Below are 67,335 nucleotides of genomic sequence, written 5' to 3' on the forward strand. Positions count from 1 at the left end.
TTGTCCAAATTCGAATTCGTTTTTGAGATATAAAAATAACAAATTTTAAGCCAGAAAGTTGCCCCTAGGATCTGTTAGAAATTTGTTATTTTTATATCACGAATTTGAGTTTGGACAAGATATTTTACAAGATTGTGTATCATCATATCATCTACATGTGTGAATTTTTTTATAAATTTAGACGACTTTTTTGTTATGGTGGGAAAAGGTATTGATTCCTCTCGGAGAAAAAAAAACAGCAGCAAAATGGTACACTAGTACAGTAATCACTACCAAAATGGTGGAGTTCTCCTAGCGTTTTTAGTTAGTAATAAAACACTATCACTAGTCAAAACACTAGGAAATCCTTACTAGGAGACATTTACTGGGGAAAGTTTATACTAAATTTTGAGTACTAAAACACTAGGAGAACCTCACATCACTAGGAGAAATTGAAAAATCTTGTTGTGAATGCGTAATGTTCGTAGCATGCATATGCACTTCCAATAATAACTTTTTTTTTCATTTTAACAAAATGCACTTACAAGATATATGCTCACGACGCGCTCACATCATGCTAATAAAGAACTACAGGTCCCTGCACGTGCACACCACTTGCGCATCCAAGCACGCGCACGCTGCTGAACCTCAGAGACCTGCTGGACAACCCGCGCCCGTCGCCGGCGTCGTCATCGCGCAAGAGATGGAGCTCGTCGGCCAGCGAACTCGGGACAACGAAGCGGCAGCTCTGGCTCTGATGAGGACGCTGGGCGCCGCCGCCGGCGTACCGCTGCTCGGCCGGCGGCGGCCGCTCCCGCGTTCGATGATGATGATGAGGAGGAGGAGGAGAGCCGCCGGGGGAGGACACGAGGTCGTAGTGCATCGTCCTTCTCGTTGCCCTGCGCTTCTTGATCGCGCCAAAGACGAAAGGGATGAGCCCCTCCATCCTCATTTCTCAGCGACGAGCCGAGCAGCTAGTGGATCGAGCTTGGAGGTGTAGAGAGGTTTTCTTTGCTGAATGAATCAACGAAGCACTGAAGCACACTGCAGTCGTCGATCGCTTCTAATTCATAGGTCTGATGAGGAAATATGGTGGGTTTCTCTTATATAGGACACGCAGGCAGAACCAGAAAGGGGGTATGGTAGTTTGATTTCCAGTTAGACACACTGACGGACTGACCGGAGCATGCATGCTTAATTGGCCCTTGGCCGTCGTCTGGCGGCTTTGGATATTTTGCATCAGTATATGCGCTAACTGCCATGGAGATAGATAGACATATGCATGTACCTGCAGCGTTCGTACCTCCATAATAACGGCATTCAATCAATAAACAAAATATATGTACACCTGCTTCACACATGCACTTTTGTATTGATCGGTATTTGGCTTTTCAGCACCTTCTACGATTCTGCATGCCATTATATATGTGTACTTTTCTTGTTTCAACAAATTAAATGATGCGTAGTTAGCCGCCGGCTACTAGCTAGGGGTTAGTACATGTCGCTAGCTAGCACAGGTCTCCTCTGAACCATACATTATCATTTATCAGCACAGAGCTTACAGGTACCTACGCTCTTCCAAAAAAAAAAAGACAGAATCTAATACGGGGACAAATCTATAATATGGCATTTTCCACCGCAGCCTCTGAATAAGAATGCTTATAACCACAGTATGATATTTTTTTTTTCATTAATGTAAATGCCGTCGATCACTCCAGGAGACCAAGTTCCTGCTGCTGTTTCTCTTCTTCTTCTTTTTACTGAACATCTTCGTTATTCTTTAACAATAATACATGTAACATGTACGGATATTATTAGTTCAGCTCAATTGTACAACACGTTTTCCTTTTGAGAAAAAGATTAGGATCAATTTAACTGTTGCTTGTATCTCTATAACTCTGACCAATTTTTTCTTTTAAGAAATCCACCAACACGTACAATGTCGAATTATGAAGCATGTTTGAAGCCAAAAATAGTGGCTTCTCCTGTCTTCACCTTATCCTATACAATGTATTGTGTGAGCGCATATTTTAAGAAACTTTATATGCGGAGCTGTTTTGTCAAACAATTTACCAAAATGACTCCAGCTCCATTAGAGGTGTTAATGGAGCTAAAGCCCCCCAAAAATGGTTTCACTAGTGAAGTGGAGCCGTCCCAAACAGGACCTTATTTGAACTTGTAATTGTTAAAAAAAATCAAAAAAGATGTTATTATATTGTCCTAGAAACTTAGTTAAAATTAGAAATAATTTAGAACAAAGCCATAACGAACTAGAATAATTTAAAACAGAGGAATAGATTTTTTTTAGATGATTGTACTTCCACTGTCATAGATGTAAGGGTTAATTAGATCTATGGCAATATAAATGTAATAATCGACATCACATCATATACTAGCACCATGCTAATACAAATGTATGGCATTTTACGACCGGAAAGAATCACAGAAGGCCTGTTTCCTTGCTAATCATTTTGGTCCGATGTCTATTGAGCCCAAGTTTCGCAAGAACCCTTCTGATATCATATACTCCCTCCGTCTAAAAAAAGTGTTGTTTTAGATTTTCGTGCCACAAATTTAACTTGATTTGTAGAAAATACGTATAATATTTATGTCTTTAAATAAATTTGTTAAAAAACTAGAGTTAAAGATCTTTTCAATGAATATTAATTATGTACTATAAATATTAATATTTTTTACTATATATTTAGTTAAAGTTATTTCTTGAGAAGCACAAATGATATTTATTTTAAGACGGAGGAAGTATGTTGCCCTATCATGGAGAAGTGATGTATACTACTCAAGGAGGACGATCGTCAGCAGTTCATGCAATTGAAGGATGAGGTCCCTAGGCTGGTCGCTCGATGAAGAACTTTAAGCCAAGCTCTCATGTCCACACACATTTGTGGAATTTAGTGGATGTTTTAGACTTTTCTTGTTTCGTTAATGCTGCTTTGTAAACTGGTATCTCATGCTTTGGACTCGCTGAAATTTGATTGCTACTTATTTGTTATGAGAGAAAAAAATATTATTTTTTCACTAAAAAATAGTGCTAATAAATTCAAGCGCATAGGACGAAAAGCTGTGATTAATCCTTTTTAAAAAAAAATAAAACATTTTGGTCCGACCATCGTCAACTGAATAAAAACGGAGGGAGGTAAAGCTATGTTATCTGAAATGGAAACCGTTGTTGCAGGATAAGTGCATTTTGAAAGTAGGACTTTTCCTCCAATTTTCATGAAAATCCGCTTTTTCTCCCTCAACTTCAAAACTGGTCAAATCACCTTCTTCAACTTTTTAAATCGTGCATTTTACCTTCCTAGAGTGGTTTCGAAGGCGGTTTTGCTACAATAAATAGTGGTTTTGCTACAATAATAATATTTTCATCTTTTTCTTTTTTTTAATTATTTCGGCTGAATCTTTAAAAAATCATAGTAAATCACAGAAAAATTAGAAAATAGAAAATCTAATTTTTTGACTCCACATAAGTAGATCTACATAGTAAACATATAATATGATATGCTTTAGTATAAAGTTTTTGCTATAAAGGTTGTGTCCCTTTCTTTTATTTATTTATTTATTTATTTAGCTGATTCTTTGAAAAATTATAATAAATCGTAGAAAAATCATAAAATAGAAAATATAATTTTTTACACTCCACATGAGTATATATATACATAATAAACATATAATATATGTATGTTTTAGTCCGACAAAATAATTATAGAAGTTGTAGCTATGAATTATTTCAATTAATTACATAAAAACATAGATCTAAAGCTACAACAAAAGAATTATACTAAAGCATACCATATTATATATTTACAATGTAGATATGCTCATGTAGAGTCTAACAAAATTATATTTTATATTTTATATTTTTTCTGCAATTTACTATGATTTTTCAAATATTTAGCTGAAATAAATAAAAAAGAAAAATACAAAACCTTTATAGCAAAACTTTGTACTAAAACATACCATATTATATATTCATTATGTAGATCTGAGTCCAACAAAATTGGATTTTCTATTTTATGTTTTTTCCATGATTTACTATGATTTTTCAAATATTTAGCTAAAATAATTTAAAAAGAAAAAGACAAAACCAATGTTACTGTTGCGAAACCACTATTCACTATAGCAAAACTGTCTTCGAAACCGCTTCAGGAAGGTAAAATGCACGGTTTGAAAAGTTGTGGGATGTAGTTTGTCTGGTTTGGAGTTGAGAGAGAAAAGCAGACTTTCGTGAAAGTTGAGGGAGGAAAGTAGACTTTTTCCTTGAAAATACTGTACTTTAATACACGAAGGCCGAACCCAGTCTAGGAGGCCGAACATCCCGAAGAAGCGTTACTGTTAACAGGCTTACAGGCATGCATTGGAAGAGCCCAATCAGAACGGATTCTGGCCCGGCCCGTCAAGCCGGCCGCCGTTAGGAGCGGAGGAGACGGCCGGCGTCTGGCCGCTCGCTTCGTTTCCGCCTTTCCCCTCCCGCAAGTCGCCGCCGGCTCGCTGTCGTGGGGGGTTCTGGGGAAAACGCGACGAGAGGGGCAGAAGTGATGGCGAAGTCGTGCAAGGGGTTGGCCATGGAGCTCGTCAAGTGTCTCAGCGAGACCGACTGCGTTAAGGTTGGTCGGCTCCGTTCTCCTTCCTTCTCCCCAATCCACCCACGCCGCAGGTTGACGCTGCTTGTTTCGATCCGAGTAGGCGCAAGCGTACTTAGCTGCGGCGGACATCACCCGCAAGCTAGTGCCGGGCGATTGGATCCAGAACGGGTGATACTGGTTCAGCGTTGGAGTTCTCGTGGCCCGGGCTATTTCCAGTCTCCTGATGCGCTTGTGTGCAGGTGCAGAAAAGGCCGTACAAGGAGTGCGCCGGGGAGAAAGTGCCCAACATTACCAGCGAGTGCGTTGGCCTGCGGGAGACCTACTTCAACTGCAAGAGGGGCCAGGTGTGTCCTGATCCTTGCAAATTACTTGTACTAGTTATTGCTAGCTTTCTGTTGATAGGCCATACTGCGATTTGGAGTGCCGGATGATAATGTCGTGGACCTGAATGTATTACTGGTTATCTGGTTCATTGGAGAGTGGAGACGTTGATTCTCCATTTGTTTGGGGTTCTCCCACATTTGAAGCAGTGCCTAGCGACTATTGATTGTTGATTCTTTAATTGGCCGTGGCATTAGGTTTTATGGAGGTGCTAATAATCAACATTTAGAGCTGAATAATTAGCAGTTAGACATTCTTTGGGCATGGCGTAAATACCCATACCTCAGCCTAAATAAGATGGTGTTCATGCTCATGCTACTATGTTCATCAGAGTCCATTAGTTTGTGGAATGTTCAAGGACACTATTTCTGATCTCAGTCCCGGGCCTGTTTGGATGGAACCCTGGATGAGTTGTCTGGGCAATTCAGCTGCCTGTGACTTGCCTGTAAACGATAGCAAGATTGCCTGACCAGGCAAGTGTGTTTTTCATGTCCTTGTTTGGTTGCAGTCCTGGAGCTATGCCTGAGTGGATGAAAAGGACAGGACAGCGTTTGGTTGTCGAGCTGCCTGTGTTTATACCTTTTGAAGGTGTGGTGCAAAAACATATCCAAAAAATATCATAGTAGCAACGAAATATTGCAAATATTTTAAATCCAGTAAGTATGAGATGCAAAACGAAGCATACCATCTTCATTAATTAAACATGGAGACAAGCCAATGATACAGTGGTTGTTGTAACAAATAAAAAAATAAAGAAATTGTTTGCAGTCTATAGAAGGCTACAGAGAAAAAGCAAAACAGAAACCTCGATCCAAAAATCTGAAGATGCGGCCACCAGGATGGTGATCCATATATAGAAGAAAATGAAATCCAAAGGCCAGGACCTCAAATCGTGTAAACAAAGAAGAGAAATCATGTGTAAAATCAGTAGAAAAAAAAATCTTCCAACAAATCAATTGAAAAGGAAAAGAAACAATTGTTGCCTGTAACTTTCAGCTAAGAGGAGCCAGCCGGCCATCAGATGCACATAAAAGCGTCGTCTTCTGCGCCCTCGTCAATTTGGCCGTGATTTTTTTTTACCTTTCTCCATGGATGAGCGCAAACGATATATATATATATATAGAGAGAGAGAGAGAGATTGAGGAGAAAGGGGAAAGTGGCTTAGGTGGAGTCATTAAGGCCCAGGCAAGTCGGACAGCGCCTAGGCGACCGAATTCCTACGCCTGGCTCCCAGGCAGGTGTGCCACAGGCAGCTCACAGCAGGCAAATTTTTCAGGGTCCCAAACAAAACGAACCCCAGGAAGAATCCAGGCAGGTGTCCTGTCCAGGCATTTTAGTTCAGGGCTCCATCCAAACATGCCCGTAGTCTATGGCTGATCCGATGCCAAATTGCAATACAGAATTGTGTGACACAATGACGAGTTAGGTTTCCATCTATGCCTGAGTTGAATGTTAAGACTGTTAATAGATTAAAAGATATTGTTTTATGTCAATGTGTATGCAGTGAAAGACCTCTGTTGCAGTTGTTTGCCTAAGTGAAAAACATAAAAATTGTATTTCCAGTTAGATGAGGTTGAGCATTCGCCCCCCTCCCCCCTAGCTTTGCCAGTTTTATTTGTTTCAGTTACTTCACAGTGTTGCTCTGTCTCAATGAATGTTGGCAGTTTCTTAGGCCTTGTTTAGTTCGCGAAAATTTTTGGTTTTGGCTACTGTAGCATTTTCGTTTTATTTGGCAATTAGTGTCCAATCATGGACTATTTAGGCTCAAAAGATTCATCTCGCACATTACATGCAAACTGTGCAATTAGTTATTTTTTTATCTATATTCAATGCTCCATGTATGCGTCCAAAGATTCGGTGTGATGGGAAGAAAAGTAAATTTTTGGGAACTAAACAGGGCCTTAGTTTTTATGGGTGCTACAGCTTAGACTCTGAGGAACAGGACTGTGTGCAACAAATGAAGCTAGAAATTAATTTCAATTTAACGAAAAGAAATAGTGGCCGTAGAATGATGCTAATCTTTCCCTTGGTGAACACAATGGTAGTGTGGTGGTTTTTCAGCGAGTAGTGGTAACAGCCACCAGGGTTTCAAATCCTAGCTTGCACAAAACAGATACCCTCACCGCCGCACAAAAAAAAAGGTGGCAAGGAGCTGGCCTGTGGTTACGGTGTGGTCCTACCAGCAGCAGCAGATAATGGCAATGGTCATTGGCCTGGTTTATGGTGCAGCAGGCGAGGCTGGGGTTTGGGGGTTTTCTGGGGTGGTTTGGTTGGGTTTTCTTCTTACTGCAAAGCTGTGGGGGGCAACGGGCAGCCTTTCCCCCAGCAGTTCAGATTTTTTTTTTAACCTTTCCCTTGATCTTGATTCAGTGACTTGAAAAACTTAATCTTGGAATGTGGTCAGAATTAGCATCTTTCTCCCGTCTGCTAAACTTCCAATTAATTGTTCCCATCATTGTTGTTAAAAGAGTATGGAGGTGTACACCTTTGATTTATCTCTTGTATTTGTTAAACACAAAAGAAATGTAATTTAATATACTCATCTTTATGTACCCTTTTGAGTAACACTAAACCTGAAAGGCTGAAACACCTGGTAATCCTTATATACAAAGTTACAGACTTGTGTGCTACTCTTGTGCATTATGTAATAATGATAATACTTCTGCTCAGTAGTTCATTTGTTTCTTCCAATTGAAGTACTATTATCGACTTATCTATGAAAGCCTGATGTTTTTAATTGTACAAGTGACACCTAACCTAGCTTAGGAATATTATGGATTGCACTGGCCCATAGTTATTGCAATCGGTGTCCAAGTTGTTGCAGCATCCATCATATCGGTCCATATATGGCTAACAACTTTCAGTACCATGCCTGAATATACTGTTCATGATCTTCCATGTTATCATTGTTCCAATTTGTTCTTTGATACTCTTATTTTGCTTGCGTGAACTGAATTGCACACACATTTATTTAAGCAAACATGCAAATAACAATCTTGTTAATCATGCAACAGGTTGACATGCGGGCCCGTATACGCGGGAACAAGGGATACTAGTGATGTGCCCACAATCTCCACAACCAGTTTTGTGTTCTAGCCAAGCTTGTGACATTGAGGTGTAATGATAACATGATTTAGTTTGCCCATGTTTCTGTTTTTGATAGGTGAGGGGAACTCACAACACACATGTGGCTTCAATTGATGACTAATGAGGGAAGTGTATTTGCTATCTACATTCTAGTACTTTTGATATTCCCTCTGTTCCAAATTAAGTCGTTTTGGCTTTTGTAGATACATAAACTTTACTATAAATCTAGGCATAATATATATCTAAGTGCATACCAAAAGTTATGTACCTAGAAACCATTTGGAAGGAAGGGAGTATATAGGAGGAACTCAGAGCACACGGATAGTTTGAATTGAGAGGCACATCTCAATTTTGGCCTCTAACATGTCTTTTGGAAAAGCTGTTTCCTGTCATAATGTAGTCCGTCTGCATTTCGCTTGCTTTTTATTTTATAGAATGCAGGAACTCAAATCAGAGCACGAGTAGTTCCACTTGACGATTTAGAGTGGTGGATCCAGATGCTGATATCTAACGTTTTGTCTTTCCGGAGAAGTTGTTTCGTCATACCCCATATGTTCAGGCGGTGTGACCCGTAACTTGTCGCGTTGTCTTGAACTGAACCTGGACTCTTTCAGCGAGTTGGTTATATCTTTTTTTATTATTATGAAACTAAAATGACATGATAATAAAGATTTCAGATTAGCTGTGCCCATACCTAAGTGGGTAAATAATTGCTGAACCTGCGTTTCGGCCGAGAAAAAAATCACTGCATGTGATGCAATGTGTTTGTTGCAATAAAAAAGAAATCCTTACAATGTTTTGCCGATCAATGGGAAAAGGGGAAATATCATCCAGTGTTTTGTTATAATATAAGTAAATCAACAGAAAAGGTAGTAAGGTGCTAGGGTAGCTAGCTTTTTTGTTTAGACGTCCCAACAACTATGTATTTTGATGTAGACAAGGAAAAAGTAGGAGAGAGTAATCACTAGCGACGAACAAATAGTCTATCTATTTCACGTAGTCTAATAGTCTAAGAGAGTAACACATGCGTTCAATAAAATAAATATGTATAAAATAATCTTTGTTTTTATTTCTCACCTCCACATTAGCTAGCATGTAGTTAGCATCATTAAGGACGTCCTTATAACATTAATTTGATAATGTATTTTTTTATAGGCCTAATCAAACTTCAATCAATTTGGCTCATTGGAAATCGAGAATTACAATTATTTTCTGCGGTGGGAATAGCAAAGATTAACGAAGGAGCCATGGTTTGACTGGATCGGATGGCAGCGATCCCTGTAAAGCGGCCTCGATGCTTTTCGCGCCGACGCCAGGCGTCCGGGTGCCGCAAAGTGAAAGAAACCGGGGACTTCACCGGCGCAAGTCGGCAAACGTCTCGTCGCTCCTGAGTCCTGAAGCGTCCAGTCCCAGACTCGTCTTGGTCTTGCTCGGCAGCTCGTGCAACTCAAGTACTCGACTGCCGTTCTCCGTGGAGCACGGCAGTGACACATGACCTGCTTTTTTTGAAGCGAAGTAACATGACCTCTGCTAAAGGGCTATCACAGATTCACAGGAGACTGGAGTATTTTGTTCCTAACCTGTGAGCAGAATCTGTGGTGCACTGGCACAGCTTGTTTTAGCTTCTTAAAACAAACTTGGCGCGGCTACTAGAAACACAGTGGTTTAAATGTAATTTGACAAAATAAATAGCTCATCGTCTAATAAAAATACGGCAAAGCTCTTGCCGCCTTTCTAAAAAAACAAAATAAATAGCAATTCTTATACATAATTCTCGAAATTCCATATCTCATAGAAAATGATTAAGTTCCACTAAAAATGCTCACCAATAACCAAATGGTAAAGTTCCGCTAAAAAAATACAAGTATCCATGTCGAGTTGAAAACACTTGGGTGGTGGTTCTACTCTACAAATAACCTAATTAATTAGCCTACTGAGTTGTAAATGTCTCGATGTTTGTCTTGTATAAAAAGAAGTTTTCTTGATATCTGATGGAATGTTTGATCCTTATAAAAAAAAGGTTAAACCTCACCATCAAGATTTATATCACAGTTTTTTGAAACGAATATTTATGTCACAATTTGAAATAGTCGGCGTCAGATGCTGACGGGCTGGCCAAAAAGGCTAAACAATGTTCCTGACGCGGATGAGAACTTGGTACGTCCTTCCAAAAGCTGAGAGTACGCACGCCCACGGCCGCGCCATAGCCCTTGATATTTTGCAAGGCTTAATTTGCAGTCATTCATCACCTGTAGGCTTAATTTACACAAGCCAAGCATTAGCACACCGTACCATAGTTGACTCGGCACTTTCTTTTCTTTTTATACACGCATGCATATCCACCCTCTATGTACACAGAGACTTTGAAGAGATAAGAGTGGTAGATTTTTCATCTGTCAATGATGAAGTCATCACAAGTTATATTTATCACTGAAAGAATAGCTAGCCGGAGAATAATAGTGTATGCGATCACCATTGTTGAGTCTAGAGACTCGAACACGTACGGAAGGCTAGGTCTAATTACAAGGAAAAATGCTTCTAACAATTTTTTATCCTATACAGCAAGTTTTTTTTTTTTTGTAAAACAAATTTTTAATGTCTCCTTTAGAGACAGAAGAATTCAAGCAGTCAGCTAATGCTATTACATCCTATTATCCTAGGTAACAATTATTTGTTCGAGATGTTTTTATTTTCTTTTGAGTTTTGGGCAGTTAGATGAGATCTGATGCCAGTTTTGGATCAGATGATGAGGGATCTACTAGTATCGTTGGCATCGGTATTTGATTTCAATTTGGTATGGCCAATGGCCTGCTGTTTCGCTTTCTTCCTTCGTCTTCAATCACGATCGATGCGGTACGGTTTAAGCTATCGCTGTCATATATGATGCTACACCTACACGGGGCCACACGGGTTTGATGCAAGTCGCCCAGCTGCTACTACTATACTATACTATACTCAGTTTTTACTTTAATTACATCAGAAATCCGTGTGCTCATAGCCTCATATGTGCATCGCTCTCCACTGAAGTGAGTACTGAACTAACCAAGTTGTTGCCGTCCTCGAATCCAGTAACTTAATCCATACACCATCTATCCAGTGGCTCGATCGTCTCGATCGCCTTGTAAATCACTCGATCTACAATGATTCATGGTATTATGATAACACACCAGAAGATCTGTTGGCCATGCATGATTCTAGCTACCATGCCCACGGCCCCTCTATATCCATCGATCCGGCCACTAATTAATCCTTGCTCTGTAGTAGTACTTGGTTTAATTAGAGTTGAGCTGACACCATCACCATGCATCTTCCTCCTCGATCCGGCCGGCACGCATACCGCGTCACCCTCCACTATGGAACGTCACCTTACCTCACCATCATCACCGAATCGCTGCTCGATCGGCAGCATCGGTTCGTTGTCTTGGTGGAGTCTAGTAGGTCTAAGCCCATACACATGCGCTGCACTTCCCTATCCCACAGGAAAAAGATGACAAGAACCTTACTACCTTACCTTTCCCATCCATGAAAGCTGTATATATGTATTCTCTTCTCTCCACTTCTCTCCAATGAATGATTAGTAGAACTCCTACCAGCTCCACCTTCACTAAGGCCTTGTTTAGTTCCCAAAAAATTTTGCAAAATTTTTCAGATTCCCCATCACATCGAATCTTTAGATGCATGCATGAAGTATTAAATATAGACGAAAATAAAAACTAATTATATAGTTTGGTCGGAATTGATGAGATGAATCTTTTGAACCTAGTTAGTCCATGATTAGACAATATTTGTCACAAACAAACGAAAGTGCTACAGTACCTGTTTTGCAAAATTTTTTGGAACTAAACAAGGCCTAACACATGTATTGTTTATACACTATATTTACACATAAACTATATATACACACTGTTCACTGGAGCTCTTTTCCTCCTCTCACCTTCTCTCCCTGAGCAATAATGTTCATGGCTCCGGCTACCGTGGAGCAATAATGTAGGACGGAGCCGGAGCATCTAGGATCCCTATCAAAGGGGGCCTAAATAAACAAGCAAGAAACAAACCATCAACAACAACATTCCATCTAACCAGCTTTAGATGCTCCAGAAAACACTTGAAATTGCCGTGTCCATATCTACACTACACATGAACGTTTCGTGTTTGAATATAATCATCTCACAGACGAGAACAAATGCATGCGTTCTTATATTATATATAGTTCTATATATATATATATATATATATATATATATGATATCCCCGTGTAGTTAGAGAAGAATGTTACAGCAAAAGCAATGGTGGTTGAGACGAGAGTGCTGTCAGAGAAGAGAACAGTGGCGGGGGCGGCGCAACCTTTTTCGTCGGCTTTTGATCGAGGTGTGGTGTGGTGGGGTGCTGCACGCCTGTACCTCCAACTCCAAGTACGATACGAACACGGCTACGGACGCTGGTGCAAGGGGACACGTCAGGCAAGTTCGGTGCCGGCCGGAGGATCGAGTACAAGGCCCCGGCCGGGCCCGGCGGCGACAGCGACAGGCACTCACCGTCGCCGGGCGTCGTCGCCGCCACGCCCTCCTCGCGGGGGCTTCGGGGAGAGCACCCAGTGCTGGCCGTGCGGCCGGACGGTGAGCCCCTTGACCCTGGCGAACAGCGTGACGGCGCGGCGCACGCCGCGGTCGTCGGCGGACGTGAAGTAGTCGTGGCCGAACATGACGCCGCCGGGGCGGAGCACGGCCCACGCCAGGTTGATGTCCGCCCACGCCGAGTGGAAGTCGTGCCCGGCGTCCACCTCGATGAGGTCCGCGTACACGCCCCACTCGCACAGCGCGCGCAGCGCGGACGCCGTCGAGAAGGGCAGCGGCAGCACGCGCGGCCTGGTGACGGCGTCGTCGTCGTCGTCGTCGGCCGCGGCCGCCGCCACGACGTTGGACATGAACTGCGGCAGCAGCAGCGCGTCCCCGTGCCGCTGCGGGGGCACGTCGCGGCGGAACCGGTCCCGGAACGCCGGCCACCCGCGGAAGTCGTCGACGCAGAGGATGGCCGGGGACAGGGACAGGTTCCTGGACACGGCCGCCATGTGCAGCGCCGACGCGCCCAGGAACGCGCCCAGCTCCACGATCACCTCCGGCCGCACCGCCTCGATGAGCTCCTTGAACACGGCCCCCGTAGACCCCCACCCGCGCGGGCGCGCCGCCGCCGGGTGCAGCAGAGCCGCCGTGTGGTTTGGAGGGAACCCCGCGTAGGGGCTCTCGCCGTCGAAGAGCTTGTCGAGCAGAGTCCGCACGACGGCGTCGCTCGGCACCGGCTCCCCGCACTCCTCCTTGAACCGGAACAGGTCGTGCGGAGGCGACCGCGGCGGGTAGCTCGAGCTCGAGCTCGAGCTCGACACGGCCGCCGCGCCGGCGGTTCCGTTCGACGCCGCCGCCGGGGAGGCGTCGGTGAGGTGCGCGGCGTGCGGCCGTATGATCGTCGTCTGGGACGGTCTTGGGGACGGCCGGGTGGACGACGACAGGAGGCCCAGCGAGTAGCCCACGGCGAAGACGATCAGGAAGGAGGCGAGCCGCGCGAGGTGCGGCCGGAGCCTGGCCGGCGCGGCGGAAGCAGACGACGGCCCCGGCGCCGGTGGACGTGGCTTCATGGTCACGGACTCAGGGGTCACGCCACAAAGAGTCTCCTTTGTCTCCGTTTTGCGGCTGTCTTCTCGAGTCTTGACAGGCAGAGACACCTTACCTTATCGCTCTCCTTTATTCCTTGGTTTAGCTAGATTTTTATCCAAGGATTAGGCTTTTGGATTCTGCGTTATATTTATAGGTAGGGAGAGCTGTAGCTAGCACCGGTTGTTAGCTCGTTTAGTTTGATATATTCATATTCCCCCTCCTTGGTTGGAGCGAAGATAGTATTAAAAAAAAGAGGAAACCATCGTATAAAAAATATGATCTTTTTTTAGATTCCTAGAGAATAGAGACCTTTTTTCATGTTAAGAGATAAGATTGGAAAAGAGAAAAATTGAGATGTTGGTGAGGGGTGATTGTTCCGGTTGGTGCGTTTTGGGTGGCGAATCTGATGGCAGTTAGGAGCAGGACTTTGGAAGAAATAATAACAGGGGTTTAGGTATATCAGGAAGCACGGGGAATTCTCACGTGTGCAAAGTACTCCTACATGAAAAGCGAGCGTCAGAGGTATGTGATGCAGGCAAGATCTTCACATGTCAGTGCAGTGCGTGCGGCGTCGTCCCTGCCACGGACATGTGGAGCATGTTCCTCAACCACGCGACAGGGAATACTGTGTGATGCTTGCTCTGGCCTTCTGGGAGCTGTGTGTTCTGACTTTTGACCGAGTGAAGCTGGTCTCCACTCTCCAGTCTTGTGGACGGTAGTACCCAGCTAGCTACCCAACTCTGAACTCTGAAGTTTGGACATGAAAAATCGATGAAAACGATCAGCTGGTGCGGGTGTTCAGTCCAGGTCTCGTCTTTGAAATCGATCCGCGGTACATTTCCGACCAAGTCTCACCCCTCACACACAGGCCACCGTCCATATTCCCTTGAAGAGCCGGGCACACAAAATTACACTCGTGAGCACAGGCAGGCAAAACCTTCCAACACGCCTGTTTTCTAGACGGACAAAGAAAGTGTCCCATGGGTCGCGGCCGCAAGATTCGATGTGATGGAGAATCTTGTAAAGCTTTGGATTTTTAGGTGTATCTAAACAAGGCCTCAACCTGCCTTAGATTCTCAACAACCGCGACCGCGACCGCGACGCCACGGCCATTTCCAATCCACCGGCACGGCTCAAGCGCGGCCTCTAGCGGTCAAATCTGTCGCTTTCAGGTGCGATGAGCGACGCAGAAATCGTTGCAGGTGTTGACGATCCAGTCAGTACTCATCATGAGTAGTAGTCGCTGCTTCGGCTGGTGCAACGGAGCTGTCAGGTGAAGTTCGCGCGCGCACCTGCAAGCACGGCGAGCTAGAGTGGTCGGTCGCCCGTCTGGGCGGCCGATGGGCAGCGGATCAATGAAGCGGCCGGACCGCTGATTTGCCGGGGTTGGGTTGGGTCGTCTCGTCGGGTGCCTGGCGCTGGAAGAATCAGATCAGATGGACGCCCGCCTACCCGTTCTAGGTGGGTGTCACGATACCGATCACCACATCTCGAGTACAAGAATGAATTCGCCCGACCTCGCGGGAACGAGCAAAACTAGCGGATGGGTCTTTGTTTAGTTCTCAAAAAAATTTACAAAAAAATTGAAATTTTCTGTCATATCAAATCTTACGACGTATGTATGGAGCATTAAACATAGATAATAATAATAATAACTAATTGTACAGTTTGTCTGTAATTTGCGAGATAAATTTTATAAATCTAATTAATCCATAATTATATAATATCTATCAAATACAAACGAAATTGCTACAATGTTTATTTTGTATTTTTTCTAAAAATTAAACAAGGCCCAAGCGTTTTTTTTGTTTTGATAAATTTACCAAGACAATCATCCGCTTCTACTTTCTTCTGACTCTGTCTCTAGCCTAAAAAGACGTTGCATTTGTACTCCTCTCCATAACGTGAGGGGCCTTCCTACTCACTTTGTCTAGTGTGGGCCTTCATAACGCGAGTTAGGCCTTCGAGCTCTCTTGGGCCTCCTTTTGGGCTAGATTGACTCGCCTTATTCTGGTTCATCAGTTACGGCTTCTTTCTACTCCTCTTCATCTGTTTTAAATATGTTTAAAAATATTTAAATTTTCAAAATAATTTAAAAGTATTCCAAAAAAATAATAATATCTTTAAAATTTATTAAAAATGGTTAAAAATATTATTATAAAATAAAAAAATGTGTTGAAAATATTTTTAGATTGATAGTTTAAAAATAAAGGATTTTATAATACTTTTGAGAAACGTTAAATATTTCAAGCGGATTTAAATAAAATTATTAAATTAAATTTATGTATAAATTTTGAGAGTTTTTGACTCGGAATAGTTTAAAATTAATCTCTAGAAGTTGTGAAAACCCTGTTCTAATTAGGAAAAAAAAAGTGTTTTCCTTTTCCTTCTCATCTTTCTCTGCGTTTTGACCAATATTTTAAATAGTGGGCTAAGGTCTTTACCGGTATTTCTCTAAAATAGTTAATAGTAGAGCTAAGTCGGGCTATTGTGAGATATAACGGCTAAACTATACATCAACACAAATAGTAGTACCTTGACTTAAAAGGCTATAGCGGAAGATTAAAAACTGTGGTTTTGACCTGCCTCTTGTTTACGGCCTGAAAGGCCCAACCCCTTGGGCTCTTTCCGCCTCGCAGTGGCCCACTCCAGCTCCGTCACCTGGCCCGCTCCGGCCTCCCGCACCAGCATCTTTTCTCCATTGTTTGCTAAAAAAAAAGATCTTCTCCATTGTTCCCTGACCGAGCGGGCCCACTGGCCCTGTTCTTCTCCATCCCATCCGCGATCAGCAGTAAAGCCGGACTATGAACTCGACCGTGCGTCCAAGCTGTTTCTTTCCCGTTTCTAACTCGGAATCTTGATTAAAATTTAACCTTGCATCCCTTTGACCAATTAGAATGTATCTTAACACATCTTTCGCACACATGTTAGTCTTAAGCTTGTATTATCTTCACAAATCACCAAAAAAAATTGTGATCAAGGGCACTTGATCCTTATAGATGTGTCGTTTTTGAGGTTGACCTCAAACAGTACTGCAAGATTGATCCAAGGTCTCAAGTCTGATACCCAAACTTATTACGAATAAACCTGGAATTGCTGCTAGTAGAATGCATCACAATGCCACCGGCATTGCCCCGTAAGGCCAAGGAGGGAGAAGAAACAGTGATTGGCAACCGATCGAGATAACTACGACAAGAACCACACAGCTTCTTCTGACTAGCGCCCAGCCGCCCACCGGCCCGGACACAACTCCATTCTTTGTCCCCTGTCATGGTAGCTGTGGCAGTGGGGAAGCAGAGAACCCAAACGCGGTAAAAGATGGTGGCATAGGTTGATTGGCTTTGGACGATGCAGAATCAGTGAGCAATGGCTACAGAAACGGTGGATTGAGATGGAGGTGGTGACGGGGAATGGTACAGGAGCTGTGCAGACTGCGTAGCGAAGGAGCAGTAAAGAAGATAACAGCGATAACTTTTTTTTTTTTTTTTTTTGCTGTAGAGCCTAAGCCTAGTTAATTTTTTTTTTGCTGTAGAGCCTAAGCCTAGTTAAAAGCCAATCTAGGTCTGCCTTGTTTAGTTCACTCCGAAAACCAAAAACTTTTTAAGATTCTCCGTCACATCGAATCTTGTGACACATGCATGGAGCATTAAATATATATAAAAATAAAAACTAATTGTATAGTTTGTCTGTAAATCGTGAGATAAATCTTTTAAGCCTATTTACTATATGATTGAACAATATTTGTCAAATAAAAACAAAAATACTGCAATATCGAAATCCAAATTTTTTTCGAATCTAAACAAGCAACGAGAGCTAAAAAAATGGATCCCGCACTGAAAAAATGGCATCACTCTTCTTACCTGCAGTGTCTAACAAATTTGAAACCGGAGCTGCCTAAGTGCATGTATAGGACTCATATACATGCTGACGTCAAAACCTTCTCTCACCGAATAAAAAAAATCTTCTTTAATTGCTAGGCACCGGAGCTTCAACTTGCTCCGCTCCATAATCTTGAGAATTTGGCATCGGCAGCTACACTGTAGGAAGCGATGCCGAAAACAAAAAGACGAGGTTTGAGCGTCACCCTAGGAGTTCCCTGCAGAGGGCCTTAGCAACCACAATACTGCCATATGCCCATAAGGTAGTTATAGGATTAAAATATTTACTATCAGATAGTTGAAGCATTGTGAAACCTTTATATAAAAGAGTCCATAGCAAAAAAGTACTCATAAGCTTATGGATTACCCATAGAAAATAAAACATATTAACCTTCTTCACTCTTCTCCCTCTTTCTTGGTTTTGCACAAGATTGTAAAGAGATTTTTTTTTATCTCTCATGGGCAAGGACAAAGCCAGAAAAAAATTTAGAAGGGGCTGAACAAAAGTGCTACATCGACTTAGCTCTACTATAACCCTTCGCAATAGAAAAAATATATTACCTTGAAATAGTCTTATATTAAAAACATCGATTAACGACGAAATTCACAAAACACATTAAAAAATAAAGGTCTCGGCCCATCATATCTTATAAATTTGTGTCTAAAATTAGAAGAAGAACACTAGGGACTCCACTAGCACAACAGCAATAGGGGGGCTGGAGCCCCCTAGCCCCACCGCTGGCTTCGTCCCTGCTTATGGGACTCACCTTATGGACTAGCTAGTTGTTGGCTGAAACATTATGGAGACAGTAATAGCTATTGTCTACTAATACAAAAGCTGCTTATATAGACTGCTTAGTCTGTGTACATTGTGGTTGCTTTTATGGGATGTTGCCTTTAGAGTCAAGTGGGCCACCTTAGGGTTGGTGTTGGTCGTATCCATAGCATGTATGGTAATAGAGAGAGAGAGAGAGTTTTTCTAAAGTGGAAAGGTAGTCTTGCCATAAGCTAAAATTGAGTTATCACGACAGACTTTCCTATAGAGTGTCGTGGTAAACTTTTATGTGAAATATGTGTTAGTGGATCGGTTCAACATGACATACCTCACTATGGAGTGATACTATGGAATGAATTTGTAACAACATATATACGTCTGGCGTGGCCAAAATAGTTAGAAATAATAAAAATTTAAAAATTGAATACAATTATTTTTTTAAAATATAATTGAACAAGCTAAATAGAAACAAACTATTTGACGCGCGTAGTTGCGCATGCACATTAAACATAAACAAGGCGGTTGGAATAACAATCTTTTGAGGGCATATTTGAATGGGAGAGTGGCGAGCTTTTCTTATATAGGGATGCATAAAGCTACGTATTATACTACTAGTATTAACTGTTAAAACAGACCAACATATTTGGTATGGTACCCAACGTCCTTGGTTGTTGATTCCGACCGTGTCCACGGTGGCGTGATTCAGCCCTAGAGATGTGCGCAGTAGAGGATGCCTCGCCAAGTACATCAAGTACTCTAGCGAAGGTACACGACGTATAGTATCTTCCTATCCGGCTGTCAATGCAATTTATTTCGCGGTTGATATACTGTATGGTATCCATCCACCCTGAGATTCGACTTTTCCTTTCTAGGTGGCGAAGGACGTTGGTTGTCCGGTTAACCCCCGGCCTAGCGGCCGGTCTCCTAGACCGCACCATCTCGTAATTGTTTGGATGTCTGACTAGAGGTACATGTAGCCGATTCCAGCAAGGTCATTTCAGTTTAAAAATTTCTTAGGATGCCGAAATATGTGTTCTAGGCTACCACTAGTGTAGCCACCAAACTGATGACCATGAAAATAAACTAAACGCGATCCAATGAGATTGGTTCGTACTTGGCTAAACAACCAAACAAACCCATAATGACCGGCAATGACCGGCCTAGGACGGTACGTATTAATAAATCCTAGCCAGAAAATTAGGTAGGCAACCAACCACTATTACATATATGTGAACATGTTTTTCCTTATTTCGATCACCACACACATGCCATCTAAAAGCATCATAGAATACTTAGGCTCTGTTTGGATCCATCTGGCTAATAGCTTAGCTACTTAGATGCTAATAATTAGCTCGAGTGGATCCAAATGGAACTAGTTAATAGATAAAGTAACTATCAGCTAACAAGTACCTAACAACTATCCCTCCCTAGCTATCCCAACACATCGTGGCTATATAGATTGCAAAAATACATGTTTGCCCTTTCATTTGTCTCTATCTCGATCTATGCCCTACAATAACACCTAGAAAAAAAGTATTTTATAAACGAAACCATAAATATATACATCTACCTCTTAGTTAATAACCGATCCAAATAACATCCTACTAATAGGTACCTAGTATTAGCAGTGAACTATTAGCCAGTAACGAGCTATAGCTGTTAGTGGATCTAAACATGCTTAGATGCTTGACATTGGCATCTTTGTGAATTCTCAAAGCTGAGCTTGAGCGCCAATGTTATAAATAAAACCTCATCCTCATGAAGCCAGGATCACCATTTGCCACCTTCAGTCTTCAGCTGTGTCGCGGCTGTACGTGTGAGGAGCTAGCGGAGCGAGAGTAGCGACGACGCTGCTGTAAGCTGCCATGGACAAGCTTACTTCCCCGTCCTCCCCGCGACCCGCCTCGTTCTCCTTTTCCGAGCCGTCATGCACGATTCTCGAACTACCTTCCTGCGAAGTCCCGGAGCAGTGGCTGCTCGATGACGATGTCCTTGTGGGCAAGAACGAGAACGATGGTATTGGCGCCTGCCTGTGGGAGATGCCGGCGGCGGACGGCGGCGTGCTCTCCCCTGACTCTGAGCTCGCCAAGCTGCTCCCGAGCCTCTCAGCGCCGGCTCCGCAGCGCCAGGCGAAGCGGCGGGGCCGGAAGCCAGGGCCGCGGCCGGGGCCGGGCGCCGGGGCAGCCGCCGGTCACGTGGAGTCCGAGCGGCAGCGCCGCGAGAAGCTGAACCGGCGGTTCTGCGACCTCCGCGCCGCCGTGCCCACCGTGTCGCGCATGGACAAGGCCTCCCTCCTCGCGGACGCCGCGCGGTACATTGCCGAGCTCCGCGCCCGCGTGGCGCAGCTCGAGTCCGAGGCGAGGCACGCTGCCGTGGCGAGGTGGGAGGGGATCAGCGCCGACGGCGGCGGCCACGGCGACCAAGCCGCGGCCGTCGTCGACGGTGAGCTGTACGTGCGGGAGGTGGGCCGGGACACGGCCGTTGTGCGCGTGACGAGCGGCGCGAGCCACGCGCCCGCGCTGCTGATGGGTGCGCTCCGGTCGCTGGAGCTGCAGGTACAGCACGCGTGCGTGAGCCGCGCGCACGGCGTCACCACGCAGGATGTTGTCGTCGACGTGCCCCCCGCTGCCACCGCGCTGCAGGACGACGAAGGTCTACGCATGGCGCTGCTCCAGAGGCTGCAGGCCGGCGACTAGCCTCGTTCAAACGACGAATTATCGTGGTTTGTACGGTGCACAAGCGTATAACCTCCAGACTTGCTCGTAGATTAATTCTACTAATAATGCTATTGATATTAGGACGTATGGGATCGAGGTATATGCATGCCATGGATAAATCTGAAGCACAGAGAGGAGGCATGGCATGGGGCACCTCAGCTCTACACTTTCTCTTCGTCGCTACAGTAAAAAGATGACCGTGGAGCTTATATATATTTTTAAATCATAAAGTCCATGAATCTAGATGTCGCCGTAAAAATGGATGCATGCTCACTATCACGACTATTCAAAAGTCAAAACATGGCTCTCCTTTGTATCATTTTCTAAGTTCTAAACGCCACCTTCTTCTTTTTTTCACGTTTCAATAACACAGGTGGGGTGATTAGGGTTGAGGGGGTTGCAGTTTTGGTGCTTTGAAGCATTGTCGACAAGGAAAGCAAAGGTTTCTAGTTGGTCAGAAATTTTTGATATTTAATTTGTCAACTTAACTATTTAGTTACAGTTGCAAATATACCGCCCTAGAAGAATTAGAAAATTCAAATTTTATATGACAATGATTTTTTTAACAATTTGGCAAAGGCTTACATGCCTTCAAGTTTCAATTCAATTATTTAAGATAGGGAAAACATAAGTTGAAATCACAGGCAGGCCCAAAAAGAATGCACCGGGAGACTATGATAGTAAAGGAAGAACTGCATACAAAGAGTACATCAAGAAAATAAAATAACTCTCCCAAGTACAAGTACAACAATAACAGACGGTAAATGATTGAAAAAAGGTCAGAAATGATTTCATTTTTAGGAAATAGTTCCATAAAAAATAAACCTTTGTTGCCACTTTCATCCATAATATATAGTGGTGTGAGTAGTGATGGTGCTGGTGCCCCTAATGCCTTGGACAATATGCAAGGGTCGATGGAATTAGTGCAGGGCCACAAAATTAGGATTTATTTGATTCAGCTGTGGGCTGTATAAAAATTGTTGTATGCTATGTGTTGTGGAAATGTTGTAAACTATTTGGTTAAAACTACTATGAGACATCCACCTCAATATCTCCCTTGAACAATCATGAAACATCTCTCCATTTTCATTCATTTGGAAAAAACAAAAGTCGAAAGGAATCTAAGGTGTTGTGAAAATTATACTACACAAAAGTAGTTGCTACTAAAAAAGGCAGCTTATGGTTCCATCTGTTTGATTGACGTTCTACTTTTAGACAGTAGACACACTTTTTAAAAGTTGAACTAAACACAACCTTAGACTAGTCACTAGTTAGGAGTATAGAGGGCAGCGACGATAGATCTAACATTGGTAAAGCTATCGATGATAGAGGAGGGAGAGGTTAGGGTATGAGCGACCACCAGGATGAGGAACCCAACAAGATTTGTTCAATGGATTTGAAGAGAAACTATGAGCATATCCATCTTGATCATGAAAGTGTGATTTGTTGACTGAAAAACCAATTGAAATATGACTCTGATCCCCTCAATCACAAAGATATGACATTTCAGGCTTGCACATAAATAAATCAAATGACATTAATTTTCTTCTTTTTTTTGAAGGGAGGAATAATATTTTGTTTGTGAGAATAGTACTGCCTCCATCCTAAAAAGTAAGGAATCCAAGGTTTTTCAAATTAATTAGTGAAAAGATTTTTCACTTACTCTTAATCTCTTATAGTTTGGAACAAAATTAAAATTCTAGAATCATTAATATTTTCATGACAGAACGCCTCTAGCAAGATAAATATGGATGAAAAGATTGAAAAGTGCATACAAGTTACTTTATTCTATTTTAAATTATAAGTTGTTCTGACTTTATAGGTCATAGATAGAAAAGATAAAATGACTTACAAATTAGAATGAATGGAGTATAAAATTAAAAGTGACTAACATTTGTGGGGTCACTGAATCATCCAATCTCTATGGCTATGATGCTGCATAGCAAGCAGCACCTCCTCAGCATCATCTGCATCATTGGGATTGCAACGGCCGATGGACCTAATCATGTTCAAAATCATATAAACCCTATCTGGTATGATTATGAAGTCCAATGGGTGATCATTCATTACAATTTGCATCAACTCTTCCGCAGTAGGTTCCACAACAATGTGAATAAAGCAAGAACACACTTAAAATATCAAATAGAAAAGCTACATGTTATATTAAAAAGTAGAAACAAACCCAAAAGGCACAATTAATGAAAAATATTACAACAATTACAATAGTAATAACACTTTCAACCACGCTACCAACAACTCCACTCAATTGGCCTAAGCAAACAAACTGGCTAATCTATTGAGCTTACCATAGCAACCAAAACTCCCTATCGTCACCTAAGAGACCACACCAATGGCCAAGAATAAAGAAACATCATCTTGCTGGGCAAGCCATAGTTCTAGCTTGCACCATCTTGCAATGTTATTCAGCATAGTGCGTCACTGCTTAGCTTGGATAGCTACTGCAGACCGTTAGGTCTCCGCGCTATCATTGTTACTTGCACCATCTTTTTACACTATTACACACTAAACTAGCCATCATACGGCTAGTTGTCACAGCCTGTTGCAAGCAACCATGACGATTCACATATAACCGCCTCTTGTTGTCGTCAAGTTGCTCCCATTTGCTAAGGGACCAAAACATCCTTGACCTTAAACGAAAGCAACATAAATTTATCAACCTCGTTGAAGACCCCAGCCATAGCAACCTAAAGATTCCAACTTTTGCACCAAAGTCGTCTTGCATTAAGATAGCCATTGCTATGAAGGACTTATGGCTACATCACCATATGCTAACATGGCTCCACACCTTTGTCAACCTCCATATCATCCATTCGCGACCACTCATTGTAAACTTTGGATGCCACCATATTATCACTTCACGACCACTTGTTGTTTTCTTCAAATGCCACACACCACCGCACGCACACATGCTCAAGTATCAGTCATCTTCCTCCACCATTGATGCTCAAATCATTAACTTTGGCTGCAATCTGCCACAACCTGCACACCTTAGCAAAGACACCACCAACAATGAAGATGAGACCACATCTACCAACCAACTTAGGAATAGGCACGTGTGTGTTCCATGGGGATTGAACTCAAAACCATGAGCCTGCCTTACCACCACGCTTACACAATCCATTGTGCCACCATGCTTACACAATCCATTGTGGATGCAATCATGTATACTATTAACTTTCAAGAATCTTGTATGCACTATTTTAGTCTCTAAATAATTTCAAATGAAAAATATTTAAATTGCAAAGCTTTAGATCTAGTGTAGCACTAAAACTTTTCTTTAGGGTGTCTTTCCCTCGAAGGTCATTTTATTTTTTTAAATAAATTTTAAAATTTAAGAACTTCAATCATATTTTTGAGACTGTAAATGACTTTAAATCAAAAGGTCCAGCTATAAAGAGGTAGATCTCCTTGAGCTTTTAAATGAAAAATCTTCAAATATAAATAAGTTATAGACCTTTTCAAGCTCTATAACTTTGATATAAAGTTTGTCTTCATTTAACTTGCTTCGAGAAGGTTATATTTTTTAATGCTGCATCTATTTTAAGAGATGGCTATGTTTTGAACTATCTTTTAAAATGCCTCTATCTCTAGAGCTAGATGGAAAACCAAGCCCCTCCAGAAATACTGAGATTTGTAACATAGAGTATACTATAAAAATATAATTAAGGAAGAATCTAATGATACTTAGTTGGTATCATAATGATTATTATTTTATCATATAAATTTGGTCAAACTTAGAATTGTTTGACTCTCCAAAATTCTTAGAATGACTTATAATTTGGGATGAAGGGATTTGGTGGGACAATGTCGGATCCACCCGCATCGGATCCGGACCCATGCCCTGCCCCACAACCATTCTCCACCACACGCCTTGATCTCCGGGGGGGTGGGGCACCTTGACCGGAGAGAGGGAGGAAGATGGAGATATTCTTGCTGCAGCCACCATCCTTTTACTAGGTGCTAGTGGTGACAGGGTTGAGAACACAAGATGGGGAGAAGCTTGGTGGTGATGATTGAGGGTGTCAGGGTTCACAACACAATAAGTGACACGAGGCTTAGGATATTGTTAGTAATTTTGCCAAGAATACACTAGAGAGGAATAAAAATTAGAGTTCTTGTATTGTGTAACAGCAGATCTGTTCATGACAAGCTAGAGAAGACCAACAATAAAAAGAATCAATTAATCATCTCTCTTTGATTGTAATCTTGCTGAATATATTTGGATCATGATTGCTTTTGTCTGGAAGTACTTGTCGTCCAACTTCTTTTGAACAGTTTTGGACTTGGGATATTCATTTCATCCAATGCGATAAACAATTACACACCACTACTTTAGCTTGGAAGCCATTTGCTGGGAAATCTGAAAAGCCAGGGAAAACCATTTTTTCAAAAATAAGAGGATGGAATCTCAAACTAAGATGATGTCACGGGTGTTGGCACCAAAGGTAGCAAGACCCCCGCTACGAAGCTCGTAGCCTGGATCAGTAATGGCGCGTCATTTATCCCCTAAGCACCCAATCATATTGTGATGAGGGGGGTTAGATTGACAGAGAAAGAGGGAGATCAAGGAAATTGGTTGTTATTGCTTAATTCAAATGAGGACTGTGTACATGGATTATATAGGCACCATCTGGTCACATAAACTCCATAAATTCCCTAAATCATGCCTTCCCTGCATGCTGATGATCCGCATATGCTGCTCCTTGAATATTGCTGCTGCGCTGGCACCATCTCGGCACATGACAGATGGTATGCTGAATGTGTGCCTCTCTATCTTAGTGACTTAGTGTGCATGCAGGAGAACAAGGAGAACCAACTTTAATTTAGCTGATGCTGGGGCAGAAACACTTTCAGAACGTGGCGCTGCATTTCCATCAACATGCGAAGCAGGACCTGAAATATTCAAGGCTAAAGAAGATTCACGATGGGGCGGTGGTGTAAGAAGTACAAAAACATTAAAATGTCTGTTGGTTGGAGGAGCTCGAATTGGATGCTATGCAAGCATGGCATGCATGCTAATGCCTGTACTTGGTTAGTTTGAGGTCAGTTAAGGCCTTGTTTAGTTCGCAAAAATTTTCAAGATTTCCCGTCACATCGAATTTTTAGTCGCATGTATGGAGCTTTAAATATAGATGAAAATAAAAACTAATTGCAAAGTTTACCTGTAATTTGTGAGATGAATCTTTTGAGCATAGTTACTCCATGATTGGACAATGTTTGTCAAATAAAAACGAAAGTGCTAAGTAGTCAAAAACCCAAATTTTTGCCAACTAAACAAGGCTTGGTCGTTTAGATTAGTTTGTGTACAGAACTAAAAAGTTGTAAGAGTTTAGGAGTGTTTTGGGAGGAAATAGGGGAAGAAGCAGTGCAGATACCCCTCGGTGTTTTTCGTTTGTTTCTAGCTTCTACGATAGTAGTAGCAATACTCGAATCCAAATGCTGGTAATTTTGTTGCTTTCAATGATGAATTTGGGCTCGCGCTTGCCCACGGTAGCTATAAAAAGGGTGTTTTCTCATGGAACACAACATTTAACTAATAAGTGAACATTCAAACTCTCATCTTACTTGATTAATTGAATTCCTAACCTGAACTTTTAAGCTTTCACTAAATGATTCATATATACTTTCAACCCAAACATCACTACTAAAAAACAACTATAGAGTCCCCAAAGTGTTATCCACAGGCGCACAATGGATACATCAGTGAGTATCCCTACCATCTCTTGTGACCAACCAGCTTGAATGCCTTCCCTACCATATCTCTTGTGTCGCCTTCGTAGTGCTGGTTCTATGCACTACACTAGCACGGATGTGAGTTTATGAGCTACAGAGCTAGGACGCATGAATGAGATTTTTTTAAGAGACTTATTTTATTGATTACTTATAAATGAGATTTGGGTAACCATGTTTTTTTAACAACAAAAGGGGAACCTGCATAAGCCACATCGCCGAGTGTGACACGTGTTTTGTCAACTGTGCTAACTCTACGCAATAGTGCACTTTTGTTTTTCCCTTTTTCTTTTAATAAGAATCATGATAAAATTATTGTCATCCTTTCAAAAAAAATTATCTTCCCTCTTGGCAGTCAGGAACTTCCAAACTTCATCACGGCGAAGAAGCCCTACTAGACTCCAAGACCTCTCTACAAAGCGAAGAAGCCCTACTAGACTCCAAGACCTCTCTACAAATAACGGAAAGAAATCTATCCGACTCGATTTTACCGTTTATAACACACACTAGATTCACCTGCTTTGGCAAGTGTCAAAGACACTTGGCAAAGCCCAAAAAACACTCGGCAAAATTTTGTCAAGTGGCACACTCAGCAAAGATCACTCGGAAAAAAAATAGTAAATACAACTTTGTCAAGTGCCGCGGTTGGCCCTTGGCACACAAAAAAAAGTGTCATCACGGCTTCAACCCCATTGATGGCTGGTTTGCCGAGTGTCATTGATAACACTTGGTAAATATATATTTGGTCACTTTGCTAAGTGCCACTTGGAACATAAATAATAGAAGCAATATTCTACTATATGTTTTTTATATATGGAACAGGAGGGGTTTTACCCCCTAATATTCTACTATATAGTTGTGCATTGTAAAATGTCAAATTAACTAATACTATAGAAATTATGACCAAATTCTTGACCAGTGAATGATGATTCACTATCACTGTCTGGAACCATGTAGTGGTCAATGACGGAGAGTTTGCGCAAGAGGCAAATGCAAATTGCGAAAGAAATAGCAATTTTATGGCGGTACCCTGGTACCCCGTAAACCAAAGAAAATGACGTGCAAACTCAAACGAAGAAAAACGTGTGACGTTTACTTGATGGTTGGTCGATAAGAAAACATTCGTTAGTGGTTTTGAACTCTCCGGAAAATTCAGTTTCCTGATAGTGACTAAATCAACAGTTTCGATATTTAATTTTCCGTACAACTAGTTGGCACTAACTCCACGCGTTGCCACGAAAACTAATAAAACTCATTTCTCATGTAGTCATGTAGTACAATGGATTTTGGTGTTTTTGTTTCAGCTGTGACTCCTGTAATTTACAGTTGTTTTCCTAACTTCTAATTTTACTTGAAGCTTCTACCACCGCCTTTAGGTGACACATGATAAAATGACAAAAAAACAAATTATGAGACAAATTTTCTCTTACCTTATCTCTCTTGCCACCATAACTTTTCAGTTGACGCAATTTAACTCCTACTGGGAAAATCCGAACATGTAACTCCTCTGCCTCCACTTATTAGGACACACAGTATGCCCAATTTGAGGTGGCAAGAACCCAGAGGCTTCCACCTGGAAATCTTGTAAAATCTATGTGTGCCCGTTGCACGCAATGTACTACTTGCTCATTCTTCTTATATATAAATACAAGCCGGTAGCAGATCTTTAGAGATAAAAAAAAGAATCCTAATATCTTGCCATCTTAATTGTAGCCATATTTATTCCTTTGATATTGTTACAACTCTTTGCGAAAGATTCTAACTTAGTAAATAGACTACGATTAAAAATGATCTTGCTTAAGGACTTGTTTAGTTTCACTCAAAAACCAAAAACTTTTCAAAATTTCTCATCACATGGAATCTTGCGGCACATGCATGAAACACTAAATATAGATAAAAAACTAATTACGTATTTTGCTTGTAATTTACGAGATGAATCTTTTAAGCCTAGTTAGTCCATGATTGAATATTAATTGTCAAAATACAAATGAAAATGTTACAATATCCAAAAAATTGCACGTAAAGAACTAAACAAGGCCTAAGAATAGGTCGATCTATCAACAACCACACACACACATGTAAACTACATATGTATACTCCTACGAGCCTTTTTAAAAGATTGAGCCGATAGATCTTGAGATTGATTAAGTCATAAACATACGACTATTATTAACGGGCATATCATCTACCACTAAAAGAAAAATGTATCTAGAATTCTAAATCCTAGAATAAATCTAGAAAAATGTGAACACCTATGTTAACTTGAGGGCTTGAACTCTGGTAGTTAGGTGAAAATTCTGCTAAGCTCAGTTGGCTAAAGTCAGGTTCCACTCTGACGTAGTAAATGTATATCTTTGAATGACGATGAAGGAGAGAATATATACCATAGTCAGTCATATATACAATGGCTACACACGCTTCTTTTTGGCTATACAGCTTGCAAATTTATAAAGCAAAAGAACAAACGTACTCTATATCTACCGTCGATTCCAAAGGTATACAAGTAATTAAACTGCACCTGAAGACTACTTTTATCAATGAATGGATCAAGGCTCGTCACCGTACATGTATAAGGGAACTAAACGTAGATCCCGCTCTGATTGAAGAAACGAAGAAGCTCCCAGGCTCCCAGCAGGTACATGTATATGAATCTGACATGGGCAGCAAATGCATTATAGAAGTGTCTTTCTATCCGTAGTAGCATATACACGCAATAATAATTTTAGCAAACCATACAACAATAAACTTAATTCAGTCACATTGTTGACATGTTCTGACTTGTTTGAGTGTTGTCAGATTCACCTCACAATCCACGTGCGCACGTGTTGGGGTAAAGAACAGTTCTACCCCAGTCCATCCAACACATATAGATTTTACCTAAATCTGATTACATCCCAACTGTACGGATATATATGCACACCATGACCAATCATTATTGGGTAACCTATTTGGCTATTTGAATGCACCATGAGATGTGATGATGTTGAGAGGATCCAAAGCCCTTCAATAGTATAACCATTATTTTTTCAATCACAGAATAATATTTTTCTCTCAAAACAAATCAACATCAATCACAATCAGCCCAACAAGTAGATAGCTAACATACACTTTATTCCATGGACACGCTATCAAGATTCCAGAGCACACAATGCAATGGATTAGTCACGGCCGTCCATCGTCGTCGTCGTCATTTTACCCTCTAAATCAACATTAGCATCTTGTTACCCTGACCTGACCCGCGACATTTTCGCACTGCTTGTACGTGTCGTCGCGACTGATATATATGATAGATGTTACGTTACGTAGGGAGAGATACTGTAGACGACTGGTTGAGATCGATCGGTGAGCTAGCTCTCTCTACGATCTGGCTAGCACTAGCTAGCTATCTAGCTAGTTAGGTACGTACGTAGCCGCACTGTCCTGCATCATCTGGAGCAGCGCGGCACGGAGGCGGCCGTCGTCGTCGTCGTCGTCCTGCAACGGGGTTGCCACGTCAACCACGACGTCCTGAACCGTCATGCCGTTCACGCGGGTTACGCAGGCGTGCCGCACGTGCAGCTCCAGAGCCCGCAGCGCGCTCATCAGGCGCGCGGGCGCGTGCGGGGCCGCGCTCGTCGCGCGCACCGCGGCCGCGTCCGGCCCCAGCATCCGCACCTCCACCACCTCGTCGGCGCCGCCGCCGGCTCCCGGTCCCGCCTCATGAGCGCCGCAGGCAGCTACGACGGGCTCCCACCTCGCCGCGGGGGCCCGCCTGGACTCGGCCTCCAGCCGCGCGATACGGGCGCGCAGCTCCGCGATGTAGGCGGCGGCGTCCGCGAGCAGGGAGGCCTTGTCCATGCGCGACACGGTGGGGACGGCGGCGCGGAGGTCGCAGAACCGGCGGTTCAGCTTCTCCCGGCGCTGACGCTCGGCCTCCACGTGGCTGACGGTGGGGCCGTCCGGGCGGGGCCCGGGCTTCCGCCCCCGCCGCTTCCCTGGGCGCTGCTGCTGCGCCGGAGCCTTGACGACGCTCAGCTCCGCCTGCTGCTGCGGCGGCGGTGGCTGAGGAGGAAGCGGCTGCTCGGTGAGCTCAGAGTCCTGGGAGAGCGAGCTTCCCACTGGCCATAGGTCGTCCACGTCGTCGTCGCCCTCGTTCTTGGCCACGAAGACGTCGTCGAGTAGCCATTGCTCCGGGACGTCACAGGAGGTGAACTCGATGACTGGGTGGTGGCCGGCGTGGGAGAAGAAGGACGGTGGCGACGGTGGGGAGAAGGAGGAGCATGGGGAGAGCAGGTCGTCCATTGTCACCGCCTTCCAAACCGTAGTATCATACTAGCATATAGGGTTCGATCTGCTTTTATAGTGCCAGTGATACATTTGCATTTAGGACCTTGGCTACCTGCTTTTGTTGCCAACAGGGAGGGAGGCTCCTTGTCACCTTTGGCAGCTCGGAAGTTGGGAGTTGGGAATGGGAAACTTTGCTTGTCCACCAGTTTTTAGAAATATTATGCTTCAGACGAATACGACACAACACACGGTGAGAACATGGCACGAGTTGGTCAAACAATAAACTATATATACTCGGCCGGTTCGTCTCGAAATAAATTAATTAAGACCTTGTTTAGTTCTAAAAAATTTTGCAAAATTTTTCAGATTTTCCGTCACATCGAATCTTTAGACGCATGTATGAAGTATTATAGACGAAAATAAAAACTAATTACACAGTTTGGTCGAAATTGACGAGACGAATCTTTTGAGTCTAATTAGTCCATGATTGGACAATATTTATAAAATACAAACGAAAGTGCTACAGTGTCGATTTTGCAAAAAATTTTGAAACTAAACAAGGCCTAAGTTTTAGTAGCTATGTAAATAGATAAGCACTTGTCTAGATATATTAGCTAAAACTTAATTTATATTGAAACAGAGGAAGTATATAATAAATTAATAACATTCTTTTTGGAACGTGAAACTTATTTTCCATACCGTATGTTTTTTCTATAGAAATAAATTTATTTTTGTGATTTTTTTGTATGATTCCTATAAAATTGTTACATTGTAAAGGGGCTTTAAATAGTTGGTGAATTGATAATGGAAAATGCTAGACCATATGTACATGAAAATGAGCAAAACATTAGGTAATGTTTCTAGTTAGATCACGATCGAATGGACCTAGTAGTTAGATTCTTTTCCCTCATTCTCTTCATCTATGTCTTGACTCTAGACCATTCTTATGTGTCTTCATATCCATCACCACAAACACCATTGCAACACTAACCACAATACTCCAATTGATGTCCTCATCAATGACCCCTCCAATCGGGCCTCCTGTGTCATCCCACCGTTGTTAACGATGATACGCACAATAATACGCATAAGTCACATGAAAACAGTGGCGAATCCAGCTCGAGAAATGACCTAGGGCGGACTTATACTATAAAATTTTGGCAAAACTAATGGCAATATAAGCTAACAAATTCCATAAGTTGCTTTGGCAACATAATTATTTGACCAATATTAAAGTTTTCAGTATATATTTTCTACATTAAAATTAGAGAAATTTGTTCCTTAAATTAAGAGAAGCCATACATACTAATACTAATAGTTCTAAACTGACTTCACCAAATGATTGGATGATTCATCCTTAATCAAATTTTAAACAATTAACTATGTGAAAAAGGCAAATAAAAAATAAAGATACCTGCAGCCCGGCGCAGGTTCTTAGGTTCCGCAAGTTTGTGAATTAACGAAAGAGAGGACCAGAAAGTCAGAAGTCGAGAATAGCGAGAAACCTGAGAAAGGCCGATCGTATTTTTATTGCGCTTTGTGGGCTGCGGTTTTCTATATGGGCTGAACCATTACGTTTAAGATGTCTTCAACCACTGTCAGATATTCTAGGAGTCTCTTTTTATTTTGTACTAATGTCTAAAATTTTTATAGAGTTTCAGATTAACCCTAAGAGGACCTAGGGCGGCCGCCCTGACTCGCCCTAGTGGTGGATCCGCCTATGCATGAAAATCTCATGACCAATGGTGTCTACAGGAGATATATACGTTAGAGTGTGTGAACACATGAGATGTTCACGGGGTTCCCTCAGTCAGGTTTTAGAGTGTTTGTCACACAAGACAGTAAACGTCTGAGCTTTGCCTATCATCTCTTGTGACCATTGCTACGATAGACGCGCCACTTGTTATAGTTTGCAGGAAATTTGGTCTAGCTCGCTATACTCACGAGCCTATGCCATACCAGGTGCATGCACATCTACATGATCCCACAATGAATGATGTCATTATCCTAAACTAGCTCGATTCAGAAAACTAGCTTGATGGGTGAGAGCTATCCCACATCATACATTCTCCATCACCATTGATATCTTTGATATGATAATAAACCTAACAAGAGGCGTGAGAAATAATAACCCAAAACAAACAAAAGTAAGGTCAATTTAGTTACGTGCATTTCCATGTATCTCCCCCTGGCTTTGTTCTTGGATGCAAGCATGCATGCTAGCTAGTCTTTTTCTTGCCAGCTATTATGTGTGGACGTACGAGTGTTTACACTAGCTAGCTAAAGTCGGTCAAGTGCAAAGCAAAGTCTACTAGTGTCCCTGTAGTGACACACACACGTACCGAATGTGTGCTAAATCACCGGCCAAAAGCATGCGATCGCTGTCAACGCACGCGTATACGTACGTGCGGCATAGTATGTACACAACGTGCCACAGGAGATCGAATAGTGACTGCATACGTACGTGCTACGACGCAGACATTTATGACCAGCACAGATGAGCCCTCTGCGTGCCGAAATTTGAAATATATATAGGCAGCAGTCCGTTCTTTTTTCTTTTCTGGGTCGTGGGTAATATAAGAGGCCGTCCATGCATATGCTGATATGCATGCATGTTCAATTTTTTGGGCAGGATATGTGTATGTATATATGCTTGGAAATTCGCTATGCTAGGCGTGCGTGCCTTTAATTATGATGGCAGAGGATCGCTTTCAGAATAAGGCCTTGTTTAGTTCCAAAAAAATTTGCAAAATTTTTAATTTCTCGTCACATCAAATCTTTAGACACATACATTGAGTATTAAATATAGATAAAAATAAAAACTAATTACACAGTTTGGTCGGAATTGACAAGACGAATCTTTTGAGTCTAGTTAGTCCATAATTAAACAATATTTGTCAAATACAAACGAAAGTGATATTATTCCTATTTTACAAAAAAAATTTGGAAGTAAACAACGCCCAAGACGTACCCAAGACGTAGTAACTCCTCTGTATCAGTATGCGAGAGGATACTGTGTCTTATGATTGATCGAGACTGGCGATAAACCAATTAAGGGCTTGTTTCTCGTTGCAATGTTTTTTTTTTCAAAATAGACACCGTAGTATTTTCGTTTGTACTTGATAAATATTATTCAATCATATACTAACTAGGCTTAAAAGATTCGTCTCGTAAATTGTGAGTAACTAGTTATTTTTTCTATTTATATTTAACGATCTATGCATGTGCCGCAAGATTCGTAACGAAGAATCTTGTAAACTTTTGAAATTTTGAAGGCGTCTAGGCCTTGTTTACTTCCCAAAAATTTTATAAAAATTTTCAGTCATATTGTCGACGAAAGCTAGTCGGCAGTCTACCTTGGGGTATACCCACGGTAGTAGTTTATCGGTAGACGGTGCGCAAACTACGAACTCGATGGTGACGCAAGACACGGACAAGCTTTTTATCCAGGTTCGGCCGCCGAGTTGGCGTAATACCTACGTCCTGCGTCTGGTTGTATTGGATTGTGTTGAGAGAATATGATCTGATGTGTCCTCTAGGGGACCCCTGCCCCTCCTTATATATCCTGAAGGGACAGAGTTACAAGCAAAGTATCCTATTTGGTACAAAATCTTGTAACCTTGCGGTGCACGCCGACCAGTCGTGCGCCGCACGTCTTCATCTTGTGGGCCGAGCCACCTCTGATGGTGCGGCCCATATAGGCCCATGAGGGTATAGGGGTTTATACCCCCACAGCTAGTCCCCGAGCACCATGTATTATGATGTAACACGCCGTCTTGAGCTTCTTCGATCAGTGAGGCTTGACGTCTTCAATAAGCAGGAAAGTCGTCCAAACAGTTGCAACGGTATTTTGACCAACTCAAAAGATAGTTGATCAACATTGACATCGAAGAAGCAGGTTGTTCGAAGAATGCATGGTGCTCTAAAAAAGATTTTTTTCCTGGTGAAGTGTGCCCACTTTACTTTTCTAAAAAGTATAGACCTCAAAAAGGCAAGCATATTCACCGCAAGGTGAAGTGTGCCCACTTAGTCCCCGAGCCTGGTAGTAGGTGACGTAGGCACGTGGTGCCAGGGTCAAAAGAAAAGTCCTCAAAGAAATTCTGAAACTGAGATGCATCGTCAGATGCATCGTACCGATGTAGTCCCCGAGCTTGCTGGAAGGCAAAGTATGAGCCTTGTAGCAAGGTCTAAAAAATTGAATTTACCAGTCCCCGAGCATATCATGCTCGTCTGCAATTGAAAAGACCAATCGACCAGTCCCCAGGCACTTATTGTGCTGCCTGGAATTACATGTTACTATACTGTACGACCAGTCCCCGAGCATCGAGTGCTCAGTGGTCGGTGCATGCTTTAAAGCTTTGAGCTGATAGACTGAGCGACCAGTCCCCGAGCGTCGAGTGCTCGGTGGTCGGTGAAGTCTTTGAAGTTCCGAGCTGATAAACTGGGCGACCAGTCCCCGAGCGTCGAGTGCTCGGTGGTCGGTGCAGTCTTTGAAGTTCCGAGCTAATAAACTGTGCGACCAGTCCCCGAGCGTCGAGTGCTCGGTGGTCGGTGCAGTCCTTGAATTTCCGAGCTGACAAACTGGGCGACCAGTCCCCGAGCGTCGAGTGCTCGGTGGTCGGTGCAGTCCCCGGATTGCTGACTCACTGGCGTATGTGTCTTCTTACTTTTGAAAAGGTCTTTCAAATTTAAAGTTGACGTGACGGGGTCTCCTGACGATATGTCAGACGGATGCATGAAAAGCTGTGCCTGGCAACTGTACAACCGCTCTTTGCGTGGTTTGAGAAAAGGAAACCATCAATTGGTACGAAAACTCCGCCGCATTAATTGTCTATAATCATTGTAAACCGAAACGCCGCGTCCGCCGCATGGCCTGCCCACTTCCCGAGATTACAGGAAGTGGGAGAGGTGGGGTCGCTGGTTTATAAGGGCCTAATAGGACCGCCTGTACCGCTTCTCCGGCCATTGCCTTCAAACCTTCCGTTCTCATCTTCTCCAATCACCTGCATCTTCCTAACTCCGGTCCACATTCGCACCTCTAATGGCGAAGAGCGACTCCAGGAAGAGGGCCGACCTGATGGCCAAGGAATGGAAGAAGTCTCGCAGCACCAAAAAATCTCTTGGTGACCTCGTCGATATGGGGCTGCTGCACGACGCAGAGCTCGGCGGCTGGAGGGCGCCAGAGGGGGAGAGCTACCCCGATCCTCGCGCCGGTGAGGTCGTCGTTTTTGAAGACTTCATTAAGAGAGGTTTTGGTGTTCCAGTCCATCCTTTTCTTCAAGGTCTTCTTTTGTACTATGAGATCGGGATTTGCAATCTGCACCCGAACTCAATTCTCCTTATTTCCACCTTCATCCATCTGTGCGAGGCCTATGTTGGCATAGAGCCGCACTTTGATCTTTTCCGGTATCTTTTCTGTCTGAGGAAGAAGGGAGCAGTTGGAGGCTCCAAGGTTGCAGGTGGAGTATACCTCAACCTCCGTGATGGGATGAAGAATCGCTACCTGCACTGCCCATGGAACACCTCCTTGACCGAATGGTACAGGAAGTGGTTCTACGTCAGGGAGGAACCGGGCAGCTCCACGTTCTGCGACGTGGGGTACGTTCCCGAGAAGAGGGCGAGCTGGACTGACCGCCCAGAGTTCGACGGTCAAGTGGCGGTTCTGATGAAGCTGATCGACTGGTCGCGCCTGGATGGGCTCAGCGTGGTCGGCAACTTCATTTGCCGCCGGGTGATGCCCTGCCAGAAGAGGGTGCACTCGGCGTATGAGTATGCCGGAAGCACAGACCCGACCAGGATGCGGTCGGAGATCCTGGAGAAGGCGGAGGTACAACAGCTGCTGAACGAGCTGTTTAACTTCGCGGATGGGGGCTTCACCCGTAGCAGTGATCGGGTGCAAGCCTTCAAGTTAGGACGACCAGCACCAAAGGTATGTAGCAGACTTCGTTTGATCATTCGTATGTCGCCTGTAGTTGGCTCATCTCTGTTACCTTTGCAGGTCGGTGATGTCGACCGGTGCGTAGTGTACGTATCACTGGCACCGGGGATGGAAGATCCTGTGGGAGAGGTCCCGCCGGAGGAAGGCAGAGCCCGCCCCGTCCCGACCTCCGAGGAGAGGGTGGCGGGGAAAAGGCCATTGCCGGTGGATCCCCTGCCGACGCCGGAGCTGCCGGCAGACCTACCGGCGGAGAGCAGCCAAGCGCCGAAGCGTCGTCGGCTCGTGCGGATCGTCGACGACGACGACGACGACGAGGAGGCTGCGCCGTCGTTGGTCCGACGGCCTCGGGGCCGCCCAGACGCTGCACCAGTCGCCACTGATCGAGTGGCCAGCGGCGCGGCTGCCCCGCAAGTTGCCGAGGTGGGGGCACAGGCGCCGACCGGCCGGGCGAGGAGGAGGTTCACCGCGACCCATCGCCGGTCAGACCTGTAAGTGTTCAACTTACGTATTTTGGACTCCCCCCCCTTTTTTTTTTTAAACTTTTGTTCCTGTAGTGCGGCATCGGATGTCGACCCTGGCCAAACTGCCGGCCAGGGAACGGGCGAGCCTGCCCGCGGTTCTGGGGATGCGGCCCCCCAGACCACAGAACAGCCGACTGCTGCAGTCGCGCCTGGGAGCACCGAGGAGCTCCCGAGCGCGGCGCCGACTACAACAAGCAGCCCGACCAGGGCTGGGGAGGCTCCCCCAACTGACTCTTCGGAGAAGGGAAAGTCTCCGACCGCTCCTCCTGCCGGGGGGAGTGAAGTCCCCCCGCCGCCCCGAGCAGAAGCCTCTCCGGCTGCGGGCTCCCCAGGTCTGGTCCAAGGGACGTTGACGCCTGGGACCACCACCGGGGGTGACGCAGCCCAGGAGGAGGAAACCAGGGCGGCCTCCGACGACGAGGTAGAAGAGATCGAGGGTCGTCCCCGTGATGGCCGCCAACACGTGTATGTGTGGCGCCAACGCGGGGATCACTTTATCGGTCATGAGGAGCTTGCCGAGTCCGGAGAGGCCGCCAGGGTGGAGCGCGCGGCCAAGCGCCTTGTCGACGAAGTCAAGGTAAGCGTCGTTTTGAGCTGCCGCGCATTCTTTTGCCTTGTCTTCTGCGCATTGTTATATGCTTGCTTTGTAGGACGTTATGAAAACGGCGAAGTACCGGAAACGGTGCTTTGACCAGATAGAAGGCGTCATGGCCGAGAACAAGGCCCTTGCCGCGGAGGTAGACCGGTTGCGGGCGGAGGTCGGAGAGAAGGTGGTCGAGATGAGCACCGAGAAGGAGCGTCGTCTCGACCTCGCTCGTCGCCTGGCCGACCAGTACCGGCTGCAGGAAGGTTAGTCTCACGCTCCGAGCAGTTTCGCAGACTTGTATAGTTTGCTTCGCTGACCAGTTTAGGATTCACGCAGACTTGGAGGAGGAGGTGGCGAGCCTCCAACAAGAGAAGGAGCAGCTCGGCCAACAGCTCGCCAGTGCGCAGGAGTCCGGACGGCGAGCGGAAGAGGAATTAAGTCGTAAAGACCGGGAGTTAGCTGGTAATGGGTGCCGCCTTGTTGGTTGCTACCTGCCCCTTTGCTTGTTTGGTATGCCGAAAGTAACGTTTCGTTTCGTTTGCAGTGCTCAAGGTGAACACCAAAAAGCACCTGGATGAGCTGGTCAAGGACCGGGACTCCTGGAAGGTCAACTGTTGCAGGATCTGGAAGGGAGTGTCCCCGGTCCTGGACCTGATCAGTCCCGAGCTCCCGGAGAGCCAGCCCCGCGCGCCGCAGTTGACCCCGGTTCAAAAGGCGCAACGGGCGTGGGACTGGCTCCAGCAGTTTGTGAAGGACGCCGGGGAGTTTGCCGGCGCGCACGTCCTCAGCATGGTACGCGCCCACTACCCCCTTGTCGACTTGAGCAGGCTGGAGAAGGGGTACCCGAAGGAAGTCGGCCCACAGGAAGCGGACGAACTTCGGGGTAGTCTGCTGGACTTGTCGTCGACAGTGATCGGCGACATCAACCTGTGCGGAACGGCCACTCCTCCAGACCAGCCGAGCTCAGATAGGTCGGCCAGGGAGTTGTCGGGCGCGTCCTTTGCTGGAGATGGGCGGTCGACGCCTGCGGTCTCGACCAGCCAGGCGCCGGTGGCCCCGACCCCTTCGTCCGGGCAGCAGGGCCAGGCGGGTGATCAGCCCGAGCAGCTAGGCCAATAAAGTAGTCTGTAGGAATAGACTAGTATCTGCCCGTCAGGGTATTTATTGTAAACTTTGTATGTAAAGTTTGTAATAAAGTTTTCTTTTTTGTCATGACTGTTGTTTTGAGCGCTGTAAAAATATCTGAGTGACGTGTCACCGTATTTGTCTTGGTTGTCGCCAAGAGCATCCATTGCGGGAGTTTTGCCGAGTGCTGTGTATGACAAGGTATAGGCAAAAAATAGAGAATTATATTGTCACAAATTATAAGACACTTACAAAAGAAAGTCGCTAAAACTTTATGGATAGAAACGTCGCAGTTTGTCGATGTGCCAAGAGTTAGGCACTCGTGTTCCGTCTGGGTATGCCAATCTGTAGGACGTAGGTCGTGTGACCTCGGTCACCACGAAGGGTCCTTCCCAGGGAGTAGATAACTTGTGCATTCCCTCCTGGCTTGTTTTCCATCGAAGCACCAGATCGCCGACCACGAAGGAACGGTCCTTGACGTTCCTGTTGTAGTATCGCCTGACTGCCGCGAGATATTTTGCTGTTCGGAGACATGAAACTAAACGCTTTTCCTCCATGCAATTGATTTCGAGTTCTCTGGCGTTGTCGGCGGTCGACTGGTCGAAGTGCTCAATTCTAGGGGATCCGAAGTGTATGTCGGACGGCAGAACCGCCTCTGCGCCGTACACCATGAAATAGGGAGACACCCCCGTGTTTCGACTGGTCTGAGTTCGGAGGCCCCAGACCACTGCCGGCAATTCTTTCATCCATCGACCGGGTGCTCTGTCGTTCTCGGTGTACAATCTTTTCTTTAGGGCGTCGACGATCATTCCATTAGCACGTTCGACCTGACCGTTGGCACGTGGATGTGCCACTGACACATATTTTATGACTATGCCTCTGTCATCGCAGAAATCCCAAAAGGTGGTGCCAGTAAACTGAGTGCCCAGGTCGGTGATTATGCTGTTCGGGATGCCGAATCTGTGTATGATTTGATTGAGGAACTCCACAGCCTTCTCGGAAGTTGCCTTGACCAGGGGCATGTATTCAATCCACTTGGAGAACTTGTCGATTAACACGAAGACAAACTTGAAGTTGCCCGGGGCTGGTTTAAATGGTCCGATCATGTCAAGCTCCCAGCAGGCAAAGGGCCAAGACGACGGGATGGTTTGAATTTCATGGGCAGGTACGTGGGTCCTCTTAGCGAAAAACTGACATCCTTCGCAACGCCGAACCAGTTTTTCTGCATCGCTGACCGCGGTCGGCCAGTAAAAACCTGCTCGGAAAGCCTTTCCGACCAGCGTTCTAGATGCGGCGTGGTTGCCGCAGGATCCGGCGTGTATGTCCTCCAAGAGCTTGATACCATCGTCTTGGGGTATGCACTTGAGCAGTACCTCGGAGCTTGCGTTTTTCCGCATGAGTTTTCCGTCGACCAGGATGTAGTTCTTTGACCGTCGGATGAGACGCTCGTTCTCTGTTTTGTCCTGAAAACCTGTCCCGTCTGAGATGTATTTGATGAACGGGACACGCCAGTCGCGCCCGCCGGTTGTCGGAGTGGCGTCATCTATGAGCATTGCCTCGTTGGGTTGCTTGTCGACCAGGGGGGAGCTTACGCTCGGCTCATGGATGTCCTGGACGAAAATACCGCGCGGGATTTGGGCCCGGGACGAGCCTAACTTTGACAACGCATCTGCTGCTTGGTTCTTATCCCGGACCACGTGGATGTACTCTATGCCATAGAAGTTAGTTTCCCATTTGCGAATTTCTTTGCAGTAGAGATCCATCTTCTCGTGGGTTGCGTCCCACTCCTTGTTGAGCTGGTTGATGACCAAAGCGGAGTCCCCGTAGACATAGAGGCGCTTAACCCCCAGCTCAACGGCTAGTCGTACGCCATGTAAGCAAGCTTCGTATTCGGCGACATTGTTTGACGCCGGGAAAAGGATCCGAAGGACGTAGCGGAGTTTGTCCTTGTTTGGTGATACGAACAATATCCCAGCGCCTGCACCGTTGATGTTTAAGGACCCATCAAAGAACATTGACCAGTGGTCTGAGACATCGGGAACGGACGGTTCGTTGAGATCCGTCCATTCGGCAATGAAATCGACCAGGGCTTGGGACTTGACAGTGGTGCGACTCTGAAACTCCAGGGAAAATGGACATAATTCCATTGCCCATTTCACGATTCTGCCATTGGCGTCTTTATTGCGCAGGATGTCACCGAGGGGAAAGCTGGTTGTCACCAGGACTCGATGGCCGTCGAAGTAGTGCTTCAGTTTTCTTGACGTTATCAGGATGGCGTATATAAGCTTCTGTATTTGTGGGTACCTGGCCTTGGATTCGTTTAAAACTTCGCTTATGAAGTAAACGGGCCTCTGGACCTTGAAGACGTGACCTGGTTCATCTCGCTCGACCACTATTGCCGTGGAAACAACTCTGTCGGTTGCAGCAATGTAAAGGAGCAGGTCTTCGTTGGGCTGAGGCGCTGTGAGAACAGGCGGTGAAGTGAGGAAGGTCTTAAGCTGAGTGAACGCAGCGTCGGCGTCTTCTGTCCAGGAGAATTTTTCTGACGCTTTCAATAGTTTGAAAAAGGGGAGGCCTTTTTCTCCCAGCCTTGAGATGAAACGACTGAGGGCGGCCATGCATCCGGTTAGCTTCTGAATATCCTTGACGTTCTTCGGTGGTCGCATGTCGAGTACGGCTTTGACTTTTGAAGGGTTTGGCCGTATGCCGTCGCAACTGACGACGTTGCCGAGCAGTAGACCGGAAGGAACGCCGAAAATGCATTTCTTGGGGTTGAGCTTCCACTTGTACCTATTGAGTGCCTTGAAGGTTCGGTCTAAGTTGTCGATTAGGGTGCTCGCATCCCTTGTTTTTACGACCACGTCGTCCACATAGGCCTCGACGAGGTCGTCGCGAATCTCGTCGTGGAGGCATTGCTGGATGGCCCTTTGATAAGTGGCCCCGGCGTTTTTAAGTCCGAAAGACATGGTAGTGTAACAGTATGCGCCGAAAGGTGTGATGAAGGATGTTTTGATATGATCTTCTTCTTTTAACGAGATCTGGTGATAACCAGAGTAGCAGTCTAGAAAGGAGAGGAGTTCGCATCCGGCCGTTGAGTCGACCACCTCGTCGATGCGAGGAAGACCAAAAGGATCTTTAGGACAGTGTTTGTTGAGATCGGTGTAATCAACGCACATTCTCCATTCATTATTCTTTTTGCGTACAAGAACCGGATTGGCGAGCCAATCGGGATGATACACCTCTTTTATGAATCCGGCTGCTAGAAGCCGTGTTATTTCTGTCCTAATAGCCTCCTTTTTGTCACGAGCGAACCGTCGCAGTTTTTGCTTGATTGGTCTTGCGGTCTTCGAGACGTTTAAGGAGTGCTCGATCAGGTTCCGTGGGACGCCGGGCATGTCTGCGGGTTTCCATGCGAAAACGCTCACGTTATCCCTTAGAAACCTGACGAGCGCGTCTTCCTATTTTGGATCCAGGTTAGCCCCGATGAGGGCTGTCTTCTCGGGGTTGCCCTCGACCAGCTGCACTTCTTTGTACTCCTTGGATTTCGAATTCTTTCTGGCTGTCTCCTGCTCAGGTAATCGGAGCTGGTCGGGGGGCAGCTGTGCGACTTGGTTTGCTGTTTCCGCCATGCGGATTGAGAGGTCAATTGCCTCGGTGATCTTGAAACTTTCTTCTTCGCAGGTGTACGCAGTGTAGACGTTGCCTCTGACGGTCAGGACACCCTTCTCCGTGGGCATCTTAAGCACTAGGTACGAGTAGTGCGGGACTGCCATGAACTTTGTCAGCGATGGGCGGCCCAGTATGGCGTGGTAGGTCCCGTCGAAGTCCGCGACTACGAAGTTGATGAACTCCGTCCGGAAGTGATCGGGTGTGCCGAATTGGACAGGCAATGTTATCTGTCCGAGGGGCACCGAACTTTGACCTGGCAAAACCCCCCAGAATTGGGCGTCGTAAGGTTTTAGTTGGGCCGGTGATATCTTGAGGGCGGGCAGGCTGTTGCGGAAGAGGATGTCAATGGAGCTTCCCCCGTCCACGAGCACGCGCTCGAATCTGATGCTGTTGATGCAAGGATCGAGAATTAGTGGGAAACGACCCGGCTCCGGGATAGCGGCCCACTGGTCCTTCCTGCTGAACGCGATCTCCCTGTGGGACCAGGCGGGAAATTTCGGATCTGCGATCAGCCCGTCCGTGCTGTCTATGTTGAGGCAGGCTCTCTTCAACAGCTTTCTTTCTCGCTTGGACTCAGTGGAGACCTTGCCCCCGAAAATGGAGTGGACCACGTCGGTGGGGCTGACGTATTGGTGTCGGGGGTCCCTGTCTTGGTCCTCGTCCTCATCTTCGTGGTCGTGCCCGTCGCGTTTGTTACTTTTCTTGGCGGTGTCTTCTTGGGCGGCCCGCCGTGTATAGATATTTTTGAGGACGCGGCACTCTTCCATGGTATGGTTAGACTTTGGATGTAGCTGGCACGGTCCCTTCAACGTTTTGTTGTAGTCGTCTTGGTAGTCCCGTCGTCCATTGGGACGTTTGACCGTGTTTACTTCGTGGTCGTATTCGCGAGGGCGCTTTCCTCTGAAGTCGTCGCGGCTGTCGCGCCGCCGATCCCAACCCTCTCGGTGATCGCGGTTGTCGGAGCGACGGTGATTTCTGTTGTCGTAGCGGCCGCGACCGTCGTCTCGCCGGGAGGGCTGGTCGGTGCCTCTCGCATCGTCTCGGATTAGTTTTTCTGCGTCATCAGCATCGGCATAATTTTTAGCCGTGGCGAGGAGCTCTGCTACCGTTGATGGACGTTTACGCAACAGCTTGTTCCTCAGCGCTTCATGGAAACGTAAGCCCTTGATAAAGGCTGATATGGCCTCGTCATGAGAAATCTTCGGGATTTTGAGACGCATATCCGAGAATCGTCGGATGTAATCACGCAGGGGTTCATTCTTCCTGTCTCTTATCCTTTCAAGGTCATACTTGTTTCCGGGCTGTTCGCATGTGGCGATGAAGTTGTCAATGAAAGCCTGTCGTAGTTCTTCCCAAGAGTCGAAGGAGTCCTCGGGCAAGCCGAGAAGCCACTGATGACCAGCCTGGTCGAGGACTACGGGGAAGTAGTTAGCCATGACGTGCTCATCTCCTGCCGCTGATCGGACGGCGATTTCGTAGAGGGTGATCCAGTTCTCTGGATTTTCCTTGCCGTCGTATTTTTTAAGTTTTTCGAGCTTGAAATTTCTGGGCCACACGACCTGGCGGAGGTGTGAGGAGAACTGCCTTAGGCCCGGGGGACCATGGGTCGCATCGTACTCGATGCGGCGCAGGTTTTCGTGGACTGCTCTCTCTGCGGCGCGCCTGTTGATGCGGTCCCGGGCATCTTTGGGAGGGATGTTGTGGCGGAGATCCCTGTGTTGATCTTCTTCTTCCTGGCCGCGTACGCGGTTCTGCTGGCGGCGGCCATCGGCGTCTCGACCACCATCGTCGCGCCGTGAGTCCCCTCGACGGTTGTCGGGGGAGCGGCTGCGGCGACGCCTGCTGGGCGAGGCCCGGCTACGATGAGTCTGGTCGGAGGCGGCTTCCGTATAAGGGACGTCCTGGACTCTCTTAAGCAGAGTTGCTGTCTGTCCCATCGCGGCGATCAGGTGTGCTCGGATACTGGTCCGGACCCCCTGGCATTCTGGTGTGTCAGGAAGCCGATCCAGGTTGGCCATGGCGACAGCCACGTTGGCGCTTGGCGTTTTGTAGACCGGCTGGTCCCCGACCATGTCAAAGGCATCGTTGAGGTTACCCGGTGGCGTCTGTTGTTGCTCGTCCGCACGCCGTCGGGCGCGATCGGCGTTACGCTGTTCGCGGAGTTGCCTCTGGTCGTCTGTTTCTCCGTCAACAACCGGTTCGTCGGCGCTGACATTGAATACAATGTCCCCTCGCCGGGGGGGGAATATCGGGAACCGGTCGAAACCCGGAGGGTGTGAAGGGAAATCCAGGTCGTAGCCCTCGTCTTCGGTGTTTATAACCTCGGTGGGGACGGAGCCGGTGCTTGAGTTGGTGCTGGAAACCTGGCCGTTCCGTAGCTCTCGGATTGTCACCATGTTGACATGGTGACGATTGTTCCTTGTCGGCGACCAGCCCGCTTTGCTGAAAACGGATTGAACATGCTGTGAGTAGACAGAGGCCGAGTTATTCAGGCCGCAAGGATGGTCTCCCTTTTTGAGCTCGACGGATCGGCCTGAGGAGGTTGAGGTTATCGCCAGGGACGTTCCCAGCCGTTCGTGTGTGGTGACACGAGTTGGCCGGCGGGATTTCGAAAAATCCGCTTGAGTGGCTTGGTCGGGCCGGCGCAGAACTCCATCTATTAGTTGGGAGACTTCGAGCAGCTTGGAGTCGGCGCGATCGAGCGCTTGGAGGAGGTCCGAGCAGTCGATCTCCTTTCCCTTGTAGAGTGGGAACGGTGGCCGGGAGTTTGGTGCCGTCATGCGTGTGGTCGGAGACGGCGTGATCTCAGATTGGATCTGGATCTCTTTCGGGACCGTGGTCGGGAAGCCGCCGCTGCACGTCGTCCACGTGATCTGGCCGACGGTAAACGTGAGGCCTTCGGGCACGGTCGCGGAAGCTGGGATCGTGACCATCTTGTTCGCCGGAAAAGTTGCACGCACACCCCCTACCTGGCGCGCCACTGTCGACGAAAGCTAGTCGGCAGTCTACCTTGGGGTATACCCACGGTAGTAGTTTATCGGTAGACGGTGCGCAAACTACGAACTCGATGGTGACGCAAGACACGGACAAGCTTTTTATCCAGGTTCGGCCGCCGAGTTGGCGTAATACCTACGTCCTGCGTCTGGTTGTATTGGATTGTGTTGAGAGAATATGATCTGATGTGTCCTCTAGGGGACCCCTGCCCCTCCTTATATATCCTGAAGGGACAGAGTTACAAGCAAAGTATCCTATTTGGTACAAAATCTTGTAACCTTGCGGTGCACGCCGACCAGTCGTGCGCCGCACGTCTTCATCTTGTGGGCCGAGCCACCTCTGATGGTGCGGCCCATATAGGCCCATGAGGGTATAGGGGTTTATACCCCCACACATATCGAATCTTGCGGCTGTTGAATATGTTCCAATAAAGACCGACTTCTAACGTAACGGAGCAAAACAGAGGCCCATCGCTAGAGACTTAGGTCATATACCCAAATTAGGGTTCCACTGAGGTTATGATCTTGTAAGCCACCGCAAGGCGTTGTAACTTGACTCTTGATAATACTAAGGAGTGTTTGCTGGCTGGTACCTGTAGTTTTTCCCCTTCGCATTGGAGAGGTTTTCCACGCTAAATCTTATGTCTCCGATGTGATTGATCTTGTGTTCTTTGTCGTTTATCCGCTTATCATTTACAATAACGGCACATGCATAAAGCATTAAATGTATATAAAAAATAACTAACTACACAGTTTACAAATCATGAGACAAAAATCTTTTAGATCTAGATCGGCCATGATTGGACATTGTTTGTCAAATACAAACGAAAGTGGTACAGTATCAAAATCTAAAAAGATTTTAAATCTAAACACGCCTTAGGCCTTGTTTAGTTCGGAATTTTTTTTGGTTTTTGATAATATAGCATTTTTGTTTCTATTTGCATGAATTAACTAAACTTAAAAGATTTATTTCGCAATTTACAGGTAAATTGTGCAATTAGTTTTTGTTTTTATCTATATTTAATATTTCATGCATGTGTCATAAAATTCAATGTGATAAAGAATCTTAAAAAAAATTTGTTATTGGGTGAACTAAACAAGACCTTAAAACAACTCCTTGCGGCTTCAGAATCGCATGCCCAGACGCTCCGTACAGACCCGCGACGACTTTTCTTATGTACTGTAGCAACTGTGACACTACTGCATTCCAGTCAGCCATGCATGGCAGCCTTGTAAAAGTCTTTCTTGCTAGCCGCGGTCTTATTTAGATACGAAAAGATTTTGGATTTCGTTAGCGTAGCACTTTTGTTTGTTTGTGGTAAATATTATCTAATTATGAACTAAATAGGATCAAAAGATTCATTTTGCGATTTACAGTTAAACTATATAATTAGTTTTTATTTTTAACTATATTTAATGCTTCATGCATGTGTTGAAAGATTCAATATAACAGAAAATCTTGAAAATTTTTTGGTTTTTGGAGTACATTTTTTATTGTACCCAGCACACGGGGCGGCATCGGGGTCGGCTGCAGCTGCAGCTGCATCACCACGCAACGCAAGGCGTCAGACATCACGTTGCGCGGCTGGCGGCTGGTGGAGCTCAGCGCAGCGCGGTGCCGTGCAGTGCGGCTGTGGCCTGCTCCTCATGTGTGGGCCGGCGGCCGGCCGGGGTGGGAGACGCAGCGGAGGCGCAGGGCCAGGCGGTCGGTCCAACCACGGCGTGCCGCTGGCCGTGGTCCTCCGTACGTCGCCACACCCACACCGGCCGCTGACGCATGGGACCACCTGTGAGTCTGTGACTGCTTGTTGCAAAAAAAAAAAAAAAACTTGCTGCATGAACCGGCCAGCATGAAGCGGACCAGACGCCGACGACCGAGGCACGCAGAAAGCCACTCTTGTAGCAACAGGTACCCGCACATGATAGGAAAATGCTTTCGTACCTGTACTCGTCCCTAAATTCTATCCGACGAGTAACCCACACCCAATAATATATCTAACAATTACATATAAACATCAGACATTCACATGCAAAAATAAATCATTCTAAATCTTCAACAAGTTACAAACTAATATTAATATAATAACATCAAATTCATATATATACTAAGAGAGTTTAGTTGGATTTAGAACAGATTCATGAGCTATATAGGCTAAAATGACAAGGGTGGCTAGTTATTTTGGCGGCTATTTTTTACCCATAGGTAGGCGGGTATGGGTAGTATACACCCACACCCGTACCTGCCATACGCAATGGGTATAGGATTTGGTCCAAGAATGTATCCATAGGTAGAAAATTCATCCTATAAACCTGTCGGGTACTCGGATTTCGCGTACCTGTTGCCATCTTGAATCACCATGTAGTACGTGTTGTGCTAGTCCTTAATAGTTTGCACCATGCGTGCCTGTAGGCTTGGTCACGGATTTTCCTTTTGAGGGCATATTTTAAACAAAAGGAATACTTTCTCCATATAAAAAAACCTAACGTTTTAGACTTGATTGCGGTAGCCAAGGAGTAATTAATTAGAAAGTATTTTTCCTTGTCTGTCCCTATTAAATAGGGTTATTGATGCTCTATAAGCAAAAAAGTTCTGTAGTCAAGATAGCTAGTGCATTGAGGTATTGGTCGTGAGGTGGTGGGTTTGATTCTTGGTTGGCCTCATTTTTCTTGTCACTCACTACATTTTGCATGGCACTATTCCTTGGCGCATGTTTTTATTTGGCTGGGCGAGGTGCGCTCAGCGCTCGTTTAGCAGCGTTCTTGGCGTGCTAGCAGTGTTTGTTCCGTTCATTTGCTCATTATTTATTTGAAATTTACTGGCGCTATTCTTGGCGCCCTGGTGCGTGCTGCAGAGAGGATGATGGGACGTGCGTGATGCAGCCTTTACTCGCAATCGCGCAAGAGCTGGGTGGCGACGAGTACCGAAGCATCGGGTCATTAATGGCGAGAGCGGAATGGACGCGGAGCCAGGGGTAAACCCGTCCGAGTAGGGCTACGCGAGCGTGGAACGTCAAGTTTTTCGATTTCGTGTTGGGAGCGGACGTCTAGTTTTTTTAATACAGAGAGAGTATAAAACAAAACAAAGGAAAAAATGCAGAAATGGAACGAGTGTGTAATAGTAAAACGGAGAAAAGAAAAAACATAGGAAATTGATAGAAAGGAGTTTTTGGAACATAGGAATCCATAACGCAGGAAATACATGACATAGTTATATAAAGATTAATAAAGAGTCATTACTAATGCTTAATGATAAATCTATAAGTTGCATATTTTATTCATGACTCTCTTACAAGTGGGACCATTGGCCCATAGAATGGACCTGTCCACCGTTGCATGCATGCATGCATATATTTCTAAGTGGAGCCCAGCCACCCTTTTATCCACTTGTTCTCTCCCCATTGCTTCTCACTCCTACCTCTCCAGAAGCATGCTTAGGCAGTTAGGCACGTCGAGACATAGCTTCTAAACCTTTGAAATTTCTTTGAAAAACCTCCAATCCAAAAAGGCCCTGAGAGTTTGAGACACATACACAAGGGGAACGCGACGACGACGTTGGATGGATCATGGATGGAGATCGATGATGGTACTGGATGACCTTCGTCCAACGGAACACGACCGACCTATTACGAGCCAAAAGTAGTACACATAAAGAGTGAAGTCAGAGCAAAAACCCTACTAGATGGTATTTTACATAATAAGTGTAGCTTATTTCCTTGTTTGTCAAAAATTGCCCTATTTAGCAGCATTGACCAGGTTACCTACCTTCCATAGCTTTGGGAAAGATCAGATCAGAATATGAATTTCAGGACATACTTAGTAGATGCAGATCTAGGCACTCATTCTTCCTCAGATGGTGAATGGGCCAAGCCGATCCGTTGTTGGCTCTGGATGATTTTTCTTTATTTAATTTTGTATATACCTCTTCCTATATAGTACTACAAGTTTCTCTTGTTTTTAGTCAATATGAGCCTATTCACTGGTCTGAAAAGCCATGACTGAAAATACTGTTCGCTGATTTATTATAAGATAAAAACATTGTTGACTGACAGAAAAGAGTACAACTTATAAGATAAGCAAATACTATCTGACCTCTAGAAGGCCTGTTATCCTATCCTTATCCATTTATAGCCAGCTTGTAGCTTGTAATTATACTTGCCCTTAACATCAGGTACACCTGTGTATTTATGTATTATTGTCCAGAGAAAACAACTTAAAATCGTTTCCGATCCTGTGCCTAGTCCACTATCAGCTACTACTTGGGTTCTATATCCATATATATATATATATATATATATATATGTCGAAAAAGGTACTATTATGAGATTTGTGTTGTCAAACTGTCTTAAGTTTCACTAGATCTATAAAATTATTAGTAATATTTGTATTTCTAAATAAGTTTATTATAAAAAAATCAGTAATTTATCTAATGACACTAATTATACATCATAAATATTATTATATTTATATATATTTAGTCAGACTAAAAAAGTTACATCTTAAAAAGTGAGAATGATATTTTTTATGGGATGAAGAGTGTATGTGAGATGAAGCCAGCGGATCGGCAGCCTTGTTGTTTTATAGCAGGTATTTGCAGTTAATTAGATCGACGTGATAGTGCCTAGCTACCTTCGTCGTTGTCTTAGACGAGCTAGCCGATCAAAACTCCGATCCGATCCGACGACAGATACAAGGCGAATGCGAGATTATTTGGGTTATCTCGCTCGGGTAGGTTGTTCATCTTGCGCGATCGACGACTTTGCTCGTCTGGCGCAGCGGATACCTCACCTGCAGGGCTGCAGCCGGCAAAGAAGGCGATAAGAAAGGTGCGCCGCAGCATGTCGTTCCCAACACTCCCTAGCTCCATCCAAATTATAAAGCATTAATTCTAAAAATCTCGAAGTTCAAACACTTTAATTTTAATCAAATTTATATAATAAGATAATAATATTTATCATATTAACTATATATTATTAGGTTTTATATTAATTATATTTTCATAGTATAATGTCACAAATCTTTATAATTTTTCTATAATTTTAATCAAACTTAAGATGCTTTAATTTTCTAAGATTATTAGAATATCTTATATTTTATGATGGAGGGAGTACTACTCATCACGTCTACACTCTCGCGGCGTTCGACACACAGCATTAGGTAGAGCTAGCTAGCCAAAGAAGTACGCTGAAGCCTTGTTTAGTTCACCCCAAAACTCAATTTTTTTTTAAAAAAAATTCTTATCACATTGAATCTTCCGACAGATGCATGTAACATAAAATATAGATAAAAAATTACTAATTACACAGTTTGTCTATAATTTACGAGACAAATCTTTTGAGCCTAATTAATCTATAGTTGGACAATAATTACCAAATAAAAACAAAAGTGCTATAGTACCCAAAACTTTTTTACCTCCTCACCTAAACAAGGCGTGAATGCAAGAAACGTACGTCAAGATCTCGATGGAGATTAATTAACGACGCTAGCTGTTTATTTACCGATGCTAAAGAAGCCAAAGTGTCACCGATCAATGGATAAGTTGAAGAGACAAGCAACTGTCTGTGTCGATCGATCGAGATCAGGCGATGGAGAGGGATGCCGCAACTTGCGCGCGCCTGGCTGTCGCTGCCAAGCCATTACTAGTTAGGAGTACTATTACGAGTTAGTGAGTTAGTAGCAGTAGTTGATTACTTGATTGAGCGTTTTGTCCAGTGCTGGCAAAAAGCAATGTACGTTAGTGTAATCAGTAAGTGGTGCTGTACGTCTGTTACAGTTTAAAGGAAAATAAACAGCTTTTGTTTGGTTGCTCTTCATGACCTGTTACAGTGTAAAGTAACGCTATTAGATACAGTAGTGCTGTAAACGCCACTATTTCACGAACGTTCAGCTGAAACGAAATGAGCGGTCAATTTCCGACAGCTATTTTCTTTCCTTTTTTGGAAAGTGCATATATGTTACTTTTTACTTTTGAACAGAACAAGAATCGTTTCTCTTTCTCTTTTAGGGCATTCGATTCTCTTTTCACTTTCTTTTGCTAGATCACTTGTCCTTTAATATATATTTTTTATTTTTTTAAGAAGCATGTGCTCATAACTTATAAAACGGAATTAAAAAACATAACGTTCACGATAAACTTAACAATACTAACTTAGCAGTGCTTCTAGACAACATAAGTTCGAGGAATAACTCAACATTGCTAACTTAGTCGTTCTCAAAAAAGTTATACTATATAACTTATGTTCATAAGTTTACTCCCACTATTTCAAATTATAAGGCATATTGACTTTTCTAAATTGAATTTACTATGTATCTAGACACAACTATATATGTATATACATAACAAAATCAATATATGTAGAAATATCAAAACATTTTATAATTTGGAATAGAGGGAGACATAATTTACACAATACATGTACTTATGTATATAAGTTACACAACTAATACACTAGTGTATAGAAAGTTACACAGTTATTATACAAAAACAGAAGTTATACAATACAACTTAGCATAATAGGTTAGCAGCATAACTTAGTAGAATAAGTTAGCAATATAACTTATATGAAGTTAATATAAATAAATTGCTACTAGAAAAATAAAAATCTTCGAAACATACAGAAGTGGGGTCTAGTTTTGTTCGTCTCGTCACGTTGAACACACCGGTGTAGACGGAATTAAAAATAGATACATCATTTAAAAGTTATAGTAATTTAAAATAAATGTTTTGCTTTTTTTATGATGACGTCAAGCAGAAAGAGAAGTGGGAGGAGGGGGAAGGAGGGTGGACAACCGTCATGTATCTTTCGCTAGATATCGTTCGCTGGATTGAAAACTACTCGAACGAACAGTAAGAATGGAATTGTGCAATCCCGCATCTCGGAAGGCACCAGTAGGCATGCGCGCAGAGATGCAGAGCTAGCATAGGTCATCCCGGATCTACCCTACGCAAGCAAAGGGGGCATCCTGATCCAGCACGAACGGGTACTATACAGAGCATGCATGTCGTCAGCGACACAGCTCCTGGACCTAGCTAGCTTCATACAAGTAGTCTTCGTCCTTTGCGGTCCCTCGATCGTACGTGTTATCAAATAAACTGACATGACATGGTGCAGCGCTACAGAAGGTTTTGCAACTGCTTTGATCTGAGAGTTGCAATTGATGTTGTGATGGCGCGGCTAGTAGTGGTAATGGACGCGCGGCTCATCATAGCATCCAGTTTGTTTTGTTTGCCCTTCGTCCTTCGTCCTCTAGATAGGTGTCTTCGGTTCCAATTACACTCCCTGGTACTTCCCAGACTATTTGCTCTTTTGTTGCTGTACTTCTCTAAGGTCTTTTAGTTTGTGAAAAATTTTAGCTTTGGCTACTATAACAACTTTGTTTGTATTTGACAATTTGTGTCCGATCACGGAGTATAACTAGGCTCAAAAGATTCGTCTCGTAAATTTCAGACAAATTGTACAATTAGTTTTTGTTTTCGTCTATATTTAATGTTCCATGCATGAATCCAAAAATTCGATGTGACGAGAGGAATCTTAAAAAATTTTGGAAACTAAGAGCAACTCCAACAACTTTGCTATTCTTATTATGATTATGAAGGCTTTTTAGAACTTGTATAGCAGAAAAATAGGCTCCAACAGATGTGCTATTTTGTTTTGTAAAATAGAAAGTTTGCTATTCCTTGATTTTCTTTGGCCATATATAGCCAATCACTGACACTAGCTATCTGATAGCAAGGCTGTTGTGGATCTCTTCTTTTTTAAGAATTTTTCTATTTTACAAAATGGCTAAACATTAGAATTTGACTACTAATTTTAGCTAAGCTCTTGGAGATGCTCTAAACTAGGCCTAAATAATCTCCGTAATTTTTTCTGTCAGCCAGCAGTGGTTTTCTCTCACAATAAATCGGCGAACAGTACTTCCTAAAAAAATATAGAACAGAGAGCACACACCTTCACAACTTTTTTTTTTCTGTTCAAGTATACTTCCTGGTGGCACTTGAACTTCTAATTCCAGTGAGTGTAGGGACCAATTACAAGCATAAGGGCACTCACAATGCAGACTCTATCATAGAGTCTAAAGTTATTTATTACCTCGAACAATGTGGATTTGGAGTCTAAATAAGACTTGGAGTCTTATTTTTTCTACCTCTTTCTTCAATAAATATGCTGCCACATCAGCAAAATACCATAAATAATATGTAATTAAGTGTCTTGGACTCTGTGATAAAGTCTTGTATTGTGAGTGCCCTAAGATCGACGATCATGTTGCTGGCAGATTAATTTGCTGTTGTGCTAATATCCAATGTGTTCAATGTTGCGAACTACAAGCGGCGGCGCACAAAGATTCTAGTTAACTATGTATTGGACTCCACCAATACATATATAATTCTCCTTGAGAGGATCGAAACGCATATATACATATAAAATTAAACACGTACTCAGTTTGTGTCGCCTTTCCGTATCCCGGTTATTCACCCTAACACTTAACATTGGACGCAACTTTTTTTCGAGAACACGACTTGGCGTGTATTTTATATATTAAGAAGTCAGACTGTCGAAAAATGACTTACACAGCGCGATGGGATAACCCAAAGCGCAGCACAAGAACCACAAAAGAAAGTGGTTCAAAACAACAAACACAAAATAAAGAAACACAGCAGGGAGAGGCCCCCCCTCCCCACAACCTAACCAACTGGACCTACAAAGAAAAATACAACGCAAAAGACTGCCAGTAGGGAAGATAAAGCCGTGGTGGCAAAGCATCCACCAAGAAGAGTACATGACGGCAAAGAGGCTAATGCGGCAAAACAACCACGAGCAGGGGCATCATGCGCACAACGGAACCCTAGCGACAACGGCGACAAAGCATCCGCCAGGGCCAACGCGGCAAAGCATCTACGGGCAAGGGGCATCACGCACACAGCGGAACCCAAGCAACAACGGTGGCAAAGCATCCGCAGGCAGGGGGCATCACACGCACAGCGGAGCCCAAGTGACGACTATGGCAACACCAAACATCCGAACTAGGTAGTCCAAAGCGAAGAAAAAAGTTGAAGCACATGCAGGCACAACACGGGTTGCAACAACTCCGGCGTGAGGAACGACAGTGGCGACGAGCAATAGGCACACACAGGCACAGACAAGGAGTGACTTCGACGATAGTGGCAGGAGAAACGTTGTAGTAGTGCTCTAGCGAAGCCTTCGGGAAGGACCTTGACTTCACAGACACCAACAACACTAGTGGAAGCACATGGGTATATCTCTTGACGTCAGCCTACCCCGATAAATAGTAGCTTCGATGACGCCGCCAAAAAGGAACATGGCGTAGCCTGCGCCACCCCCGCCACCCCGGACAAGCCGGGCTAGGTTTTCACCTAGCTGTTAAACGACCTCCGGAGCATGCCACCCGCAGCACTTGCAGCGACGACATCAACTGACACCGCCAACACGAGCACCAAAACTGCAGCAACCTCGACACCACACCACAAGAAGGCCACCAGTTGCAATCAACCCTGGCCACCAGCGCACGTTGAGCCACCCGGAGGCAAGACGGCTACCACAGGGACAACAAGACCGCCGCCTCCGCAGCCCGGCAAGAAGACCATGGCCCTAGCCCCAACCAGAGGGTGAGGGCCGCCATAGGTAGACAGGGAGCCATGATTGGTCAAGGATCGCACAACCGCTTGGTGTCCCGAGTTGGGTGGCAGCCTGCCAGTAGTAGTTGGATCCGCGAAGGTGGGCGTCGATCTGGCCCCCATTAGCCGCCGCAGGACCCGAGCCGACCGTGACAATAGTTGGTAGGCACGCATGGGCCAGTCGCCGCACGCTGGCCGCCACACCAGATCCAGGGTAGGGCGTGCCGGATCTGGTCGAAGGGGCCCCAAATCTGACACCGCACATGCCGTCGGCCATGAACGTCGTTCGTCCTCGGTTGGAGCAAGAGGAGGAGAGGGGAGGGAGAGGGAGAGAGGAAGAGGGAAGGGGAAGGCGCCGTGGGGTGCTAAAAGGACGCCACAGCTGGCTACTGTCGCTGCTAGCTGAGGAGCGATGGCGGCGGCCAGGGGAGCATGCCGGCAATGGTGGTGATGGGGTTGGAGAGTCGCCACCCGTGTCGCCCTGTACGGAGAGCGACGATGAGGCCTGATGTATTAATCGCCAAAAAAGTAAAAATCTCACACTCGATGGAACTAATATTCAATTGCAGTTATATTGCTGGACTGTTGGAGCCTGGTCTTATTTATTTGGCTGATAAGCCATGACTTTCTGTTTGTTGATTTGTTGTGAGAGAAAAACACAACTGAATAGCTGGCAGATTCGGCAGATAACTTTAAGCGAATATTAAACCACAGACGACAAGAAACAACCAGACTTCTGATCGAACTTGATCTTTCGATTTCTAAAAACTAAGTGTTATACAGTCCCCTATATATACATAGGAGGAATGCGGTTGGTTTACTACAAACATGAACCGGTTGTGAAGTTTCCAGTTTCGTAACCATATGGACGAACACACCCGGTTCAGTTTCCAGCTGTTAAAGGGTGTTACAGACTTGTTGTAGATGCCATTTACGTACGTTGTAGTGCATCGTGGTGTTTTATTTAAATTAAAGTGGGATGGCGTCTTCTTCTTGGTCATATGGCTTTCCTCGTCTCCTCGTCTTCCAAAGTCTGCAAAAGGATTGTCTTGGAGCACAAGCTGGTCACAGGTCAGTAGTCTCTGTATTAGTTTCACTAGCTTTTAGAGGGCGACTGGGCGCCCGGGAGTATAGACGTATAGTACATGTAGTAGTGTACGTAGAGTACGTAGTGTAGACAGTAGAGACCATCAATCGAATTCTCTTCCATCTCGTCAATCGATCGATGGTCAAGTCTACAGCCGGCAGTACGAGCTAGTAACATAAAGACCGGATCGAAATGACTCGCTCGTGGCATCGATCACGACGAAAACATGTGGACATCATCGTGTACGTACAGGACTGTCGTATCGAGTAGTTATCGACGATATGATCTAGCTAGCTAGTTTGATGTCCAATAGTAATGCAAATCACATGCTCTATCGTACGTGTATATATATATATGGCGTTCCTTTTGCCACACTATAGCTAGTAGCTAGTCGTCGTGTTGCTTGATGGTGGATTGGTGGTTGTATTACGGTTTACCGTTGAGGGCTTGAGGCGCTTGCTTGATCCCTATTCCCTGACAGCAAAACGGTGTGCTCTCTGTTCTGTGCTTATTGCACAGTTGTACTACGACTACGAGATTGATTTGAAGGGTTGTTGGCACAGTAACAAAAATATACTTACAGTGAATTGAAGCTCTGGAAAATGATGGTGCGCCCTAAAGTGAGGCATTGAGGCTGCCTGAAAAACGACATTCTAATGTGAGTGACAGGTAAATAAACAAAAAAAAATATGGTCAAGCCTTGTGAAGCAACCAATCACACCTATATATGACCTTGTTTGAATATAATCGGATTTGCATCAATTCATATGTATTGAGGTGAATTGAAGTAAACTTTAACGAAATGAATCCGAGAATATCCAAACAAGGCCTATACATGTGTGATTGGTTGCTTCACAAGGCTTGGCCGGCATGGAGGCTAATGCAGGCTAGCCCAAACAATATGAATGTGTTTGGTTTTCGTATTGGAGTTGGCTTGGCTAGCCAACTAAGCCAGGGCAATCTAAGCATGGCTCTCGCAATACAAGAAAATATTGTTTGGTTTGCTCGTCTAAGCTCAGCTTGGGTTGTCTAGTTCATGTTTGGTTGTCTGCTTAGCTTGAATACAGTCACCTCATCTTCATTCCGGTAACACTACCTCCTTGAGATATTCCATCGAACAGGCAGTGTGCATCAAAACTCACCATCGCCACGAGAGCTCCTCACCCCTTCGCAAGCACCAGTCGCCGTGGGAGCTCATGATCCCAGCCCAACTAAGAATGCAAGCACCAGATCTGCAGCCGTCGTGGGAGCTCCTCACCCACGTCAAACCAAGAACGCAAGAAAAGCACTGGCGGCGTTGCCCATGGACTAGCCAAAGGAGGGATCAACGAGGAGGATCCCAGGCAGATAGTGAGGTCGCATTCTCTAGCGATCGAACGTTGCCCGCCACTGCATGCTCTGGTCCTAAGATATCTCCTCGATTGCCAGGCAAGCTCCATCGGCAAGCTTCTCGAGCAGGAAGAAGAGCAGCATGACATGGCAGCGGCAGTGAGCATCCCAAGCTCGACGGCGAGGTGGCATCCCCTGCTTCTTCGATGGACGGAAGGTGACTGGAACACATATAGTGGGACCTAGCAAGCACAAGCCTGGCTCCATGAAAACGCCCATCACCTACGTTTCCATCAAGGCTGGCTAGCCCCTTTTTGCACTAGCTAGGCCGGCCCTGTTTAGTTCTTCGCCTAAAAAATTTTCATTCATTCCATTAAATCTTTATACACATGTATAAAACATTAAATGTAAATAAAAAAATAAACTAATTACACAATTTGGTTGAAAATTGCGAGATAAATCTTTTAAGCTTAGTTAGTCCATGATTAGCCTTAAGTGCTACAGTAACCCATATGTGCTAATGACAGATTAATCATGCTTCTTACAGTTTGAAGACGAGCTATGTAATTTGCTTTTTTATTAGTTTCTAAAAACCCCTCTCGACATCCTTCCGACACATCCGATATGACGCCCAAAAAATTTTCATCTCCAATCTAAAGAGGACCTTAGAGGCTTGTAAAAGCAACGAAACATCTGATTCCTGTTCCTGCATTGCCAAAGCTTAGCGACATTATTATATTTAAAGAAGGAAATTTATTTTAAGTGACTAATATTTTTAGGAAGTCTCATTTTAAGCCAGTCACACCGAAAGAGGGCTGCTCTTGTAGCTTCAAGTTGTGTTATGAAGTCAATTGCCATCGGAGATCATATCTTTGCTCTTAGTAAGGGCGGCTGCAACCTATATCGGTAGTAAAGACTGTATATTTACAATTGATATTGTAAAGTGGTTTCAAAAAACCATTCCTGAGCATCTCCAAGGGTTATTTATGTACTTTTAGTTTTGTATTTGATGGAGTTTACAAAGTTCCAAATAAAAATGGCAAGGATAAAAAGGCGTGATCTCCGACGGTTCTGCATTTTCACGTGGCATTTGAGGGAATTTTGGGCCCACACTTTTTTCCCTGGAAGGTTTTCTCTTGGTGCGCTATTTTCTTCGTTGTCGGTAATTCTTCGCGCGTCGCGCGCCTTCGTATCGCGGCATTCCTTGCTCAGCTGTCGTCGCCCCATCTAGGTCCTCACGCCGCGTTGTTTGGTCCTCACCCGTCATGAACCTCACCTCGTCCTAAACCTCGCTTGTCCTGAACCTCGCCCCGTCCTGATCCTCTGCGGCAAAGCTTCGCGGCAAAACTTAGCGGCGCTCGCACGTGGAGGAGTCGCACAGGTGGACGAACGCAGCCCGAGTCGCGCGGGCGTGGGGACGATCACGATTTGCAAAGCCTGGGGGCTTGGCATATATGCCAAGTCTATACCTCTAAATGCCAAGTTATGCAAATTGCAAAGTCTGAATGCAAAACCATTGGATAGCATATTTTAAGTTTTTTTTGCAAATTAGTAAATGCAAAGTCTAAATGCATAACCTTTGATAATTGTTTTTGACCAATCTTAAATTTTGTTTCCACAATAGTGCACTAAGGACTAGTTTAGTATAGCTCTGCTTTCAATAGCTAGTGAATCAGTTTTTTAGCTTTAATTTCATAAAGCATCTTCATCAGTAAAGGTAAAGCTATTTTCATAAAGTTTTGGTAATGCAGCTTTTCACGGTAGATAGCAGAGAGAAAGTTAGGAGAAGCTAGTGTTTTCAACTTCACCTAGCTTCACCTTGAGATACATGCCTATGAGAGGAGCTGAAAAGCAATTTTCACGGTGTTTCAAAAGAACCTATTTGATAGAGAAGCTAGAGAAACAACTTTGCGAAGTTGTTCCGTAATTCCGAAGAGGCTCCAAATACTCTACCTTATCGTTGTTGGTCTGCAAGTGTAACTGGGACAAATATTTGCAGCCGGTGTTTCTGCCGTTTCGACAAGAATAAGCCATTTTCTCTGACTTGTTGTAGTAAAGTCACAAGTGACTTTTCATCATATGGATACCATCCATTTCCCATCCAACGGTTGGAAAGCTCTGTGGGTGGCTTCCAGGTGATGGAAAGTCACCTTGTGACTTTACTACGGCAAGTCAGAGAATCCACGCTCCAAACCATGACGTCTATTTTACCATCTGGTTTGGGCTGCCAGTAACTCACATGTTTAGTTTTCCAACCAAAAAACTTTTTTATCTATTCCATTGAATTTTTAGACGCATGCATAGAGTATTAAATGTAGAAAAAAAAACTAATTGCATATAGTTTTGTTGTAAAATTGCAAAACGAAACTTTTAAGCCTAATTAGACCATGATTAGCCGTAATTGCTAGAGCAACCGCACATGTGCTAATGATAGATTAATTAGGCTTAATAAATTTGTCTCACGGTTTTCAGACGAGCTATATAATTTGTTTTTTTATTAGTATTAAAAACATCTTTCAACATTCTTCCGACATATTCAATGTGACATCTAAATATTTTCTTTTCACGAACTATAAACAAGACGGTTAGGAGTCTATTGCAAGCTGCAACTGCGCGCAAGTCTCAGCGCCAGTTCACCTGTGATCATTAACTCAAACCTTATTTAGTTCCAATCTAAAAGCTTTTCACCCCATTTCATTGAATATTTGGATATATACATGAAGCACTAATTATAGATTAAAAATTAACTAATTGCACATTTGCATATATTTTGCGATACGAATTTTTTAAGCTTAGTTAGTCCATAATTAGACATTAATTACTATAATTATACATGTTCTACAGTACTCCCAAAAACTTTTGAGGTGCGAACTAAACAGACCCAAAAGTTTTTGGATACTATAGCACATGTATAACTATAACAATTAATGTTTAATTATAGATAAATTAAGTTTAAAAATTTATTGTACAAAATATATGCAGACTATATAATTAGTTAACTTTTTTATTTATATTCAATACTCCATACATCAAACAAGGGCCTTGTTTAGTTCCTAGAAAATTTTATAAAATTTTTCATATTCTCCGTCACATCGAATCTTTAGACCCATGCATGAAGTATTTAATATAGACGAAAATAAAAACTAATTGCACAGTTTAGTCGGAATTAACGAGACGAATCTTTTAAACCTAGTTAATCCATGATTGGACAATATTTATGAAATACAAACGAAAGTGTTACCGTGTCGATTTCTGCAACTAATAACTACGGGTGGACTGGGGCTGCGAACTTGTAGTTGCAGCTTGCAATAGAGCCAGATCTAGGTTTGCTTCAGCGCGGGCCTAGCCGGGCAGTCCGGCGGCGGCGACTCATTTTGTGGCAGGTCTGCGCCACTGTTCCATGGATGATGGATCTGCATGCGGCATCATCCGTCATCCGTAGCCCTGGCGCCCACGATCTTAACACAGGACTGACACATTTGCATGCATTGCCGTTTGCACACAGCCAATCAGCCACTGATAACTGGTCCAAGACTCCTGTAGGTTGGATTCGGATGGAATAAATATATGTAAATCGAATACGGAAAGCATTATATAGGAGTACCGGCCTTGTTTACTTGCATCCCACAATCCAAAATTTTTCAAGATTTCCCATGACATCGAATCTTTACACGCATTCATATAGTATTAAATATAGACAAAAATAAAAACTAATTGCACAGTTTGGTCGGAATTTACGAGACGAATCTTTTGAGCTTAATTAGTCTATGGTTGGATAATAACTACCACAAACAAACGAAAGTGCTACAGTCTCGCGAAATTTTTCTCTTCACCAACTAAACACAGCCCATATTTCAATTCAAATATGGATACAAATAAAGATGTTTGTCGATACAAATATGAAACAGTGTCTCAAATTTGGATTCGTATTCAGAATTTCAGATATCTACTAAATCTTGGCGATAACGAATACTATCTATTTAGGCCTTGTTTTAGTTCGCAAAAAAATTTGATTTTTGGCTACTGTAGCACTTTCATTTTTATTTGACAAATATTGTCCAATCACAGAGTAACTAGGCTTAAAAGATTCATCTCACAAATTACAGGTAAACTATGCAATTAGTTTTTATTTTCGTCTATATTTAATGCTCCATGCATGCGACCAAAGATTGGATGTGACGGGGAATTTTAAAAATTTTTGCGAACTAAACAAGACCTTACTTGTCGAAAATTTTAGTAGAACAAAATCATTATGCAGATAGAGTATGACCTATAGATAACGACAACTCATCAAATAACATATATAATAAATATTAAAACAATTAAATACTACAAAAATCAATAAAAAATTATAAATAACAATCCCTCCGTCCAAAAAAAATGAAGCTATGGGATATTTGCTGGTCAAACTTTCTCAAGTTTAACTAGCTTTATAAAAAATATTAATAATATTTGTATCACTAAATAAATTATTATAAAAATTTATTCTGTGATTTATCTAATCTAATAGTACTAATTATGCATTATAGGTATTAATATTCTCTTATACATAGTTAGTCAAAGCTAAAAATGTCTAACTTATCAGAAAGTGAGAATGACATTCTTTATGGTACAGAGGGAGTATTTATCAATAATTAGTTAGAAAGTGAAAAAAATGGTTTCATCAACATATGAACAGCTTATGTACTTTAAAATTAATATGATTAGCCATATTAAAATTAATAACATTTATATTAAAGTTGATATAATTTACATTATTGATTAGTCGTAGATACAAGTTTTATATGTCTGATACTTTGTTATTGGCCATACGAACAATGTCAGATATTTTATTTTTTTTTTCCAAATACGGATGTGGAATCAGGCACTGAGAATTAGAAAACGAATACATCCACTTAATATCTATATATTAAATTTAAAGAAGAATACGGATATCAACATTGACGTTGCAATGAGTACATCGGATCTTTTGCAATCCGAGTCGGTCCCTGTTCACGGGTGGTGTGAGAAGAATTCAAGGTCCAGCCAGCAGACTGCACCCCGACATTGAAGCAGCGGCAGGCGTGCATTGATCGGAGCTGAGATCGGGCAACGCGCGCCAATGGCAAGCCTGCAGATGCCCTTGCACTTCTGCGTGTACCGCAGGTGACGACTTTTTCCTATCAAATCTTACAACACATACATAGAGTACTAAATATAAATTAAAAAAATAAATAGTTACATAGTTTATCGTAATTTAAGAAACAAAATTTATAAATCTAATTAATTTATAATAAAATAATAATTACTGAATACAAATAAAAATATTATAGTAACTAAAAACCAAAAATTACCAACAGGACAGCAGGTCCACCGCAGGCCACGTCTCGGCCCGCCCGCCGGCCAGCAGCGAGCTGCATGTGCCGCTCCCGGCAGGGGCGCACGGCAGCCCCCAAGTCCCCACAGGGGTACCGATTTTATCAAATCTTGCAGCACATAACATTAAATACATATAAAAAGACTAATTATACAGTTTAAATATAATTTATAGAATGAATCTTTTGAGTATAATTAGTTTATAATTAAATAATATTTATTAAATAAAAATAAAAATACTATAGTGTTTATTTTATAAATTTTTTTACAACTAAACAGGTCCTAGTATATTAGGCCTTGTTTAGTTCCACAAAAAATTTGTAAAATTTTTCAGATTTCTCGTCACATCGAATCTTTAGACGTGTATATAAAATATTAAATACAGATAAAAATAAAAACTAATTACACAGTTTAGTCGAAATTGACGAGACGATTCTTTTAAACCTAGTTAGTCCATAATTGAACAATATTTGTCAAATACAAACGAAACTACTACTATTTCTATTTTGCAAAAAAAAAAATTGCAAGTAAACAAGGCCTTTAATGAACAGCATCTCTCTATGCTCAAATTCTGACTCTGCCCCCTGGGTCGCGGCATGCGAGTTTGTGCCGTGGGCCTCCTGGCAGCGTCCCCCCGCGCGCGCGAGCGGCCTGGCGGACCACCATGCACGCACTCCAACTTTTTGCGGCGCGCGCAGTGGCCAGTGTGGCTGTCAATTACTCCGCAGGAATGTTTTTTTTTTTTTTTGTTGTGGGGTTCTCGTCGCTCTTTGGCACGGACCGTACGTAGTATCAAGGCCGGGGCGTGGACGTAACAACGGCCGGCTTGATTTGATCTTGACATAGAGACAGAGACGGTTGCACGTACGTACACGCGCGCGCGCGGCCGAGAGACCTCACAGCTCTCTCGCGTGGCTTTTTTGAAGATAATCCGAACTCCTCCGAAGCCACTGCCATTGGCAACAGGACAAGCTAGCAAGCTCCGTCATCCTCCGTCGTCGTCGTCGCGCGCGGATGCGGACACACACAAGTGAGAGAGGAAATTAACGTGCATCCATCAGCACCCTGCACCACTACTTCATTCTCGTCCCACGCGTACGTGTCTTTGACGCGCCGCGCCACGCGCGCCGTGCGCCCCGGCCAGGCAAAACCACTCGTGCATGGCGGACACACACACACACACCACACGGTCTGGTCGTCTTCTGTATATGTACAGTCATGGTCTCTCGATCGTTTGCGTGGGCTATCATGGTGAGGGAGGATGTAATTTTAGGATAGTGAAGAGAAAATGAAAGCATGGAAGGCACGGAGATCGGTGAGGGAGGAGGAAAGGGAACGGATGGCAATTTGAAATTTATAATGTGAGTAGATGGTATTCTTCCACCAAACGTGTTAATCATGAACTTCCAAAGAATATTCTAGATAGGATGCTTGCCTTTTTTTTTGAGGTCTGACCATAGAGACTAAAGGCAACCACAATGTTTATAGAAAGTAGTCCATAAAAAATAAAAAAAAATAGGTATCAGATAGCTTATACATTATAGCTGCAGTCCATAGCAAAGAAATAGCAAAAGTTACCTATTTAACTGTTCATCTAATACAGCGCATTAAACAAACAAAGAGTCATTGGCTCAAGAAGCTAGCCGTTGGCCTCATGGTGGAGGTGGAGGCTTGTTGCTGATGATGGAGGTGGAGGCTTATTGCCACGCTGGCCGTCCACGAGGTGGCCGTGCCCCAGATTGCCGCCCATCCAAGCGCCACGAGGTGGCCACGCCTCAGATTGTCGCCCGTCCACGATCCGGCCATGCTGCCTGTCCATGATATGGTAGCGCCGCCCATCCGTGAGCAGGTCACGCCGCCCGTCAGCAAGGTGCCGGTGCCTCGGGTTGCCCCAGGTCGCCGGTGCCAGTGAGGTCGTCGCACAAAGCCGCCCGATCTGACTTCGCATGCTTCAGTACGTCATGGAAGATGCAGATCCTAGTAGAAGCAATACTTGAGGAGATAGACACAGAACGACATGGTTAGATTTGTTGGATACAGTGAGATCTGAGAGGGAGACGGAGGAGGTGACGGCAGAACGAAGCTTCTAGTTCCAGCCCCTCACGTGAGGGGATGAGAGAGGTTGAGGAACGAGATTTTTTTTTTATTTCATATGGGACCCGCCACTATTGACCGGTTGATCAATATACATTGTAGCGTGTAACATAACTATAACCACCTATTGTGGGACTCAGCCATATCGACTGGTTGAGCAATATACATTGTTGTTGCTAATAAAGGGTGCAGGAGGGGTATAGTATAACCATAGTTTCACATGTCTATTAATTTGGCCTCGAACATATTTTGTGAGACGGAGAGAGCACCACGTACAGGCCGCCGGTCGGTATGACGACGCAGTAGACGCGCATGTACACACAATCGCGCGCCGCGCCGAATACCAGTGCATCCGCACCCGCCGCATGATCGGAATCGATCACACCGGCCGTCCGGGGGACACGTACGACGGCACAGTAGCTAGCTGCTTCTGTCAACCGGACGCAGTAATCACGTCCCGTCCTTCTCGTACAACAACCCCTACGGCGTAGGAGCACGGCCCCGGGTACAGTACGCGGAGGGCGGGACAGGCGGCGGCATAACGGCACGTCACATCGATCGCGTGCGTTGCGTTGCGTTGCGTTGCATCGCATCACGGCAGCAGCACGCGTGACCGCGCCTGCCGAATCGCCGATTGGCGATCAATGTGCAATCGCCCGGACGGCAGTAGCCCGTAGGAGAGAAAGCTGATGGAGGCCCACCCATGCTGTTCCGCTTTGTTTACATGATGAGCCATAAGCCCATATAAAACAGGACCGTAACCGACCAATGTTGCTACATGCACATGATTTTTTTTTTTTTGGCATAACCAGGCCCTACGCCCACCTCATGCAAGTTGGGGCCTCATTGGCTTGTTGCCAAAATTTTGGCAAGCCAAAAGTGAACTCAAAAACTTGCTAATATTTTGGTAAGGTATATAAATGGGAGAGGTCGCCAATTTTTGGTAACAAATCAAACGGTGGTTAAAAAAAAACTTTTGGCATGCCAATCTTATAGCATAGAAGTCGTTTACAACAGCGATATGATCTCTAAAACACAACTTTGACCTCTTATTTTTATAAAAATATTTAGAAAAAATAATATATTTATAATTTTATGAAAGTATTTTTTTAAGACAAATTTATTCATATCACATTTGCAAACTCAACAATTTAAAAGTTATTGATGATTTATATTCCCAAAGTTTGACACAAATCTCTAAAACGACTTCTAAATTCTATATAGAGGGAGTATATCATAAATAAAATTTTTCTTTTTCTTCGATGCGAGAAATACCAGATTATTACATGTGCATGCATGTAGAGCACCCCGCCCATCCCTACCTATGAAGAGGGGAAAAATATCCTACCCAAGGTTATGCTGTAACAGGCCATCCGTTCTTCACGACTCTCGTAATCCACCACTATTGTTGTACCTCTTGCACGTGAATTTTGGTATAACCATACCAACATCGTACAAGTAGTCTAGAGTTTTCTTCTTCCAGCCTGTTTATTTGAGCTTATCAACCGAATATGTCATTCACCAACAGCTGCCATGGCTTTTTTTTTTTGAACCGACACAGTTGTCATGGCTTATCAACCAAACATATTGTTATAATGTATACAAATATACTACATCTAAATAAAAATTATATATACTTGTCATTTTCACTATTATTTCAATGCTCCAACAGCGATGTATATTCCATAACAGAAGAAAAAATGGTCTAGTCAGGTCGAATTCATGCAAAAAAAAAAATTATGCTGGAATTGGTCGTATTTAAATCCTCAGCGTGGCACCAGTCCTAGAGAAACATCGAAAACAGGTGCAGGACATCAGAGATTTGCTGGCCACTGGAATCAGCGCAGCTGGGATGGGCTCAACAGCGACGCCCCCCATGCATGTCCCAACCAGGAAAGCACTGGCCCCTAATGGCGCCAATGAA

General features: G+C 44.2%; 4 protein-coding genes across 4 annotated transcripts; 2 read left to right on the forward strand and 2 right to left on the reverse strand.

Annotated features, from left to right (window-relative positions):
- On the forward strand, positions 4,414–8,333 carry LOC8059016 (cytochrome c oxidase assembly factor 5). The gene is made up of 3 exons (XM_002460491.2): positions 4,414–4,601; positions 4,820–4,924; positions 7,976–8,333. Exons 1-3 carry the CDS (start codon positions 4,533–4,535, stop codon positions 8,015–8,017), a joined length of 216 nt encoding a protein of 71 aa, XP_002460536.1. The 5' UTR covers positions 4,414–4,532; the 3' UTR covers positions 8,018–8,333.
- Positions 12,106–13,962, reverse strand: LOC8059017. Its single transcript, XM_021452487.1, has 2 exons — positions 12,584–13,962; positions 12,106–12,486 (listed from the first exon to the last, which is right to left on the reverse strand). Exons 1-2 carry the CDS (start codon positions 13,675–13,677, stop codon positions 12,321–12,323), a joined length of 1,260 nt encoding a protein of 419 aa, XP_021308162.1. The 5' UTR covers positions 13,678–13,962; the 3' UTR covers positions 12,106–12,320.
- On the forward strand, positions 20,024–21,523 carry LOC8054858 (transcription factor MYC2). The gene has a single exon (XM_002460492.2). It carries the CDS (start codon positions 20,215–20,217, stop codon positions 21,043–21,045), a length of 831 nt encoding a protein of 276 aa, XP_002460537.1. The 5' UTR covers positions 20,024–20,214; the 3' UTR covers positions 21,046–21,523.
- On the reverse strand, positions 29,908–31,110 carry LOC8059018 (transcription factor MYC2). The gene has a single exon (XM_002462635.2). It carries the CDS (start codon positions 31,096–31,098, stop codon positions 30,208–30,210), a length of 891 nt encoding a protein of 296 aa, XP_002462680.1. The 5' UTR covers positions 31,099–31,110; the 3' UTR covers positions 29,908–30,207.

Source organism: Sorghum bicolor, chromosome 2, assembly GCF_000003195.3.
Source record: "Sorghum bicolor cultivar BTx623 chromosome 2, Sorghum_bicolor_NCBIv3, whole genome shotgun sequence".
NCBI lineage: Eukaryota > Viridiplantae > Streptophyta > Magnoliopsida > Poales > Poaceae > Sorghum > Sorghum bicolor.

Coding starts and splice junctions, on each gene's coding strand:
- LOC8059016 (XM_002460491.2), top strand. CDS start 4,533: ATGGCGAAGTCGTGCAAGGGGTTGGCCATGGAGCTCGTCAAGTGTCTC. Junction 4,602..4,819: donor GCGAGACCGACTGCGTTAAG/GTTGGTCGGCTC, acceptor GCTTGTGTGCAG/GTGCAGAAAAGGCCGTACAA. Junction 4,925..7,975: donor TCAACTGCAAGAGGGGCCAG/GTGTGTCCTGAT, acceptor ATCATGCAACAG/GTTGACATGCGGGCCCGTAT.
- LOC8059017 (XM_021452487.1), bottom strand. CDS start 13,677: ATGAAGCCACGTCCACCGGCGCCGGGGCCGTCGTCTGCTTCCGCCGCG. Junction 12,487..12,583: donor GGCGACGACGCCCGGCGACG/GTGAGTGCCTGT, acceptor CCCTTGCACCAG/CGTCCGTAGCCGTGTTCGTA.
- LOC8054858 (XM_002460492.2), top strand. CDS start 20,215: ATGGACAAGCTTACTTCCCCGTCCTCCCCGCGACCCGCCTCGTTCTCC.
- LOC8059018 (XM_002462635.2), bottom strand. CDS start 31,098: ATGGACGACCTGCTCTCCCCATGCTCCTCCTTCTCCCCACCGTCGCCA.